Source organism: Xyrauchen texanus, chromosome 33 (genome assembly GCF_025860055.1).
Source record: "Xyrauchen texanus isolate HMW12.3.18 chromosome 33, RBS_HiC_50CHRs, whole genome shotgun sequence".
Classification (NCBI taxonomy): Eukaryota; Metazoa; Chordata; class Actinopteri; order Cypriniformes; family Catostomidae; genus Xyrauchen; species Xyrauchen texanus.
In genome coordinates, this window is record NC_068308.1 from 32,341,320 (window position 1) to 32,413,408 (window position 72,089).

Consider the following 72,089-nt stretch of genomic DNA (forward strand, 5'->3'; position numbering starts at 1 on the left):
TGCTTGTGAATCATCCAAATATCCACTTTGTTCCATCAGTTTCCAGTGGAGCTAAACAGACAACTGTTAGCCAGCCAAATTAGCCTCTGCACCCACTGAAAACCAAGCGCCCAAAAGGCTTATGCACAAGAAATCCAAGAATCCAGAAAATAATACGCTCACAATAAGGAGCATCGTCTGGTGCCCCTGGAGCATCCTGCAACCGCCTGGCATAAAGGAGGCACAGAGATAAGCTAAGACAATGAGACTGAATTAAGTGGGACAGACAGGAGTGCAGCCAGGGTCTGGGAAGTACTGGGATGAGGACTGCTTGTCTGCATCATGGTCTTAAGCCCTGCTGGAGCCACAGTGCACTCTACATTTGATTATTGTGTAATAATTTCATTTATGTTGCATTAACTAAGAGCTAAGTAAATAATGCGGGAGATAATATTACTGACGCACTCTGCATTTTAAGTTCATATTGATGTAGGATTTCAAATAAAGTCAATATTATTTTTTAAAAACATGTTTTTCATTTTATTAAAAATTTGCTTTTATAAAATCCATAATTACAATTAAATAAACATACATTTAACTGCATAACATGACTGATAATATTGCAAAGAAAGATTTGAATTTGCTCCCTCTGGACTTAAAGGGGAAGTGTGTAATTTCTGCACCACTATACTGTAGAATCTCCAAATGGAAATGCAAAAATAAAGACTGATTTCAAACAGAATTCCCAAAAACTCACCGTCTTCAATTGGTTTGAAAAAAAAAAGATAGTCCAGCCCCTTTAAAACACAAACCTGAAGGAAAGTGACTTAATATTCTGTATGTTTACCAAATTGGGGGCCCTATTCCAGTCTTTGATCCATTGACATAATTGTTTTTTATATTTTATCTTGTCTGCCAACTAAAATATCTCCAAAAATCATGAAAGAAACATCTTGAGTGTGTACATTTATATTATATTCATACAAAATTAAAAGTTTTAGAAAAGGCTTTTGTGTTACAAGGTTCAAAATATAAAAGAATTTCACCCACCAGCCACACACCAAAAAAGTGAAGAGAGGTATTAGTGAAGATTATTCAAAATAGATAAACTGTATATGTGTACATATTTAAAATAAAGAAATCTCCAAAAAATACACTTATTTAATATTTTCTTCAAAATAATTGTAAAGGTACACTCACCTGAGCACTTTATTAGGAATACATGTACAACTTCAATTCATTTGATTATATAATCAGCCAATTGTGTGGCAGCAGTGCAATGATGCAGAAATCATGCAGATATGGTTCAGAAGCTTCATTTAATGTTCACATCAACCATCAGAATGGGGAAATAATTATTTAAATTATTTCGACTGTGGCATGATTGTTGGTGCCAGACAGGCTGGTTTGAGTATTTTTGTAACTGCTGATCTCCTGAAATTGTCATGCACAACAGTCTCTAGAGTTTACTCAGAATGGTGCCACAAAAAACAAACCTTGGATAACCACTCTGTACACAAATGTAGTGAGCAGAATAGCATCTCAGAATGCACAGCACGTCGAACCTTGAGGAAGATGGGCTACAACAGCAGAAGACCACATCGGACACTTTACTGGGACCATAGTGTTCCTAATAAAGTGCTCAGTGAGTGTTAAAGCAGCTAGTCTTTCTCTACATTAAATATGGCAGGAGGACTGGTTTGATCTCCAAACCCCAGACACACAGTGGATATTTCACAGTTCACAGTCCCACTGAGCATTGTTGCTTAGTCCCAGCTTTTATGTTACAAGAAAGCACTGTGCTTTGAGTAAGCATTACTTCTCTCCAGGGCCTCAGGCAACACAAGGCTGTTGAAATTACAAATATAGCCATAACAAGACTGGAAAATCTCAGCATAAACTGTTATTATTCCTCAAAATTGTATTAAACAAATACGTTTTAATCCCAATGACGCAACAACTTTTATCTTCATATTTTTGCTTGATGAAGACCTAAGTGGATGAAATGTCACAATATTTTAATAAAATTTGGACTAATAATAATAAGAGTGTGTGGTTTTTCCATGCTGAAAAAGGCCTAAGCTGGTTTGCTGGTCTTAGCCGTTGTCAGACCTGCAAATAATCAGTTTATCCAACAAAGTTAGTTTTTTCTACATTAGTTGCATTGTGTCCTGCATCAGTATACAACTTGGGTTGGATGTGCACACGTTTTCTATAATTTCTCCATAGCCAGATTGGACAACTTTTTGGTATTTTGCAGAGACAGGAAATAGTACCTATTCCTGTTGCTGGTGTGATCATAGTGAGGAGATCCTTTAATCAAGGGTCTTTCTCTATAGTCTAACCCCATTGTTCAACATAAACTGTTGTCAATCATCCCAGCCAAATTTGCTGCCTGTCATCTGGTAGAACTTCATGTTAAACGGCCTGTAGAAGTCTCTAAGTCTCTGCACTACCTCTGGGTGAATGTTTGGGTGAGTCCTCCCTTTGGTTTTGCCCAGGCAATGGGGCTTGCTGCTGCCCTCAGCCTTCTTGAGACAAGGAAAGCCCTTGGTCTGGTTGAAGTAGAAGTGTTTGTCTGTGATGATCCTCTTGAGACCCAGGAAGTCCTGCACACGGCCCAGCTCTCCGGCTGGGTCACTAATCAATCGTTCTCCATTCACAAACAGAATCTGACCCATGGGGAAGAACTGCAGCCAGTTGTGCAGGTGCTTAGCATAGATGCCAATCTGAATGGCACTCCATGAGGTGTCTATCAACCCTGTAGACTTGTTTTTGAACGTAAGGCTCCCAAAAGAGGGAATGTCAGGCTTCTTGGACAATGTTTGTGTGTAGTCGGAAATGGCTCGTGTGACGGGGTCCCGGACCACTACAATCAGCTTGGTGTCACAGGACATGGCATAGATCCGAGCTGGAGCCTCATGGGTCACAAAGTAGCTTGGTGTTTTTTCCATGGTGATTTGGCCCTCCAGAGTCTTAGGCATCAGGTCTCTGTAAAGAAAGACAGACAGAAATACATATAAATAAGTTTGGAGGTACATCAGCCATTCTGATAATACTGAATCAGTCTTGTTTGTCCATGATTTAATACTTGTACTTTTGACCTGTTATGTGCCACAGCATCATACTGAACCAAGCTTTGTGCTCTAGATTCAAAACAGCATCTAACACTCAAAATTGTTCTTAAATGTCAACCTATTTTCATCTCTGAAAGTGAGATTTCTTTTCTGAAATCTTTTACCAAGATTCCATTAAACCATCGACCAATGGCCCCAGCATCACATGACCCCAAATACTTCCTATTTTGACTCTGTCTTTGCTTCTTAGATATTTATGTTTAGGCAGATTTGAAGAGCTCCACCAAAGACAAATTATTAGCATGCCAAAATCAACATCTTTTCTGCCAACCATCTACAACAGACGTCAAAAATGAGTTAACCGCTGTTCAGATCTCGACCCATGATTGGTTCCTCTTGGACTATTGGTCATTTATCAAAAAAAAGAGTATAATTATTAAAGGGTCACAAAACCCCAAACCTAAATTTTTAGATGTTAATAGATATGTACATGTTGCACACCATTGAAAACAATAATAGCACTTACAGTATTATGCTTACTGTTAAGGGTAATGTGGTTATTTATTTATTTGCCATTTCAATCTTCCAGTTTAAAGACTTGAAGCAAAAAAGATAACTGGATTTATGACAGCAGAGATTACCGGTGCTCCGGTGCAAAGACAACGAAGTTGAAACACTGGATATTTTACACAGACAACGTAAGCAATTTTATCACACTAGAGCAAAGTAAACACATATTATATTTAGGTATTGCAGCTGTACTGTACTTTTGAAACAGTGTGTAGTTAATGTTTTGTGTATTGTACCTATTTACTTTAATTGTTTGCATGAATGCACTTATTTTTCTTTAGATAAAGAGGGATGAGTCAAAATGATTTTCTTTAATACTTATCATTATGTGACAAATACTGTCAATAAAGTTTAACTTGTATTAACCAGAAACATTAATTGTAAGAATAAATATCGATCTATGAATGTATATAAGGTCACTAAGCCTTATGGAAATGCCTTGTTTAAGTGGAAATGCCTGCTTTCACATTATTACCAAAATTTGGAACACAATATCAGAATATTTGATTTGCAAGCTGTTCTAGCATCTTTTACTTTTCACACTTTCATACTTTTGTCCCAGATTGATATCCAGCAATGCGCCCCAAAACTCTTTTGCATTTGGATGTTCAGCCATCTCTACTGTGAGAGAGTGAGTTGTTGTGCTTGTCCCCTTCACATTGTTTATTTTATATTATAGCCAAAAACATATTGTCTCCTGAAACCAAAAGTTATTTTAAGCCTTTGGTTGTTTGAATCTTTGTTGGGAATGAAATGGAGTGCAACTCTAAAGTAGTAAAGAAGTAAAAATACCATTATTTATTTTAAATAGGTGAACTGATTTTTAAGGATAAATTTAAACCTTAAATTCAATTATGTCATTCGCAATGTTTTATGGGATTGTAGTTCATGCCCTCATGACAGATACGTCTTGTGTCTTTGTCTTTTTGTCTGATTTTCAAATACACTTTTGCTTCAAATAAAAAAAATATATATGTTTTGATTCACCACGGAACTGGTTGGTTTGGTGTATGGCTTAGAAATCCTTTATGAAGGACTTTCTGAAATCTCTATGGACAAAAATATATGTAAAAATACCACCGGAACCAAGAAGGCTGAAAAAGTGATGGGCACTGTTGTGAATTTAAATACTACTTTATTATAAGAACAAAAACTGACATGTTTTTTACTTTTGCTCATAAAATTAAAAAGCAAGTATTGTCATGCTAGTGTTCATGATAAAGAGAAAATTATCTTCCCAAGTCCCAATGTTCTCTAAAGAAAAACAGTTGAACATTTAGTCTCCACTACAAGCAGCAAAAACTCCAGCTAGCCAGCGGGTGCAGCCATAATATTTGGCTTGCGGTTTTCCCCGAATTCTACCCTTCATCTCTAAGGCTCTTTTGCTTTGCATTCTAACTCTGTCAGATCTTAAAGAGGAAAGAGTCTAATCTATTTGTCCATGACAGTCTCTGTCACACTCACTCCCTCACTCTCTTTTTCCACCGCTTTCCAGTGCCTTTAGGACAGTGACCTGAACCAAAGAGGATAAAAGCAGTGGATTAATGATTTACAGTACTGCACTCCACCATTTAGAGCCTCATAAGGCCTGTTCACTTTAAAATCAGCCCAAGTGCAGAATGCAGCCCTCAATTATTTATCTTCCTCCACCGGGGGGTTTAGACTCTGAAAAAATTGCCTCCCCTAACCCTGGTGGCAGTTTATAGGCTGAAATAGCTTTAGTGGGCTGGGGTCCGCAAATTTAGTGGGCCCTTCAAGTCATTCTCAAAAAGGTTCCTCTTTTTCATGGCAATTGTATTTCTTGTCGAATGCCAACACAAATTCATGGCCTTTAATGAGAATGTGAGTCCAGTGACTTTGGGAGTTCTCAGTAGTTGTAGACAAGCATTTACTTGCTATGCAGCTGGGCTGATAGACAATCTCACTCAAGTGAATACCACAAGCTGCTGATTGACTTGTCGCATATCTTACTGCAGAGCAAAGAACGTGAGCTTCACCTGTACTCGGAGATCACAGTGAGGCTGTAAAAGTAATTATTGATGGGTAGACAACCAGCAGCCAGGTGGGCCCGACCTCATGCTGATGTGGCAGCAACATTTCGTACAGGTCATAGGGACAATGGGGACAACCTTCAAGCACAACAAATGTACGGTCCAAAGACACCATTCATATTTAATAAGATGCATCTTGCTTGTTGCAAATGCAATATTTGTGCTATTTTTATATGTTCTGATTATGTCCAGGTTCTGATTCAGAACAAGAATAATTCAGAATTCCTTAAACACCCTGAATTTGTTTAACTCTTCTGTTTTGGAGAGTATTCTAAACATCCACTTTGTTCAGGTCAAAAAAGACCTGGTAGAGTACAGTAGATATGCAGCACACCTTCCTTCTCATTATAAACATAAACATTGCCATATGCTTGTTTTTAACACTAAACACAAGCTTTTTAGAATAGCATTTAATCTGGAAATACTGCAGCCGTTATATCAGTGGTACTATTCCTCTACAGTAGATCAACCCTTTCATTTGAAGTAAAACAAGTTGATATTTAGAATACATACAAATGTTTCACTTTGAAAATAAAAACAGATTTTTTTTTTTCAGTATACAAACGTCTGCCTGCTGGATGATAAATTAGCGACAAAATTCCATAGACTTCCATTGAAAAGGTCCCTACACATATATAGGGATCATGATATCAGTGAGACTTGGGGATGATCTATTTTAACCAGGGCAAGTAAGCAACTATCTTGCAACCAATATGTAATGCCCTAGCAACCAAATTGCAATGCACTAGTAAACACCCTAGCATTGCTAAAATACATTATAAAAAATAATAATAACTTTTTTAAACTTATTTATTTATCCAATACTGTGGATAATCCAAAGGAATTTTTAACAAATACAAGATTGATTTTTTTTTGTTGTTGTCCTGTTTTAACTCTTAAATGTGTAAAATGGTTCGAGTGGTAATTCAGAAGACTTTATAAATAGTTGTATGAACTACTTTTATGGTACTTAAATTATGGTTCTTTTTTGTTATTTTTGGAACTCGACAACATCTATCCCCATTAACTATGATTATCTTTAATTTCCTTTGGTGTTCCAAAGAAGAAAAGTCTTATGGGTTTGGAACAACATGAAGTTCATCAAATCATGACAATTTTTTATCAAACATTTTCAAAATATTTCTTTTTTTCTCAATCTCAAAATATTTTCTGTGCTCACATAGTGTTTATGACATATTTAACACAGATGCTCATCAAAACCTTCCTTTTATGAGTACAAACAATGTGTAATCTTCTCTCAGGATGTGATTGTTTGAAATAGACCAGCAGTCATGGATACATCTTCTTTCTGTCACATCACAAGGCCATTTCTCAGACATATTACAAGCCTCAGAGAGTTTAAAAGTTAAACAAATTCTTGCGTGTTTGTGAGTCTCAAACATATCAGCAAGACAGAGGAAATGTAGGGAGACTTGGGAAGACAGAGGGAGAAAGAAAAGAGAACATATGACGGACAGCTTTCACAACTTTTGATCTCATAGGAACCGTATAAAAGGGAGTATGCTGGTGAAAGAATATTTTCCTCCATCCCCTGGCAAGGGAAAGTGTGGCTTTGTCTAACAGATATTTATTGGCAGTGCAAATGATGTAACACTTGAAGTAGCTTTGCTTTCAAGCACATTTGATTTATAGCCCTTTCAGAGCAGCGTTTGATGTCTTCTTCATGCTGTACGAATATGACTCCCTGTACACACATTCAGGCATTTAATACAGGCAGAAAGCCTCAGCCATTAAACACATCCGGTTCATTTCAGGGTCCGACATGTACAACAATCCAAATGCAAAGAATAATAGCCAAGTGATTTGTCTTGCATTTAAACAATGAACTTTAAACAAAGCAACTAACATATAAACGGTATCTTGCAATGAAATCCATGCACAAAATTAAGCCAATTAAACTTACTTTTTTTATAACTTAAATATATTAAATTGTTCACTCAAGCACAGCAGAGCCATAAACTATAAATATCAAACAGTCATGACATATGATTCTGAAACATTCATAGGGGAATTGGTTACTTAAGGTTTTGCGGTCGGTTCCAATTGTGTTTGTAACCTTTTCACACATGAGTTTCTCCTGTACTGACGAACACCCCAGCGTGAGTTCTTTAATGCACGCAGTGATTAAAAATATATATATTACCTTATACTTCACAGCAGATGCATTGGAGGACAGATTATACCACAGCAGGTGTACTGAAGTTCAGACTATATATAATCAAACATATAATGTGGTTTTTAGATGTATAATGATTGATTATGATAGATGTGATGCGATGGCGAATGTGCTTGCCAGCTATGCCTGCCGCCATATTGTTTACATTGCAATGCAGCATGGGATTCTGAGTTCACCATAGAAGCAAAGAAGGTTCTAAAAACCTAGCCCTTCCACTTTCCCAGCACCGGAAGTTGTTAGAATGAGTGACGGATGGAATGGGAAAAGGCTTGAGTGGACTGACTAGTTTGTATGTTCTTTGTTTGAAAAATGGCTGCATCGCTGCATCAAAACAATCAACACTGACGGTAATGGCTTTAAACTTTATTTACTGATTCTTTGAATGTTTGTGACATAAAATAAAGATTTTGCGATGTTGAAAAGACTATTTGAGCAGCTGGTTCATTTTGACAACCAATTCAGTCCCTTTTTTGCTGGTAAACAGCATCATGAATGCAAATCGCACTGGTTTGATTGTACGCCTATGAGACCAAACTATTCAATCCACACTGAAATGTGCTGAACACACATAATACAATGCACAGTGAAACATGCACACACACATTTCATCCTGCATTGATGTGATCAGGAACTTATTATTACATTTTGGTCACTATTTCCTGATGTTGGGATGCTTCAACAGAGGCAAAAGCACAGACGATGGTCCTCACGGACATGACATCTCACATCATCTTCTTTTCTAGATGAGATGCAGTTCTCCAGGCAAGTGGCAGCAATGGAATGAAGCAGACCTTAAAACTCGGTGGCAGCGCACATCACTGTATCAAACCGCTCAATGATGTCCATCTAGTGCATGTTAACATAGACCAACAGTTAAACATATCACAGATTTTGTAAGACGCAGAACGGGGTCTCATTTTAAGAATTGCAATTTCAGATTGCGTCTTTTATATGATAACGGTCAAAGCAGTTTGTATATTGCATCTTTATGTAGACAAACTTTTCACAATAGTCCAGATGAGCACAAAAAGGTGTCCTGTGTGAGTCCCCTTTGGAGTCAAGGAATAGTAGACCATTTGTCTTATTTTCTCCCCTTCACTTTTCTGGTTGAGCACCAGTGGGCAGGCCAAGGTGCGATCATGTTAAAGTAGGCATTGATATCTTGCTGTAGAGGCAGCCATGTGCTGATTTATTCATCAGTGTGACGTCACAAAGTAGAGAAAATCTAAATAAGCTGTTTTGAAGCTTGATTTAAATAAATGCTTTTTTTGTATTTAGGTGGAAGTTTGTCTGTCATGACCCCTTTAAAGAATAACATTTTATAACTGTTCATTAAAGTTGAAGCATGTATTTTTTCTTTTTGTTAAAGGGATAGTTTATCCAAAAATGAAAATTCTGTCATCAATTACTCACCCTTATATTGTTCAAAACCAAACTTGTGAGTAAAATGGACTCAACCAATGATATGAGTTTGGGGTGTGACTATCATTTTGTTTGACTAATGAGAGACAGGGGGATTGTTTGGGAAACCTGTTTGAAAACAATCATTATTTTGGCAATTCTGTTTGGTGACGCTAGTGAACATACTTCACTTAAAATTTCAGTTCAAAAGCTTTAAAAAGCAACACAATAAATTTTGAGAAAAACACCAAGCAAACAGCTCAAAACAGTCAAATTCATTCAACCTTTTCTTGAAGCATTCTGTCCCATTTGTGTTTTATGCAAATGAACTACTGCCAAGCAACTCTCTTTAAATCAGACTAGATTTACATCTCCCTGCTGTAGCATACAGGGAGAGATGGAGGACACAAAGAGTCAAACGGGTGGTAATCACAAAAGGCACAAGGCCACATGGGTCACACCGTCAGAGATTCATGTGTCCCTGTAGAGAGGTAAAGCGCACATAAATCTATCTATCTAGAGCAGATAATCGTCATCTAATTGGCTCAATATTTCTGCCCTTTGGCCAGAGAGTCTCTTTCTCTCTCTCTCTCGTTCTTTCTAACCACATTCCTAAAGCGTAATTTTTCCCGCTGATGAATTACAAAGGAGTTCAAAGGAGTGTGTCTTTAATTTACAGCCATTGTCAACATGTTGTGTGTGAGTCTGTGTTTGGAAGTAACTCAGCTTAAATACAAGTGTCTGGCTTAATGACCCCTTCAGCCAGCAGGTACTGTACATAGCTGCGATAGTCCTCCTGACCTGTCCTGAAGCTGATTGAGGTTCTTGCTTCAGACAGTTATGTGAGTACTAATTACTGCTAATGGACAGCAGAGCAAGTGAATGAGACAGTCTGTTTTTCCCACTCTGAGATCACTCAACCATCAACTAGGCTCTGGCTGTTGTGAGAGGTCAAAGCATAAGGATTGTAATTAACTGTATTGTGTGGGTGTGTGTTTGAGAGTGTGTGAGCTTTTGTAATAAGCTGTATACACAGTTTTGGGTCCTGATAATTTTTCAAAGAGGTGGAAATTGTGTTTATCAACTAATAAGTGCTCTTTCACCATGATTTTCAGCAAACATTTTGTCTTTCATTCCAGGAAAAGAGTGACATTTATGTACATTGTGTATTAATAGAGCACTGAGTGTCTGGTTCCAGAAGAAAAAAATCCCATAATTTTTTTCCATGGAGGAATTGATTATTAACCAAAAGTTATAACTTATAACAACAGACACGCAGTGAGCTCTAAGGTCGTAAATCTTGAAGCCACTGGCCGCATTATTTAAAATGTATTCATAAACAAAACTCACATTTAATAGTGGAATTCCTGTTGAAGAACTACTTATATATTTGGATGTATCTAAATATTTTGCAATATAATTTAAATAAATGTATTCTATACTTATAATCAACAACTTTAAATCAATAGTTTTATATTTTTCCATTGTTTAATTACATAATTCGCAATGCTTCATTGAATTGTAGTTCCTTCTGTCATTCCCTTAAGTACATGGTCTTGTACCTTCGTCTTTTTGTCTGATATTCTAATACTAATTTGCTTAAAAAAAAAAAGTTTGTAATGTTGTGATTCACCTCGGAGCTGGTTGGTTTGGTTCATGATTTAGAATGATTTAGGATGCCACAGTTGTGCTCTACTAGCTTGTGCGTCATGCTATGAAAACAGAAACGTTTTAAGAAATGCATATTTTTTGAAAGAGTGTGCCCACTTAGTATAGTAATTAATATATTGTATATTTTTAAATGTTTCTCTGGAATGCTTTATTCTGATTTGTCAATTGCATTATTCTGCAGTCAGATGTTTTTTGCATTGACAGCTTAACTGACTATAACTTGTTATTATTGCTTGTTTCATTCCTCTTATATCACTCGTCTTTCTTCCCACATCATAAATTGATCTAAAATTATAATTTTCTAACTACCACCTTGCAGACAACTTTCCAACTTTGGCTGACATTATGTAAAGGTTAGGATCAAACTTTGCTAAAAAATACCTTATTGTAACATCCTTATGTCAATAAAAGTTCTCACAATATTAAAACAAAATGTTCCTTATGTAACATTGTCCGTACATCCCGTAAAACAGGTTTATATACAGTTTTTCAAATGGAAAAAGTTGCAAATTTAAAGTTTTATGCTAACCTAAATAACGTGCTTCTCAAGTTTAGAAAATTACTTTACTGGAGCAAAATGTTTTCAAAATTACATTACGTGGATCATTACACATATAAAGGCAATTCTGATTTGAAATGTTTACTCTGTGGTTAAAGTGAGTTAAATCGCCTCCCAAACAGATTATGTTTTTAAGGATAATGCTTTACTGAGTTTTAAATAAAAAAATCTACCTCCCTACCCCACAAATTAAACCTAAACCTAACTGAAAAATGTCACGAAAATCAATTGTGCATGTGCATACAAAAATAAATAATATCCTATAGCCCATAACATATGTTTTGCAACTGAAAAAACAATATGATCTGTTTTCTTTTACTACACAAAATTACAAAACATAGCCTTCCAGAAAATAAGGTGATTCATTTTAGTTATGAATAAAGCAGAGTGTTAAATTAGTATTAAAGCTCTAGATTCATTGAGCATAGCTGCAGGTTCTGAGGGGAAATTTCCTGTATTTCGTTTCAGAAAACTGGGCAAAACTACAGGGACATATTTCTAATTCAGACTAAATAAGGGAGATGAAAGTTTAAACAAATGCCTCATTCCATAACATATTCAAGAATGTACAGACACACACACACGCTTTTCACCAGTACCTTATGGTATGAATTCACTCAGTGATCTAAACTCCTGCCGTAATCCAATAATTTAATAAGGCATTTGAGCAAAGTTTCCAGACCTGACACACACACACACACACACACACACACACACACACACACACACACACACACATACACATACACACTGTACTTTATTAAAACCACATTCAATCTGGGGCAGACCCAGGGAAAATGATTGCCAACAGTAAACTTCTGCTGAACGTTTTCACTGTAAGCCTTTGCAAACAATGGGGGAACCCGGAAGATCTCTCAGTACATCAGAAACAAAGAGTAAACAACAAAGCACTTAAATAAAAGTAAACAATATTCACTATTTATTTAACTTGACAAATACGTATTTTCTTTCCACATTAAGTGGGGGAGGGTGTCACAGTCTGTCTCCCTTGTGTTTTCTAGGACTCTTATTATTAATTGTTTCCCCTGGACTGCTTTACCCAGTATGCACTGCACTCATCACTGCCATCTGTTCCTTATTGTTCTCACCTGTTCTCCATTCCCTCATTAGCCCTTATATGTATAAATGACCTCTAGTTTTGTTCATTCCTTTGTCAGTTCTTGCGTATTGTTGTTTTGAGTTCCTGTTTGTTTGTTTGACTGTCATAATTTTTTATTAAAGAGCACTTATTATGGTTTTCAAATATTACCTTTCATGTAGTGTGTTATATAACTGTTTGTGAATGTACAAATAAATGTCTGCAAAGTTTAAAAAATCAAAGTGCACAACAAATGGAGTTATTGACTCCCAAAAGAAAGAACCGATTCTGAACACCAGAAACGAGTCGTTTGTAATTCCAGACTTACTTCCTGTACTAGCCTATGTAATTTGGTAACAAAAAACCCCGTCTCTGGTCTTCATTGGCTGCTCGCTAACAGCTTTGACCCACCCTCAAACACTACACTAAGCGGTAGACCAATCACAACAGACAGGGGACATCTGACCAATCAGAGCAGAGCAGGCTTTCTGAAAGGAGGAGTTTAGAATGAATGCTTTAGAACAGATTATTGAACGAGTCGTTTTTGACACTGGGAAAAAAGGTAATGCTGCAGTTTAAATTAAGAGCAAATTAAAGTGTTTTTTGATCTTGGATGCATATAAATCTATGAGTACTTTAAAACAAAATTAGGCATGTTTAAAACATAATAGGTGCTCTTTAAAGCCTGCAAATAGAACCTATGTCTCCCGTCTCATCTCAGCAACTGCTAATGGGAGATAGGGAGATATTGCAGTCAATAAATTGTGTTTTTCTTCATTTTCTTTTTATATTTTTCTATTCCAACTACATTGGCACCATTTCGTAAAAATTTTATAGAGTTAGCTTTACAGTCTGTTTCTTATAAATTTATCAGAGGGATTTTAAAATCTACAAGGCTCTCTCTCTCTCTCTCTCTCTTTAGTCTTTAAGTAACTCCCAAGTTTATTGTGTAAGAGAGGAAAAATAAGCTGTATCTCTGAGGCACCCTTCTTTTAAATTATTCAACCTCTCTAACTTTGGAGAAAGATGGAGTGGAATAGAGAAAACTCACTCACAGCCATCAGCAGATGAACAGGTTTTACATTCCACCAGTCTACACACACACAGAACATTGTCTGTCCCTCTTACAGCCTTCTGAGATGGAAAATGTTCAATGTAGCATTTGCTTTGAGGGAATACCCTGACTGCTCCTGATCCTCTTGGCAGCTAAACTGGGCTGTGGACTGAAACGTGAATGCTTGAAATGAGCTGAGTGTAGGTGAAGACATTTGTGGATTTATAGTCCTGATCCTTCACCCCGCTGTAGTTGCAGAAACATACCAAACAGCAGGGGTTACTGCAGAGGAAGAGGCAGAGATAGTTTACTATTAGTGTGTGTGCCCTGGAATGTGATGGCTGATGTCGCGGAACTTTCCTGGTGAAATTATCACTAGAGGCCCTACAACTACAACAATGATTTTATATTCTTTCACACAAATCACAAGTAAAACTGCAGATTATCAGTTCATAAACTCTTACTTTTCGCCTTTTTCCTCACACAATGCTATGTCATCAAAACACTTTTACTTTAGTGCATGACTTACATTACATAGCCAACTACTTTTACAAGCTTGTTTGACCACAATTAAATTGCACTCTCAACAGATAGAGCGCTGCACTTGTGTTGCAAAAAAATGGGGTACGAGTTCTGAAGGGTGCACAAGTCGACACGCTAATCAAAAGTTTCATGAGCACACCACACAATGACGTGATTGCATTTTAAGACACTATTGGTAAAATTTAGGTTTATGATTTAAGGGTATAGAGGTAGGTTTTGTCTATTTAAAAATTGAACATTAACCTTAAAAACCTCATCTATTTCACAGAAAACTAAACATCCTTTTAGCGCCACACAGTGGAAATTTCACCTCATATTATAATTTTGCAAAAATGTCTCCAAAGCCACATATTTTTAATGAGATCAGGCTGAAGTAATTAAATACGCAATCTCGCTTGAATTGACTGTCAAACTTTAAGACATTGTTATAACAAAATATAATCAAAAATAGCACATATTGTAAACCATATAAGCTTGGCTTTGATTATTAATTTGTTGACTTAACATTCACCCAGTAGTCCTTCATTTGCTGAAAATCAGGTTATTGAAGTTCTGTGTGGAAGTGAACGACTTTGCGATACAGAGTGTTTGCTCATTTAGACGCTTCAAGTTTAAACCAGGAAGATGTTAGCTATAGTAAGATTACAAATGTGCACATTCATTCAATACACTTCCAATGCAACCGGTTAACTTCTGATTGATTGTAAAGTTTTTGATTTTTGCGGCTGCACTTTATTCTTAGCAGTGTTGCCATGCAAAACAAAACACTTTTCAAAACACTTTTGGTTCATTTCTCCAAAAAACGGGGACAATGAATGAATGATTCCTTCGCAGCTGATTTAATGCCACTATTTTGCATATGTGTATCTGGGTTTATGGGTATGCGTGTGTGTGCATCTGTGATGCTTAGGGCTTTGGTGTGAGTTTGAAAACACACTTCAACATGGCATCTGCATTAATATTTAATGTCTTTCTAGCTATCTTCTTTCTGAGTCACAGTGAGTTTTAAGTCAGTGCCGCATACAGTGACATAATTAGTTTTAAAGACTGCATGTTCTGCTTCTCACGTCACACATCTCTTTTTTTCCTCTCTTACACACTCTCTCAAGGATCTTGAGAGCAATAAGACACTTAGATGCCAAACTCATTTTGGAGAGGTTTCCTGAACATCAGCTTAAGACCAAAGAGGTGCTTCACTGGATTAAAATTTTAAGACATCACTTTACGACTACTTTGATTCGACAAATGTCCATTCGTAGAAACGTGGCAGGAGCATCTTTAGCCGTAAATCTTTAAAAAGTACTGGAAATACACATTCATGTAGTGGTTAAGCAAAAAGGTTTACACTAGGGTGGAGGAAGATATTTATTTAGTCAGCAAGAAAAAAAAAGCCTGACAGAAAAAAAAAATAACAGCTATGTCTTCGATTGCTGAGCTGTGCAGAGATTAGTTAGCTTGAAATGGCCTATTCTTCACTTTTTCCTCTTCCCTATAAGCCCTCCATTAAGAGGCAATTATTCTGTGCCAGAATTTTCTCTTTCCAGGTGTGTGGATGTGGTCCCTCAGGAGGCAGCTGGAAAGGTATTACTGATTTGTGGGTCTGTGTGGTGTTGTGGGTATCAGAGAGACAAAAGCTTGTAATTTAAAGATATTAGGGTTGAGGACCAAGAGATTAGACACTACTCCAGCCCTGTTAAAAACTTCTAGCAAGGACCATATAAGGACAAAAAAATGTAAAATGGAAACTTGGAAAACCTCTGCAAAACAATGATGACTCCTTCACTATTTATAGGCTACTTGATTTTTACAGTACTTTTTAGCAATTTATTAGATCTTTAACTTTCTTAAAAGCATATAATTGAGAAGGATCAACATACTGTATTTGATTTGATTGATTGATTGATATCATCAGTTTTCAACAAAGCACAAGCTTCAGGGTGCCTCATTTATATCCTAAATATTCAGATAAAAACTTAACAGAAAGGTTCCTGTGCCATTTCTTATTCCCATACTGAGAAGAGGACCAGAAGAGGCAGAGCAGTGTTTCTCCCAGTGAGAGAAAATTATCAGAGCCACTATAAATCAAAATCTGTGAGGATGACATGAACAAGCTGCTCTGTGTTCAAACTCTCCTCTTTTGTGCATGGCTCTGGTAACAGGGCTTTAAATTAGACATTCTGCCCTCAATGCTTGTCTTATATGCCCCAGTGGTTCTGAAAATGATGCCCTATGGCTGTAAAATCAGTGCATGAGGCTCATTCATCATCTGGATTTTTTTAATTGTGAAATAAAGAGACTGTTTCACTGTGTGCTTATGGGTTTGCTCCAATTCACTCAGGAGAAACCTAAGTAATAAAAGGTGATGTAATTATGAGTTAATGACTAATAATGTGGGGTATGCTTGTGTAAAAGCAAAAATGCGAGCACACGACACATGGGTGTCACACACACCACCAGCGGAGTGTGTGACCAACTTGGTTCCTGGCACCTGGATCTTCAACACCAGGGGTTTGCTCCAAAACTTATTGAGCTGCCTCACTGTCTCCTGCCTACATAGGCAGCTGTGTTCTATGGCAGCATTCTAACTGAAATAGATCCTCATAAGAGAAAGATTTGGAACACCCTTCATAGGAAGCAACTCCACACGTCATTCAAATAGCGCTCCTCACGTGCAGCGCACGGGAAAGTCGACTCGCAACTGCTGTCAATACAGGTGATGCGAGAGGAACAATAAAATCATTGTTTGAGCATAAATGTGCATAGCACACACACATTTTGGATAAAATAGTCAGTTTTAAATAATATGTGCAAATGTAAGTTGTAGGATGCATCTGAGAGAGGTAATTAACACATTTTAAAGTGGTAAATTTTGCCGGTGTTCAGCCCGATCAACTCACGCAGCTTAAGTAGGGAAGCATTCCTTATTTTTTTCTCATCATATTTTCATCAACAGTATCTTTTCATAAAATAATTTAATTACTGTCACAATGCATATTTTTCATTTCATATTTGTTATCACAAATGCATGCACGCCCCTCCCCATGGAAAGAGGGGAGGGGGGTGTGTACATCATGCCTGGGGCTTCCCAGCCTGAGAGAAGGAGGGAGGAATGTGGCAGGGCCGAGGGCGGGGCCGGGTCGTGATTCTACACACCCGGTCCCTTATCAGGCTAATCAAGCCTCTGAGAGGGATAAAGGCTGACTGCGGAGGATGGTGTGGGAGAGAGAGATCGTTTACGGACATGTTCGTCATGTGTGTTTTTGTCTTTTGTTTAAGTTTAATCTTTAAAATATGATTTATATTAAGCCGGTTCTCACCTTCTCCTTCCCATTGAACTGCTTTACAAACACCTATCTTAAACAAGGCACACGATTTGAGGCTTCATTCATGTTCGTAGAACAGTTGGTGCAGGTTGGGATTAATACTTAGCCAAAGTTTAATACTTAAGTTTAGGGTTTGTTCAAATCCCAAAGTATGAGCAATAATAATAGTGTATCTTGCTTTAGGTAGCACCAAAAATAGCATGCACAGGTGCATAATGAAAAAATCCACGATACGCCATCTAGGCACCATTGACATTCTATTTTCAACGTACTCTGATGAGGGATGCAGTAATCCTAATCTTGCATACTAGGACAAATTCAGTAGTATGTGAATTGGGATATAGCATTTGTGTGCTGACAGACTGTGTGGCCACGTTTGAGCTCCAGGTGAAATGTCTACAGAGTATTTTTAGTTGTAAATGATGGAATACAGTCAACGTGAATATATATTTTGTAAACTCTACCCCCTGACCCAAAGCCCAACCCTAAACCTAACAGTCAGTGGTGTAAAACTGTAATTTTACAGCAAAAATGCAACCTACTAATCGTGCTCACCAGTGTTTTTGTGAGCGCTATTACTTCCTGGTTCCCACAGGACCAGAACCCAAGTCATCAGTAGTGCTAGAGAGAAATGTGTCTTCACACTTGAAGCAAAAACGTCTAATGGGGGATGTTTGTTAGTTACTTGGCTAAATGGGGTTGTTTTTAGGGTACATGAACTTTTGAAAGCAACATGTTGATTTTCTGCGTGATCATGTTGACGCTGAATGCCTACTTTCATTGTTAATTTGTTAAGTAAACAAAAAGCATGCCGAATGCTTTCTTGCACTATTTTACTGAGTAAGAAACTCAGTATAAACTTTCAGGAAAAGCCTCGCCCAGAATATGTGTATGGTCAACCTGGTCATATTAATTAAACAGAAGTCAGAGGTTTAATGATTTATTATATTAGAATAAAGGCATTTTGATGTCTGCACAACTTTTATTGACCTATGTAGGCCAATAACTGAGCTAGAAGGAAGCAGAGGCAGAGGAATATGGTTTGGGCAGAGAAGAAAGTAGGGAAGAGAGGATGATAAAGAAAAAAATGAAGGCTAAGGGATGAACCATCAGGCACATTGTGGAAGAGCAAAGCTGATTATACAGACACTCTTCTCTCTCTAAGTCCTTCTCTACCCTTTCTGGTTGTTTTGAACTTTCTTCTCTTACTGTAATTTATAGTCTTTATATGTTCCATTTTAATTTCTGCTCTCTCATTAGCCCTCCTATCTCTTCACTTTCACTCGCTTTCTTCTGTTTCTGAGCTCTTTTCATATGATTATGCCTGATTCCTCACTCAGTCTCTGTTCCTCATCAATTTTCTCTCTCTCTCTCTCTTTCCATAAGACTCTTATACTTTGAGCTCTGCTACCACAAAAGACTCCAATCCTGCTCTGTCTGTCATGGTGCCAAGCTGCAGTAAGACAGAGCAGCATCAAGCTCAAAATGTGCCCTGTGCTGCTACAGCTTGCCATTACACAGACTTCACTACTTAGATCAAATTTAAATTAGAAATTTGAATATTCATTAAATTTAAGAAAATGTAAGAAAATAATACACATTCCAATGCTAAAACTGTGCATTCAAATTTTTTATGTGTGCCAAGTACTGACGATGACTTCAGACCGATCGCGTTCTTGTGCTAAAAAGGCTAGAGGCAGCCCAACAAATACAGTTTAACAGAATGCTGGTGTCTCGAGATGCATTTTTTGTGAAGTTCTTTTTAAATTGACACGGCATCTCAAAAACACAGCGCTCCTGCACAATACAAACTTAGAAAACAATTCGAAAACTGTGTGGATGGATGTAAATGTGTTGGGTGTGAAACGCCCCTTAGGTGGAAATCTTTGTCCGTTGCATCTTGCTCTCTCATCAGTGTTTCTTATATTAAGCAATGGGTTTTAAAATGCTTTGTCGGGAAAAGAGTTCAATTTGGAAATGTGTGTCTCGAGATCCTCGCGTTCTGTTACATTCTCTTCTGCTCCACCTGACTGAACAGCCCCTGGGCTCAGAGTCTGAGCCGCTTCACCACAGAGTTCAGCCATATGCACAAGGGTGTTTCTGACCATTTTGGCACCCTAGGCTAGATCCCTAATGATGGGAGGCAGAGGGATGGGAAGCTGAAGGGGGCCTCCTCATTAGCGAGCAAACTTTTTGTCTATAATTTAAACCTGGGATTTTGTAAACTTTACACGTTTTACTAGGGATGTTCCGATTCAGATACTGGTATTGGAATCGGGTCCGATACCACACTCATGTACTCATACTTGTGCTCGTAAAAATGCTCCAATACAAAAAACGATACCATCTGATGTACAAATGTTATTATGCAAACAATCAGTGCACAAATTATACTAATGAAATTATTTAACCGCAAAAGCTGGTATTCACAGTACTACTACTACTACTACTACTACTACTACTGCTATTACTAGTAATAATAATAATAATAATAAATCAGTGGTAATTATATTATATATAAGCAACATCTCTCCATATAATATAATATAATATAATATAATATAATATAATATAATATAATATAATATAATATAACATAATATATAACTTTAATGCTGTATTTTGTGAGGTTCTGTAAATAAGCACTTATATAAGCACTTTAGAAAGAATACAATGCTATGTTGAAAATTAAATGTTAGTTTTTCATTTAATAAAGTTTTAAAAAATGTATTTATTTAAACACCATTTTGATGATAAAATAGAAATAATCTGTTGATATGGAGTTAAAAAAAAAACAGGTATCAGTCTCGGTATCGGCGAGTATCAGAAAGAAAGTATCAGAAATTGTACTAGTTCTCAAAAATATTATATCAGGATATTCCAACTTTTTACAGCCTGATCTCATTTAATTAATTAGCAAAATTGAATTGCGTGGTTCATGGCACGTATTGCGACACTTTAGAGGTGAAATGTCCACTGTGTGGTGCTAAAAGCGAGTTAAAGAAATTTTCCTGGTTTAATACAAGTTAAGCTAAATCAACAGCATTTGTGGCATAATGTTCAGTACCACAAAAATGTTTTTTTACTCATTCATTATTTGTACTATTTTGTACATTATTTGTACAAAAATCGAGGTTCCAGTGAAGTCCTTATAATGGAAGTGAATGGGTACAATAAAAGTGAACGTGGCCAATATTTGGAGGCTTTAAACACAGAAATGTGAAGCTTATGTGCTTTTATAATTTTATAAAAGCACTTGCATTAATTCTTCTGTTATAACTGTAAAGTTGTTGAAATTGTCATTTGTACAGTCATTTGAGTGTTTTGGGGTTTCTCATGGTAATGAAGTTGTACAATTGGCTATAACTTTACTCAGAAAAGGATTGTAAGTGATTTTATAACACTAAAATCATGTTTACACTCATATCCTTTATTTTGTGGTTATACTTTTGAAATAAATTTGTATTTTAATGTTAGAAAATTGGCCCCCATTGACTTCCATAGTAAGTGTCTCTCGAAAATGTACTTATTTTAAGGAAAAGGAGGAACAAGCCTAAATAAATGTTTGTGGTATCCAACATTAAGCCACACATTCTTTGGATTGAGCTTAACTTGAATTGAACCCGGAATATTCCTTTAAATGTTCTCCCAGACAAGTGAGATTTTTAAGGTTAATGTTCCATCGAGTTTTAAATCAAAAGAACTTACCTCCCTACCCTAAAGCTAAACCAAACATAAGCTAATGCTAAAAGCTAATGTGAGATGGAAAATAAAATTGCTGAATAGTGATATTTGCATACTGAATTGTGATTGGCCTTTTCATGTTGAAATCAATTCAACCATCAAAGACGGTGTCACGTTGTGTTGATTCTCATACGCAGCCAAAAGAAAATAAAACACACAAATGTGCATCACGGCAACAAAACAGCTCTAAAGCTGAACCAACATCATTTACACAGAACCCACACCTACACCTAAACTCACATAAAACGTTAACACTATTCTTTTGCTGTCTTACAAGCTCTAATTTCCCACTATGTATTACAATGCACAGAATCAAACAACCCGGCCAAACCTGCTCTCATCATGAGGTCAATTATAAATCTGTTGCTCAATATTTGATGGGATTTTGCTCCCTTCCTCTTACATATTGGGCGGAACTATAATGTGCCTCGGAACTATAAAGTGTTAGTGCGGTAATTTATCCAAACGTGGAGAACGGCGAGAGGCAGGAGGTCCGGATAATAGGAAAAGGGGTGGGTTAATGTGCCATTTCCATTTCGGAGGCCTATTTTTTTTTGCATTAGCCATTAAGTTAATAGCCCAAAGGAAAAAAGGAGCAGCACACACCTCGTTCACATCCGGAGAGCGACAGCGGAACTGTGCAGTACAGGTGACCGTGACTGTAAAATGAAAGAGCAAAGCTATCTGCAGTGGCTATATTAGTAAGGCTAATATGGAGAAATATTGAAATAGAGAGAGAAAGAAATGGGTGAGAAGTTGATGAAAGGAGAAGAGATGAGGGGGATGATGAAGAAAACCATAGTGGTTTTTCAAAGTGTCTAAACTGATATGAATGGCAAAAACAGAGCCAATGGTTGGACTGGGCTTGAACCAAGATTCAACAGAACAGAAAAATGTGTGATGAACCCAGATTAAAAGAAATATCGGCACTCAGATGATATAAATATGTAGAACTACCTCCTCCTCTTCCTAGAATGAAGGTAAATCAGTCCATTGCAGATAGGTGGTGTGACTGAGGGTGTTGGTAAAAGCTGTCAACAATGGTTGGCTTTCCATTCGGCACTGTTAAATGAACTGAAGATGATGATGAATGAATTACAGAAGGATGCTGTTGTAAGACTTTAACAAAGGATCTATTGAAAACTCTCCCTTTGTCTTGGAACAAAAAGGAGAGATTGGTTTTTGATAGTGTGACTCTGTTTGCAAAATGAGCCACGTTTGCAAATATGAAAACAATGAAAGAATTCAAGTCTTGAATGTTGGAAAGCTCAAAAGTCAAGAAGCCTATCCTGGCAAATGAAAGTGTGAATTAAACATTAAAAGACTGCTATAAAACATGTCATGTACATGAAGGATGATGATGCTCATTTCATTACAAACAGGTCTGGGGTGTATTTATGCTCGATATTACTGCAATATTTGATGCCAGATGCATGTCTGCATTATCTGTCTGATAACTAATGTGCTTATTCCAAGAAATAACATTGTCAACTAGCTAAACACAAACAAACACACTCACACACAAATACACATACACAAAAGGATTTATGTTACAAAACTTCTCATACAACTATTATGGCAGTGATTATAAATGAACAGGGGTAGGGTGGGGTGTCCCAATATGATGACTCACCTAATCAATCAGCAAGATATTTCTTTTTTCATTTTTTTTTTTTTCATGCTGATGCAATCTCTCCCCAAAACACATTAACAGAACGAAAATGCTGAAGGAAGATAATGTGTGAATATTTCACTGTAGGAACATCACTCAAGAAAACACATTTGGCGAAATATACAGAATAAAATGGGTATTAGTGTCATTCATATTCACAGTGATTTAATGTCAGATATTGCCATCTGATTTGCATATACATTAGCTATCATGAGCAGTATGATGCATGCAAATTGTAGAGGAGGCAGTTGGTCATTTAGTCTGTGGTTTGAAGCAGCAGGAGTGAGTAGATTAAAACAACCGTGTGTGTGTGTGTGTGTGTGTGTGTGTGTGTGTGTGTGTGTGTGTGTGTATGTGTGTGTTTGTGATTGTGTGTGTGTGTGTGTGAGAGAGAGAGAGAGAATCATGATTTTCCTGCAGTTATGTGGAACACAACACTCTGCCAGCTCTAAATCTTTAGTGCAGTAGTTTAAAGTAGCTCTGCATCACTATGTGTGTCAGTATTTAAAAGTGTCTTGAGATGCTTGCGAGCAGGCGTTGTAACTTATCTCCAGAAATGCACTGTTCTATCCAAGTTAATAAGGGCTGCAACAGATGATTATTTTGATAATCGATTAATGTAACGATTATTCGAATGATTATTCGACTATTCGGGCAGTTATTGCAACTATTAATCATTATCTCTTAATTGACTATTCAGCTTGTGCCTTGGCTTAAAATGTTGTATTCAACATGCTTACTAACAATAAAGAGGATAAAATCATATTTTAAAAATAACTCTAAATGACATTCACTGAACTAAAGAAAAAAAAAATACTTTTTAAGTTTAATTCAGTAAAGATTTCAATGCAAACAATTCTATTGTTATCAAGTGTTTTATCTTGTTATCCATTTAAAAATATAAAAAAATCCTTAAAACAAGATACATTTACTTTAGAAGTAACATATAAGATATTAAGAATTGCTTTAGGAGAATGTATCTTACATATAAGTGTATCTTGTATATAAGTATATTATTTAACTTGTTTATACTTCTGTCAATGCAACGAAGTCAAAATATACTTATATTCAAGATCTAATCTCTGAAATCATATCCTATATGTTGTTATGTAATATGTTGCTTCTTAGATAAATGTATGTTGTTTTAAGGAATTTTAGATATTTTTAAATACTTCAATATTTAATATTTTATTCAACATTCTCAGATAAAAAAAAAAATTTATTCTGCAGTTTAGCTCCTAATGTAAATTTACGTTGTTTTAAAGAAGTTCTAGATATTTATATTCTGCTTCATCTGCTCCAGGGGCGCTGTTTCATGGCTGATCCTGCGCTCTGACCCCAGCTTAGTTGGGACATGCGAAAACAACTGCATTTCATTGGCTCTGTACCTGTACTCTGCACAATGACAATAAAGTTGAATCTTAATCTTAATCTTAAAACAAGCCAAAACAAAACATAATTTGTTGCCGTTTATAATGGGGCGAAGACTACCCTCTCTCACCCTTTGTTCTTTAACTCACAAAATACAAACGTGCTCTTCTTAATAAAGCTGCGTATTGCTGATTTTCTTTACGATAAGTTACAAACCGTGACACATATATTATGATTCAATATGTTACGAGCCATCAAGTTTTCATCTAAAATGAAATCTGTACCCAAGACTATCATCCACTGTTGCACTTGTGTATATGGTTGAGTGACAATAAAGTGATTTGATTTAGCCAGCATGCACGCCAGGGACAAGCATCCCCATGCCAAAGTATGCATCTGCCGGGATGAAATTTCAATCTCTCCCCTTTAGATTGGGTCACTTCATACAACTCATAGAAGTGGTGCTGACCACACAGAGGTTTTGGAGTTTGTACTTATTTACATGACCTGCTTTCTTATTATTTTAACTTTAATAAAGGATGCATTAAAGATATAATGCTTTAAAGATGCTTTGACATGCAAGTATTGCTTAAGCGGAACGGCAGCTCCGGCTACACTTTATTTCACAACGAGAGTGCTTCTGTATTTACTTTTGTATTTTTGTATAATTTCCTAATACTTTGTGATCTACGTCAAGTGAAGCTGTTTGTAAAGTCTGGACTGTGAGCTGTGTGTTCTTCCTCTCCTGAATAAGGCGCAAGCTGCGGTTGGTGCTCCTCTTGCATGTCCTAATTTGAGTTAAATGAGATCAAATGACTATTCTACAATGGAAATTTTTGTCAACAATTTTTTTTATTGTCGATGTTAACGAAATTGTCGACTAATCGTTTCAGCCCTTTAAAATGTAATTTGCTTTGTAAAAGGAATAGTTGAACAAAAATAGAATACCCCAAAAATATAATTTTGTCCAAACTTAAGCCCCGTTAACACAGCCAGTGACACACAGAGACAAAGAGACACAATCTCATTCATTTTAGAGTGACTTCTGGAAACACGGGTGACAGTGGTTGCAGGCAACAAGATGTGGGTGTGATAAGCGACATGAGATGAAGTTGAGACAAGTAAAACTTTATGCAAATGACAAGTGACATTCTGAAGTGACTACCAATGGGAGTGAAGTTAGTGGAGCTCACATCATCTGTCTCCTGAGATACTGGAGCCAAATGCAGGCAAAACAGAGGATAAGTTAAGTTACTGAGAGCGATTTTATTGTTTCATAATATTTGTCTGTAACCACATACCTAAATATTTATAATAATAATAAAATAAATGTGTAGAAAGCATGTAAGTAGTTGTCTATATTCTATATGAGTTTGATATTGTTCATCGTGTTACTGATATGATGCATTGAGCACTGCTACCGTTTATATAGAACACTTTTCCCTGCAGAATGTTCATTTTAAAAGGCAAAATAACTGATTTCTTATGATATTTTAGTTTTATCAGCAGTATACACTAACTGATGCAAGACATATAGGTCCTAATAAATTGCCCGACATGGTCTTCTGCTGTTGTAACCCATCCGCCTCAAGCTTCAACACATCCTGAGGTGCTATTCTGATCACCAAAATTGTACAGAGTGGTTATCTGAGTTACCGTAGCATTTCTGTCAGCTTGAAACAGTCTGGCCATTCTTCTTTGACAACAAAAAGGCGTTTACATCTGCAGACCTGCCGCTCACTGGATGTTTTTTTCTTTTTGACACCATTCTGAGTAAACTATAGAAACTGATGTGCTTGAAAATCCCAGGAGATTAGCAGTTATAGAAATACTCAAACCAGCCCAACAATCATGCCACGATCGAAATAACTGAGATTACATTTGATTCCCATTGTGATTTTGGTATCTGAAGCCCCTGACCCGTATCTGGATGATTTTATGCATTGCACCACAGCCACATGATTGGCTGATTATATAATCACATGAATAAGTAGGTGTACAGGTGTTCCTAATAAAGTGCTCACTGAGTGTATCTTATCTGTAGTCAGAATTTCAAAAGCTATGACCAGTATTGCAGTCCACCATGCAGTGCGTCCATTGAACTAATGCGCCACAACGCATTAGTTGGAGGCTGTCTATACTCGATGCATCGAAGTGAACATTCTAAATTACGTGTAGAAAACACGGATCAATCAGCTGTGACCTCGAGTAGACTTCAGCAAGAGATAAACAGGGAAAATAACCTATATTTTAATGGAAATCCATTGGTATAAACATTTACTTATTATATAATTAACATTGTAATGTTATATTTACTAAAGCTTCATAAAACGTGGTTAGAAAAAAAATATTATTTAAATAAGTAGACCAGAGATCAGAAACATCACAAGCTGTCTTTAATGTAGAAGTCAGATTTTTTTTAAATATGTAAATAACAAAATTTGTGGAAAAAATAAATAAAAATTAATCATTAAAATGTATGATATTTGGTAAGTAAATCATTTTGTTTTAAACGGATGGGATAATAAAGTGCCTGGAGTAGCTCTGCAGTGTGTAAGCAATAGAATCAGACATCCGTTTAGGGCTGCGCCGCAATGGACACTTCCAGTGTGAACAGCTTCATTGACTATAATGGGATCTATTTGCTTTTGATGCAACACAACACACTACTCACTTCCGGTGTAGACAGGGTGACATACAGTACAGGGACTAGCGACATCAAGTGGCAATGTCACTGCCGGTGTAAACAGGGCTTTACTCTTTTTTGATTGATTAGGAGACAAGCAACAACCAGTGACATTTGGCATCATTGAAGTCAAACCTGGTGCTTAATGCACTACAGAACAAATGCAATAAATGTCTGTGTTCTTCACACAAAGCTATCGCATGGCATGATAATACCTGAAATTTCGTACAAGAATCATTGACTATATTTATGTAATTTTTTGTTGCTTGATTGCATCCACCCCTATTCACAGTCACTTTATAGAAAACAGCATCTGGTAAAATCTGTTAAACTTCTCCTTTTGTGTTCCATGGACAAAAGAAAGTCATACTTGTTTGGATGACATGATGTTAAGTAAATTATAAGCTATGAGAATTTTTACTTTTTCATTTTGACTTAACTAACCCTTTCATATAAGAAATGCTTACTGTCCCACCCAACGTGAACACTAAACAAAAACTAATTTTGATCTCTAATCAAAATTGCACTGACAGATTTTGAAAACTGGCTTAGATAGCTTTGATTTCAGATCATTTTTTAAAGATTTTCATAAGATGATACATTTCCATCCAAGAATAACTCCACACTTAATCCTGTGCGATATTGTCTTTTTCAGTCCCTGATTAAAATGAAATTCATTACTAAGCAATCAAAATTGCATAAAAAAATTTGGCTAGATTCAAAAGCAATGGTTATTGCAAAATGACTGAATATGGATTTTTCCTCTCTTGAAAACAAATGTTTCTTCTCTAATATCAACAGGGAAACATACAGCTAACATCCACCAGCACACATTCCATTTATCTCTCTAATGAAATAAATCGCGATCTCTTTCACGTCTCGCTCTAGTGTAGTCTAAGCAAATTTTGAGATTTTCTAACAATAAGTGCTGAGCAGCTTTCCCCCCCTTAATCCTCCATAGGTTTACAATCCACAAATATAACAAAAAACAGATTTTGACATTTTCTAAAGAAAATGTGAGTTGTGCTTGCCAATGCAAAAGTCCCTGCCACAATTCTAGGATGCTGTGAATGGTTTCCAGGCCATTGCTATATGATTGCTATGGTATTCAGGGCTGTAGCTAAAACTCCTAATCCTAAGTATGAACAATTGTTATAGTAATGCTTGCCTTAACAAGCACCAATAACTATGTAGAGGAATTCTGCATGCTCTCATCCCTCCCTTCTCAATGGATATTAAGTACTTCAGGGTCTGACCCGACCGGAAGTCATAGCATGAACTTATGGGATTGCTGTGTGTTGCTTATACAAGAGTGAAATTAGGTGTGGTGGGAGGGCCTGGAGTCTCATTTGTGTTAATAACATGTCTCAAAATAGTTTGTGTAATGGAATTATGGTTGTTGTAGTGACTCTGGGGGACATCAATTAAGGTGATAAGCAAATGATAATAAATTACCCACAATGACCCTCCTGTGTGTACAGTAAACAGCAGGAGGAAACAGGAAGTGATCTGAAGCAGAGATTTTAAAAGAGCACATAAATCTTTGTGATACTCTACAGAACTCTTCCAAGTGGTTTTCCCAAAGTTCTCTCGCTCCAAACAAAAGGAAGATTTGAATCATTCTCCTAAATGAGGAGGAGTGTTGTAAACTTCCAGAAGACTTTGGCTAAAAATATCTTGAGTTATGTGACTTTGATAGGCTTACAGTATGTGGAAAAGACAAGGCCATTGCCTCTATTGATCATTCTTATCATCTGCAGTAGAACAGGACGATTAAGAACATTTTTGACTTTTCATTTTTGACTTTTTATTTGTATTCCTCTCTGGCCTTCTTCTACTGTGATACTTGCCTTTGTGTGTGTTTATTCAAATAAATAAATAACTTCATATAAAAATCTTGATATAAATGTCTATTCTGCTTATCCATAACTTTTTTCCACTTGAGGAATTATATTTTTAAATAAAAATATGAATTTCATGCACAGTGGTGGGTAGATTTGCTAATCTAGCAAAAACATCTCTAGTAAGACAAATCTATGTATGACATGACAAGAAATGTCGTTAGAAACAAAGATGCACGTTTGAAGAAACACACTTGATTATATATTGAAGAACAGACGTAAGAAAAGCCGTTGATGTGCGTGTCTGATTCGCCATATGTTCAGATGTTCAGTGCCACTCATGAGCACAGTACGAGCGCTTACAGAACATGTGCACGCAAAGAGTTCTCACTCATTCTTCTCTGTTTCAGACATCTGAAAACAGTTTGAAAGAATCAGACCATCTAAGGAAGTGTTCTGAGTTTAGCTGACTTTATTTCCACAGAGCAGTTCGTGTTTTACATGCATCGTGAACATAACTCTGCAGGTTCATTTTATTTTGACATTGCTTAATTCCAAATGTTTGTGGATGTATACATAGCCATATATATCAAATGACATGCAATGACATAAGGTAATTTGTCATGTGTCGTCATAATTCAGTACACCCTCAGAAATAGTGCTTGAACAAGAAGTTTATCTTCTATGCTTTTGTTCTCTTTAGCCTCCATTTGTATGTTGCAAAATTATCATTATGATAATAATAATAATATAGTATTATACATTATATAAAAAAATGTGTATACTGTATTTACAATATGTATAAACTGAATTCATTTTAAATTCACCAGCCATTGTGCAGAAAAGTAAATTTCATACGCTGAATATCAAATATTTATGAAAATGGCCTAGGGAGAGTAAGAGACAGACCTTTGGAAATAGAACTACTGCAGTGGCAGATATACGGTGAAACGCAGTCAACTGCAAAACAGCAAGATGTTTTTTTTAACAAGTACTGTACTAACTACTTGTATCAACCAGCAACAGCGGAAATGTCAGTGCTTGAGACAGTAGCTCAAGGGCATGTCTCTCAGGAGGATGAAGGAATGAGGGATTTTAAGGACCTCTGAGTCATCAGCAGTTCTCAGGGAGTCCCGTTTCAGGAGGATGTCATTAAAAACACTCTCTTCCTTTCTCATCTTTTCAAGCATTTTTAATATGTTGTCACACTCACTTTGAAAAGAATGAAATTGATATACAATTCTAGTGGAGGGTCAGAGCATTATTAAAAGTTTAAGTTTTTAAACTTTACAATTAAGGCTCAGTCACATTTACGTTGCACTGTGAAATTCTGCAGGCAAATAAGTAATGGGCGAATGTATAAAACACACAAAAACTACTTTTCAAGCCACCTCTTTATTTATACAAAATAGTATATTTTGTAAAAATGTTATTGTTTAATTGTATAATATGTACTATTTACAGGTATTTACATTGATTTGTTGAACACGTGCTAAAACCCGGTACTGTCTCTTTAAGGGAATCCTGCATTTCTTTAAACAGCATTTAAAGTGCATGTTAACGAAATAGTCGAATGGCTTCATCTCATCTGTGCTATGCCTATTATGCGTTTTTTGTTGTTTATGATCAACAACTGACTGTAAAAACAGAAAGGGTTTTAAAAGAGACACTTTTCAGTGACAAATGGGTTTCGTGTATCACGTCATGGACACAATAAACGGAACATTTATTCTCAACACACAGTGAAAGGATCTCACTGCTGAATACTTCACCATTATACTATACAATTCATTCACTGGTGAGTGAAATCTAAACACTTACCAGCTATTTGTCAAATATATACCTTTATAATCGCATAGTGCAAAATTTGGTTGCAAATGCAGGTTATTTCCTGCTCTCATTTTACTGAAGGGTTGTGCTTAGATCGATCTTGGGATTTAAGAGAATCAATATCGTTCAAATGAAGATTGCGATGCATTGGAAAATCAATATTTTTATCCACCCCTACTTCCTATTGGTCATTGCTGTGAATTCATGTGTCAGAATTCAGTTCAGTTCACTGAACTTGAACCCTATGTGAATTTTGTGTAGGGAAATTTCTTAGCAGCCGAAAATCCGTCAGTCCAAATTGCGCAGATTTCTTTTGAGATTTCAACCATGTAATGTTGTCGTGCAAAGGCAAATGTGACAGAGCCTTAAAGGAATATTTCAGGTTCAATACAATCGACAGCATTTGTGGCATAATGTACAGTGAGGCAATTAAAATGAAAGTGAATGGGGCCAATCCGTTAACATTAAAATACTCACGGTTTCAAAATTATAGCCACAAGACATAAACAATAGGCATGTTAAAATGATTTGAGTCTGATAAAATTGCTTATCAACATTTCTGCCTTTAAACCCTCCAAACATTGAACCCATTCACTTCCATCGTAAGTTACTGTTAACTTGATTTTTGTTTTGTTCTTTAAAGAATAGGAGGGATGTAAATTACCCAGAATATTCCTTAAAGGCTGACCTGCTTATTTGCAATTAGTAAAAATAATGAACATTTTTAAACACACCCCTTGTCATTCACTGTTCAGTCAGACAGGTAGCCCCACCCCAAACTCACACCACTGATTAAGCCAATGTTGTTATGTCTGAGACCCAGTTGGCCCGTTCAAACAGACTGTGATTCTGTTTGGCGCCAGTAGTGGTTCAAGAATTATACAAATCCTTCTCTAAAGAACACTCCTCCTCACATTGTTTTTCAACATATACAGCACCTTTTTTCAGTTAGTCTTATCGATGCCCTGCAATAAAAATAAATGCCTAATTTTTCACGAACAAAAAAAACGAAACAAGGAAAGAAGTGCCCTTTCTTCAATCATATAGACACACAAATCTGTCAAAGTTACCCCAGACTTTTTAATGGAGAGTCAGGGCTTGTTACATTAGCAATTAACAAGTGTTCAGGTTGGGACTCATTAAATTACTGGACCACGTCTGTGGAGTCTGTGGTTAAAGTATCCATCACAGGCCGTTCAGAGACTTACACTCTATCTTTATGCAAAAGAGTGGAGCTCCGCCAATAGGCTTCATACATCAGCGCTCCCGTGCCATAGCAGGCCACCCTTTCCTGATGACTGATCTGTCTGAGAACAGCACCAACTAGCTGATGTAGTAGGGTGGCTTATGTCTGCATCTCTGAATGCCATAGCAAAACGTATTCGGAAAAATAATTAATGATTTTTATGATGATGCCATGCATACACATAGACGGTTCATGTTATCTGTCTAGACTGAATTACAGAGAAAAGTATGTCTAACCTCTACTTGGTCCTGAAACAAGTCCAATAAAAAGTGTAGAATGTTTCTCCAAGGAATTATACAACTCTAAATCACAACAAGCATATTGTATGCGGAATATGTAGGGCTTTGCAAAGGAACGAATGTTGGAACATCCTAACTAGCTAATTATGCATCATAAATCCACGGATACTGCGGCGGGGATCACATGATATTCAGACCAACACCTTAAACATCTAAATATATTTTATTGCACCACGTGCAGTCTTTAGCTGTCTGTACAGTGCTTATATGTTTATAGAGTCAATGGCCACATGGTAAATTTCACCTCAAGAATAAGCATTAATGCATAGAGCTAAACATTCATACGTGAGGTAAGACCACAAATGTAATGAATCTATTAGTCTCTGGTCTTTTTCTTTCAGTTTTGTGTGTTTGTGTGGGAGATCAGCCGAGTTGTGCTAGGATTGCCAACCCTCAAGTGTCTGTTACTGGGATTGTGGTATGTGCAAGCGTTCTTGTGTTTCTGGAACACTAGATTAGACTGCAACTGCCATAATACATTTCCCAAATTCATTTCTAAAGTTAAACAATATGGCTTTAACACACACATCAATAGCTACGAATGAAATTGATCTGTGCACATCTTAACCACAGATTGTGGATCATGTTGCCTGTAATTGTAAAAGACAAAAGCATTATGACAAGGGTTGTCTACTGTCTCATGTACAGTTGGTCAGTCTAACATTCATGTGTTATTTGACAGTACTGGCCATTGCATTTACTGTGTTTTCACTTAATGTTGGAACTGAGTCTTCGCTAAGCCCCGCCTTAAAAGCGTTTCTAACCAATCCAATCATACCAACTGTTGCCTTCCACCATTTCTCTGACAAGCATTTGTTTTTTTCCAACAACATACTATGGTAATAATGTGTGTTTGAGTAGTTTTAAGAGGGATGTTATAGAAATGACTCACAAAAAAACATAAATAACTGTGGAGCGGAGGGGGGGGGGCGGGCCCGGTCCCCAATCGGCCTGATGGGGCGCGCGAGGGATAAAGGCGGCCGGTGATGACTGTTCGAGAGAGAGAGAGACGAGCGAGAGAAAAAGCTCACTCACCGGTTCTCTGATGTACCGTCACGTGGTCCTCGAACACTCCTCCACACTCTACGGCGGACGACAGCCGCTCCTCTCCGGGCGGACCGGAGTCAAACCTCCGACCCCAGCGGACAGAACGCCCCTCCGCTTTTCAGCGGCACGTGGGGACACTCGTCTGCCCCTGGCAGCGGCCCTACCGCTCCAGGCGGTCGAGGAGTTGTTTCCCTCCTCCCGTCATAGACGGCGGACTTCCCTCAACCCCTCCACGTCTCTGGGGACGGCAGGGCACTCCTCCGCCCCCGGCAGCGGCTCCCTCACTCCAGGTGGTCGGGATACTCCGTCACCCGGCAGATGGCAGCGGCGCTCCCCTGTGTGGACGGTAGTGTCGAGGACTCTGCGACAGGCATCCCTCCTCCTTCCCGGGTTTCAGCACCAATGTAAGGGGGTTAAGATGGGCAAGGTGGAGGCGAGAAGCGGCTTGTCAATATAAATAATATTTAATTAAACTCAAAACAAAAACACACAAACATAAACACACACATGACGGACATGCCCGTAATTCTCTCTCTCTCGAACCGGCCGCCTTTATCCCTCGCGCCCCATCAGGCCAATTGGGGACCGGGCATGTGACATTCCAGCCCGGCCCCGCCCCCTCTACGCTCCACAATAACGTTGTTGCTGGGTCACTTGTAATAGTGACACAAGGAACCTAGAGAGGGTACACGCAGTATTTTTCTTTCTTTGTTTTAAATCTTAAAATACTTTAAATTAATAACATACCTTTCTGTACAATATCTTGTGATTTCGCCATCTCATCCGAGTTTTAATGGGGCTATGTTGATTTTTACTCTTTAGAAATGTAATGTGAATGCATCTCAAAAAAACAGCAAACCCAATAAAAAACTACTAAATACTGCATGAATGTGTCTTTAAAATGCAAATATATTTGTTATAGGTTTGATTGTAAAAAGTGGCCACATCCATGGCTGTGGTCCAGACCTGCCATTGTATGGTTTTGTCTGTGTTTTTCAGAGCCTGCTGGCCAGGCAGATGTGCACATGTGGAAAGAATGGGTTAAACTGGCCTGACCTACACACAAATACGTTTTCTCTTGGCGCAATTATCTTTCTTTGTCTTGTTTTCTCTCTGATTCATAGTGACATAGGAACACCACAGGACTGGCATGGCTTGTGCAGCTGGCACAGCTCACTGCTTCTTGGAGAGATCACACCAACACTCACCATGGCTTAAGACACCCAACGTGTTAAAGACCTAACAATAACAACCACATCAACACAAGTGCAAACTAATAATTTATATGCACTCTTATGGTATTTCAAATGTGGTCGAGAAACAAAGTATGCCAAAGGCGCTAGAAAAAGATACATATGTGGTTGCTTTTCATTTTAAAGGAGTCATTTGTGCCTTAAGTTGCTACATTGTCTCTTAAGTCTTTGAATGAAATAAGTGGTTGCAATGGATCTGCACTTAATTTTCACAAGAGGCTTTATTATTAATTAATAGTTGACTTATTATTAATAAATAATTGCCAAAAGGGTCATGTAAGCCCTTTTTTAACCATTCAACACAGTTATTTTAGCATAGAATATAGGGACTTCCCATGAGGTAAAAGCTTCCTCTATTTTACAGCTTCTCGAGTTCTGTCTTTATCTCTCTCATGGCTTTCTTTGGTTGGAAAATTGCTCACTCCCTCTCCTGTGATAAAGCTGTTGCCTGTTCACTGGGAAAGTGAAATCCATCATGCAACGGAGAGGGTTTATTCCACCATTCCGCCCCATTGAGGCCCGTAACACGTATGTGCTCTCGCCATGCATCATTTACCCACAACACCTCGCTCTCCCTTTTTTTCTTCCCTTTTGTTTCTCCTACCGCCCAACTGTTCTCTGTAGCATCTTTGGTAGTTTGCGGGTAGTTTTGCTGAATTTAGTTCATAGACAACTGTGACTGCTCCTTTTTATTGTCAGACGCCCTTTGCATTGTTCCTGCTGGCTTTACATGGACATAAACCCACACATATTTCTACTGGAAAGTGCTGGGTTTACTATTTCAACTTCTTTTTGACAGGATAACACTTTGCAACCACTTTCGAGTTTTTGTCGAGAGAGAGCGAGAGCGAGAGAGACTGAGGAATCTGTGTACAGGAAGGTGAAATGACACTAAATTGCTGGGAGAGCTGAAGTCTGTTTTGAGCTGTTTCAGTTGATACATTGAGAACCACCCAGGGTTAGTTTTTGTGTATATATTATAGAAAAACATCACCCATTATAGTTCCAGAATGCCCGAAGCGAATCAACAAAATTAAAATTCACAGACATGCCCCTAAGAGCTTGCTGGGAAAATTGCTGTTTTTTCTGAGACAGTTTCCTCGATTTTGTGGCTATAAAACACCTCCACTTCTAATAGCCATGTTTACTGACAAAACAAGATTGAGCAAACACTGCCTCTGTTTGATGTATACCAATAAAGGCTCGTTGCTTTCTGTAGCTTTTCATTGCTACTTAGTAGGGGTGTAACGATTCGCTCTGACAACGAATCGATTCGATTACGATTCTTTACGAATATGATGCATAGTGCAATCTGAAATTTGGTCACAATTCGATCGGATTTGATTAGACTATTTTGGAAAGATTAGTAATTGTTTAAAAAAATGCAGAAAAACTATGAAAAGTTTTTAATTAATATTCCTAATTAAGGCAGCACAGAATTGCACAAGACCTGAGCACTAAAGTCACAGATGCATTTAGGACCAAGGAAGTTTGGTTTATATGTGTGGCTCCATATATTTATAAAAAATGCATTAATTATATGCATTAGTTAACAATATGTAACATTTAGACAACATGCTAGACATATAGAGTCGTTCACAAGATTCCAATCACATTTTCATGTAGGACGGCACACACTCCAAAAGATACAAAATATTTTTGCGGCTGCCATGTGTCATTGACCATTCAGAGGTGACTAAACAACTGGTTAGTTCCCTTCAGAAAAGTCTGAAATCGCTCCAAAGTCCCTGTAGCATTCCCCATAAAGACAAAAAATGAAATCACCAATCACATTTATTTAAGTTGAACTTAATCATGGTTGAACTGTTTTATGGAGATTCAAAAGCAATATTAACATAATATATCGTAATCAGGGAAGAAGGTAACAACGATTAACTTACTTTGGCTCAATGGATGCAGACAGTTTTGAATAATGACACAGAAAGCCAAACTCGGCAGCATCCACCCACCCATCCATTTTATCTTATGTATGTTCGAGGGGTGAGCTTGGCCACATAAAATTTCTTTATTTTAAAGTGTGGTTTCTTTCCCTTTAATCTCGCACACTCCGTTCCATCACATTGGCTTTAATATAGCAATGATAATCGATTCTTAAATTCCTTATCAATTCATCAAAATGTATTTGATAGATTGAAGCACTGTGACACATGGCGGGAGTATTCAGTGTCAGTTTAAGTTTTGAAAAGTAACCGTGTGCCCTTAAGAAGGAAAAATTATCACAAGCACCATTTAGATCACAAATATTAGTAGATAGCTTTTTTGGTATTAGACCTTCTTGGTTTTGGTTTTCATGCGTGGACGTGTTATAAAATGTCAATTGGAATTATTATTTGGCTGCAGTGTAAAGTATGATGTCCATAGGCATAGGGTGTCTTATTAATTGTGAAAATGTTTTCTTAATGGCATGAATCACACTGAAGGCCAAGACTTAAAATGCACGGTCCGCCACTGACTTTGTTATGTTACCCTGGCATTAATTTAACACTACTCCAATTTTATTTCTAATACAGCTGCTGAGAGCATTTTTTTTCTGACTGCCATAATCCAATGCTCTCTAAATTTTTCATCTTTTTTTATTCTTAAGGAAAGTTGTGAAAAAAGTACATTTTTCATTTTTTCTATTGGTGCAAATGCAAACGCAAATATAATATTTACTGTGTGCTCTCATTCACCACTATAGAAGTGGGGGTTTTTTTCTCCATAAAATGAAAGTAAATGGTGTTGCATCAAAGAAAAAAGTCAAACATTTTGGCTAAGTAAATAATGAATGAATTACAATATTTGTGGGAGAATTACCCCTTTAAGTTTAACTCTGAAAGATGCATTATTCATTGCCTGCTGACTTCTAGAAGTCACAAGGATGAGGCTCCTGGATATGCAACGTCTTTGTGCTTGTCTTAGACACCATCACTGTTAAAAATAAAGTCCCTTATAGTCCCTTACTTTTTTGGGGGGGATCAAAGCTTGCACAAATGCAACAGCTGTCTTTATCAAGAGGTAACACCGATCACCATGTGTCTGCATGTGGGTTGCACTAACAGCAGAGAACTCAGAGGGTCCTACAGACATCTCCTGCCCTTTAGGGTTGACCACAGTGACCTTCGAACTACAAATAATCAATTTCCCTTTCTGTACCACACTCTATCTTCCTCAAAGCCCCATGTGCTCTCTCTGATCTTAGTGACCGAAAGTTGCATATTAGGGCCCTGGTGAGATGTGTTCAGGTTGTGAGTTAGCTAAGAGAGTTGTGGGCATCAGGTGGGTATGTATGTGCGTGAATGTGTTTATGTGTGGATGGAGGTGTCTGGTAACCGTCTACACCTGCTCTCTCTCTTTTTCTCCTATCTCTCTCTTCAGCGCCTACTGTGGGCTGGATTCCCTGAATGCCTTTCAGGCAGCTGTTGACAGCCAGAGCTGTGCCCTGGACCCCTAACGTGTTTGTGTGCTTGCACATTTGAAGGGGGTTAACACAACATGCATTCTGGAGAGAAAATCATGAGAAACTTGTTGTTGTGTGTCCTCCTTTGTTTGCATGTGGGTGGGGGTTAATATGTGGTTAAATTGTGTGCATACGTGTATAAGAACGCATACATACACATTCGCCCACCAAGATGTGAGACCTCTTGTGTTTTCTGAAGTGATCCATGTCCACTTTACAGATCCAGTTACTGACCCCTCTCACCCCTAAATATGAACTACATAAAAGGTCTGAACCTTACTCTGACCCATGTCCAAACACACATATTTATACACCCAGCTTCTACTAACTTGGATTAAAATGTAGTGATAGGCATTTTCCTCCATAAAGTATATAAAGTCCTATTCAGTTACTGTATGTCTTAGTAAATAACAGGCTCTCAAATGGCAGTGTTTCCCAAACGTTTTTTCTACCACGGCACACTTTTTACGACTAACAAATTCTACGGCACACCACTATACCACATAGGCTAACCATCGTCAATATTTTTCCTTTTAAAGAACTTGGCCATGTTTTATGTCTGTCTTAGTAGCGTGTTTACTTGTAATGTTTGAAATTCGGCTTTGCAAAAAAAAAAGGCTAATTAGGATGCGCCCTTTGAAGGCTGCAGAATACCGAGTATCCTCCTTTAAACAAGTCTTGTTTAAACGAGATGACCTTCGTAGGACAAACGGAAAGTAACATGGTTGCTCTGACAGCATGCCACTCTTTAACAAGCACAACCACTTTGAGTGAGAAGGCAACAAAGTCCATTTAGAAGGGACTGTATGAGGTACATTATAGGAGAGTTATTATGATGTAAAGAGAAAAGAAAATAGATTTTACAAGTGTACTTTTAGTCTAATACATTATTTTTATTATATAATACTATAATTATACATATTACAGTATATACTCTACACCCATCTACTGAGGTACTTCAACTTGGGAATTATCATTACTTGTGTTTGAACATTATATTTACAGGCAAATTGCAGTAAAAAATATCAGTTTTTAGACATTTCTGTTGAAGCAAAGAATTGTGGGTAGTGAGTGCCTACGAAAGATACACCTTATGCATCCTCAAAATTCCCATGAAAGAAGGTTGCATTCGAAGGCTGCATTCAAAGTGTCCTACTCACTTTTCTGAAACGAGACTGCCTCGATGATGTATGTGGCCGACAAATGCGACCTCCGGAGGATGTAGCCTTCCAAATAAGACACAGCCAGTGGTAGGCTACTATGTGTTAGGTTATAGGTGGCAAGAGCGCTAAGTGTGTAACAAAAAAACAACAAATTTGTTTCTTTAATAATTTGTAGATTTGTTCTTGCAGTACCACAACAAATTACAGGGATGCAAACTCATAAGGGGTGAAAAAGGTAAGACAATCATTGATCCAATTTTTCAGGGGATATTTTTTTAAAGAATAAGCTAAAAGCACCAATTCCAGTTATTTTAGTGATTCAAGTGTATTCAAGTTGAAAATTGTGCAGAATTAGCAGCAAAACAAAGACTATTTTGGTGAGGCTTGCTTCTTTTTCACAAATTTGTTCAATTTTACTAACTGATTAGTTCAGTGACCCCTTCAGAGATCTACAGTCTTCTTTCAGTCTGAGCACTATTTCTCAACCAAAAAGACAGCAATAATAGTGCGTTTCAATAACATCCTTACCTTCTCCTTTATTAAAACTTGCATGGCCACATATCTACTGACTTCAGTAGAAGAATTATAAACACAAAGCAGATCTACGAGATAATTTCCTACAGTAGCCTATTTAAAGTGCAGAGCATGGCTTTTTATCAGAAAAGACCACAATAATAGACAAATAATCTAATAATCGAACCTAATTTTGAGTTTCAATAATGTTCTTTCCTCATAATAAAGTGCATTTCACATGAGTTGAGTCAAGGCTTCAATGCTCCGTTTAACACCCGCGTCAAGCAGGTAACTAATAATATTAGTAAAGCTTTCTAGCACCAAAAACAGTTGTAATTTAGAGTATTTTTTCACTTATCTCTGACCCTAAACTACACAAGCTGCTTTTGCTACTGCACTGATTTTACTGACATTTGTTATGGTTGACTAAATTCTACATGGCACAGTTCACACTCATTGTTCATCAGACAAGGCCAAAACAATGAATACTGAATTTGCATTGATAAGTAAAAGGGGACAGACATTTCTTCATATATTTGTTGTTTTGACCCATGAAGTTGTTGTCCTAATCAGCCATGACCAGATGAACTACAGTAAATTTTTTCAGTCAGTTGGTTTCTACGCTGTGTAGCTCCACCCACAGCTAAACATAATTTGTCCAAAATCCAGTGTCCACATAACTGTAAACTAAACATCAAATATATTGGCTGTACACACAGCATTTCAGAAATAATTCAGAAATCATCACTAACCAGACACCATGCTGCGATACGCGGCAAGTAATTTGTCCACACTGAAAACTAATTTCAGTGTGGACAGACAAATTACTTGCCGCATATCACAGCATGGTGTCTGGCTAGTGATGATTTCTGAATTACCTGTTTTGCTGATTATTTTTAATAAATGGTCTGGGTGGACAGGGATAGGAAGCTTTTGTGCTCTGAACATCAAAACTCTTTTTACTTCAAATAAGAAAAATGTATCCTGTTTTCCATGATTTGTGCCAAAGATGAAGTGGAAGGAGGAGAGGTGAAAGCCAAATCAGATCTAGAATCAAAATCATAATAAGAAAGCCACAGGTCTTCACGAAAATTGTGAAACTGTTAACAGAAGTCATGGGGTGCAACATTACCAATGCAGTTCTGTAGCACTGTCAGTATCTTAGAAGTTATTTAAAAGTGTTTGCAAAATCGTAATTATGATGTCATGCAGTTTAAGTACCTACTGAACTGAATTGTACGGCATAATAATGGCAGAGAGAGATGAGGGTGCTTCTCCGAGTATTGTGGCAACTTGAGCGAACATGTCACGGCAGTTCCCCTAGCCAAACCAGATCAAAGACCTCCACACACACACACACACACACACACACAAAAACACACATACACTCACAGTGGTCTCTTTGTTCAGTGTGATCTCATGTCCCAGCTGGCTTCTGTCATCCTAGCACTACAACATTACAGTACAACCTGCCCCCAGGCTGGCTCAGGTAGAAAAGTCTATTATGATCTAATAAAGCTTATGCAGGTATGTGTTTGTGTGTTTGAGCAGGTGAATGAGACATCCCCAGAAGTGTGTAACTGTGTGTAGTGTCTGAGATGCAAATTAATCTGTACTTTTAAAAATAAATGCTCTTCAAAAATAAATGGCTCTTTGCAACACCTTAGGTTCACTTATGAAGAGCGAAGTTTTACTTTATAAGGTTCTTGTGTTGGCTATATGGTTCTATTTGAAAAAGTTTTGCATTACATTTTACATTCGGCATCAGCCTATTCGTTTCTGGAAACTTTAAAATCAACATGAAATGTGTTTGCAGCGTATTTTACTTCCAAAATGTGACACGCACTCACTGAGCAATTCATTAGGAACACCTGTACACCTACTTATTCATGCGATTATCTAATCAGCCAATCGTGTACCAGTAGTGCAATGCATACAATCATGCAGATACATGTCAGGAGCTTCAGTTAATGTTCACATCAACCATCAGAATGGAGGAATAATGTGATCTCAGTGATTTCGACCGTGAAATGATTGTTGGTGCCAGATGAGCTAGTTTGAGTATTTCTGTAACTACTGATTTCCTGGGATTTTCACACTCAACAGTCTCTAGAGTTTACTCAGAATGGAGCCAAAAACAAAAAGCATCCAGTGAGCAGCCATTCTGCGGACTTAAACACCTAATTGATGAGAGATGTCAATGGAGAATGGCCAGACTGGTTTGAGCTGACAGGAACTCAGATAACCACAATTGTAGTGAGCAGAATAGCATCTCAGAATGCACAACACATCGAACCTTGAGACAGATGGCCTGCAATAGCAGAAGACCATTTCTGGAACTTTATTAGGACCATAGTGTTCCTAATAAAGTCCACATTGAGTGTATTTCCAAGTTAAACAGGATTTGCAATGAGAGAAAAAATAAGGCAGGATTTTTTTCTATCCATCAGTAATTGATTGGATCGTAAAAAGTGGGGCAAGTTAATACATTTTTATTAAAGATTACAAAGACAAACTTCATTTTCTTCACTCTCTTAAAAAAAAAAAGTGTTAAGGTACAAGGACCATCACTGAGGTGGTACCCTCAAGCGGACCTTTTCTGTACTTCTAATTAAAATGCATAACTTGTTTTAGATACATAATTGTATCCTAAGGGCCTTTTGTGTACCTTTTAAAGGTATGTCTCCTAAAATGTAATATGTACCCAGAACATGGGTACGTCCCTGGAACTAGAGTTTTCAAAATAAATAGATAATTTTATTTTTATTTAATGTTGACTATTATATATATTTCACACAAAAAAATAGTATTCTAGCAAAGATCTTTGTTGTATTCAAAAAGGTTATCTTCTGCATCAGGATGTGAAAACGTTTTAGGTTCTAATTAGAAACTTTTTGAATGAGAAGCACTTATTGAGAGAACTCCTTTGACAAATACACGACCAAAGCAAGGCAAGGTAAGGCAAGTTTATTTATATAGCACATTTCTATAGCACATTTCACTATTAATAGTGCCTTAAAATCAATCCTAAATGTGAGCGTAATGTAGCCAATGTAACGTAATTAGAACTAGAGTAATATGCTCAGTATTTTTTGTTCTGGTAAGAATCCTGGCGCAGCATTCTTGGATGGATACAAAATTCTAATTCTTGCTATGTTTTTGATATGACGGTAAGCTGATTTGGCTATTGCTTTGATGAGACTACTGAAACTAAGGTCTGCCTCCAAAATGAAACCAAAATTCCTAACTTGATTTTTTGTCTTTAGACCTTTGGAGTCAAGGTATGTGTTCACTTTGGGAATTTTGATTTGTTGCCAAACACAATGACCTCTGTCTTGTCTGTGTTTAACTGAAGGATGTTTTGGCTGATCCAACTGTTGATTTCATCAGCACACTGGCACAGGGAGTCTATGGGGCTGTAATCATCTGGTGATAGGGCTAGGCAAATCTGGGTGTCATCTGCATTTCTGTGGTACGAAATGTGGTTCTTTTTCACAACTTTGCCTAGTGGGAGCATATACAGGTTAAACAGAGGTGGTGCAAAAAACTATCTTGCAGGACTCTCTTAGAGTCCACACTATGTCCACTAAGATTCATAGTTTCCTATGTTCACAAACCAGCTGAAGGCCGACTCAGAGGGCCATACCCATTTTTCCAGTCTGTCAAGGAGTATCCAATAAAAGATCCAATAAAACCAGCACTGATATTTTGCCTGAATCAGAATTTAGTTAAATATCATTTATTGTCTTTATAGGCACAGTCTCTGTGCTGTGACTTGTAAAAGTAGCCATTTGAGTTTAAGAATTTGTTCAGCTGATTTAAAACAACCTTTTCAATTATCTTATTGAAAGATCTGAAATTGAATATGCCATTATCCAGATTGCTCTTATTTTAGATGGGGCTTGACAACTGCAGTATTCAGAGACTTCAGAAAAGTACCTGAAAGGAGAAGAGGCATTCACTACCTAGAGTTCAGTTTCTAGACAGTTAAACACATTTTTTAAAAGAATATGTGGGGAGTATGTCAAGACAGCAGATCGTTTTAAGCTGCTGTACTGTTTCTTCCAGGGTTTTGCCATAAAATACCTCAAAATCATACATACTGTCTAATTTCTGAAGTTGTTGTTGTGGGTGCTGTCTACCCTAAGTGCAACATGAGGATGAGCTGATTGCCATTCTAAAGTAATTTTTTTCTTGAAAAAAGATGCAAACTCGTTGTATTTGCTGTCAGAGAGCATTGCATAGGAACCTGTGTTGGTGTCTAAGTTAGTTTCTCTACAGTAGCAAATACAGTCCGGGTGTTGTTTATGTTGTTGTTTATAATGTTGGAGAAGAAAGTCTGTTTAGCTGTGCCCAGTTCCAAATTAAAAGCATGAAGGCTGTCACTATAAATATTGTAATGGACTTCAAGTAGGGGTTTTCTGCCACATTAGTTCCTACAATACTTTTCTGCATTTCCTTTTCATGCTTTGAACTGCTGTTATGTTTCTCTGTGGTGCTTTATGCCTACCATAAATCTTCAATGTCATCAATAGCATTTTTATCAAGTTATCAAGGAGAGCCTCAACAGATTCTGCAGACATACTTGGTGTCATAGATAAAACCTTCATAAATTGCACACTAGTGTTCTCATTTATGTACCTCTTCTTGACGGAGACAAATCTAACTTCAGCAGGTGGAGAAATCAGTAGCTCAAAAAAAATTAAAAATTTTTTTTTTATTAAAATACAGAATAAAATACAGAAATGGTCAGATAGCGCTACATCCTTCATAACAGTGGATGAAATGTTCAGAATTCAGATCCTTACTAATGAGCAGACCTAGAGTGTGTGTCCAGTTACATGCTGTGTCAAGACAAAAGTTTTTTAAACATTTATGAGTTCTTTTGCAGTGTTGTTTTCAGGATTAATTATAAGATATTAAAATCCCCTACAATAATTAAACAATCAAATTCAGATGAAATTGCTGAAAAAAGTTCAGTAAAACCATCAATAAATGTGGAAGAGCATTTTGTAGGCCTGTAAATACTTATAAATAGAATGTGTGGAGCACTATTTAGTACAATACTTAAATACTCAAAGGACAAGTAATCACCAAGTGGCACTTGCTTGCAATGAAAGACATCTATAAACAAAGCAGCTATTCATCCACCTCTTCTACTAGCTCTGCAGATACTCATAAACATAAAGATTTGAGGTAGGGGTTTATTGAGGACTGTTGCACTGTATCTGCTATCTAACCAAGTTTAATTTAGAAATTTAAATTCCAGGTTATTTGTGGTTATGAGATGACTTATTTTTAAAGGAATAGTTCACCCAAAAATGAAAATTTGCTGATAATTTATTCACCCTAAGGCCAACCAAGATGTATCTGAGTTTCTTTCTACATCAAAACAGGATTTCATTTCAGGCCTCCTCCTTTAAACAATGGTTTGGAGTACCTTAAAAAGGTACTCCAAATATAGTTCTTCTGAACCAAAACGATTGATTATTTTTTTAAACAAAACAATACTTAAATAGTTTTTAACTACAATTGTTCGCTTCCATACATCTCTGTGATGCGCGATGAGGAGCAGAGCGCTGAGAGAGGTACAGAGCACAAGGGAAGCGCGACAATGGTCTCGTTTAGTAGGCTGCGTCCTCTGGAGGTCGCAGTTGTCGGCCGCATACGTCATCGAGGCTGTCTCATTTCAGAAAAGTGAGTAGGACACTTAAAATATAGTCTTCGAATGCAACCTTCTTTCATGGGAATTCAGAGGATGCATGAGGTGTATCCTTTGTGGGCACTCACAACCCACAATTCTTTGCTTCAATGGAAATGTGTAAACAAAATTATGCCAATTTGCCCGTAAATATGTTCAAACGTTCAAGTTGAAGTACCTCAGTACATGGGTGCAGTGTGTATAATATGTCTAATTATATTAATATATTATTAAAATTAAAATGTTACGTTCCATTTCTGTTTGTCCTACGAAGGCCGTCTCAATTAAACGAGACTTGTTTAAAGCAGGACACTCGGTATACTGCAGCCTTCAAATGATGCGTCCTACCTAGCATGCAGCCTTCCAAACGAGACACAGATAATGACAAAGTTTTCACACATATCTGAGTTTGCTGGAAAAACAGCATGGGCACAGCCGATGAAATCAGATATCGACCCTTTGTTCTTTCGATGGTCTGAAATAATCAGGGGTAAAATGTTCACTGCACACTCTCCAAAATTTGAGAGAATGTAGGGGTGTACTGATATCCAGGTTCAGCGTGATAAGCCAGAGCTTCAATCGCTCATGATCATGTATAAGCAATCGATGAAAAGTTCATATTTTTCCCAGTGTGCATTATCTTTGGGGTTCCTGAAGGTATCCAGGATACAGGATCCAGGATACACATGCCAAATGACCAGTTTGAACAATACACTTATACATACAGGTGAAACTCGAAAAATTAGAATATCGTGCAAAAGTTCATTAATTTCAGTAATTCAACTTAAAAGGTGAAACTAATATATTATATAGACTCATTACAAGCAAAGTAAGATATTTCAAGCCTTTATTTGATATAATTTTGATGATTATGGCTTACAGCTTATGAAAACCCCAAATTCAGAATCTCAGAAAATTAGAATATTGTGAAAAAGTTCAGTATTGTAGGCTCAAAGTGTCACACTCTAATCAGCTAAACACCTGCAAAGGGTTCCTGAGCCTTTAAATGGTCTCTCAGTCTGGTTCAGTTGAATTCACAATCATGGGGAAGACTGCTGACCTGACAGTTGTGCAGAAAACATCATTGACACCCTCCACAAGGAGGGAAAGCCTCAAAAGTAATTGCAAAAGAAGTTGGATGTTCTCAAAGTGCTGTATCAAAGCACATTAATAGAAAGTTAAATGGAAGGGAAAAGTGTGGAAGAAAAAGGTGCACAAGCAGCAGGGATGACCGTAGCCTGGAGAGGATTGTCAGGAAAAGGCCATTCAAATGTGTGGGGGAGCTTCACAAGGAGTGGACTGAGGCTGGAGTTACTGCATCAAGAGCCACCACACACAGACGGGTCCTGGACATGGGCTTCAAATGTCAAACGTCTTACCTGGGCTAAAGAAAAAAAGAACTGGTCTGTTGCTCAGTGGTCCAAAGTCCTCTTTTCTGATGAGAGCAAATTTTGCATCTCATTTGGAAACCAAGGTCCCAGAGTCTGGAGGAAGAATGGAGAGGCACACAATCCAAGATGCTTGAAGTCCAGTGTGAAGTTTCCACAGTCTGTGTTGGTTTGGGGAGCCATGTCATCGGCTGGTGTTGGTCCACTGTGCTTTATTAAGTCCAGAGTCAACGCAGCCGTCTACCGGGACATTTTAGAGCACTTCATGCTTCCTTCAGCAGACAAGCTTTATGGAGATGCTGACTTCATTTTCCAGCAGGACTTGGCACCTGCCCACACTGCCAAAAGTACCAAAACCTGGTTCAATGACCATGGTATTACTGTGCTTGATTGGCCAGCAAACTCGCCTGACCTGAACCCCATAGAGAATCTATGGGGCATTGCCAAGAGAAAGATGAGAGACATGAGACCAAACAATGCAGAAGAGCTGAAGGCCGCTATTGAAGCATCTTGGTCTTCCATAACACCTCAGCAGTGCCACAGGCTGATAGCATCATGCCACGCCGCATTGAGGCAGTAATTAATGCAAAAGGGGCCCAAACCAAGTACTGAGTACATATGCATGATTATACTTTTCAGAGGGCCGACATTTCTGTATTTAAAATCTTTTTTTTTATTGATTTCATGCAATATTCTAATTTTCTGAGATTCTGAATTTGGGGTTTTCATAAGCTGTAAGCCATAATCATCAAAATTATATCAAATAAAGGCTTGAAATATCTTACTTTGCTTGTAATGAGTCTATATAATATATTAGTTTCACCTTTTAAGTTGAATTACTGAAATTAATGAACTTTTGCACGATATTCTAATTTTTCGAGTTTCACCTGTATACAAATCTACAGCAAAGTCAATTTAACTTTGTACAGCGCCCCTTCTCTTGTAAACAATGAAGCGCTTCCTGCCTCCTCCTCCATGCGTGACCTTACCAACGAGCGTACGTCATCTTTCTCATGAGCGCACGTCACAAAGATGTACAGAGGCAAACATTTGTAGTTAAAAGTATATAAGTATTGTTTTGTCTCTAAAAATAATCAATCGTTTGGGTTCAAAAGAAATGTATTGATCAATTTGAGCAATGTGGATTATTTTGATGCACAATAAATAAATATGGACCATCAAAAATGGAATACATTCACATGCATTTTTTAAAGGAACGCCTGAAATGAAATCCTAAAAATTTAAATTCTGTTTTGATGAAGAAAGATACTAAGATACATCTTGGATGGCCTGAGGGTGAGTAAATTATGAACTATTCCTTTAAGTGAGCAGATGTATAAAAGTGCTAATTTAACAGAATTTTTTTTTTTTTTTGGCTCCACAGTAATCTCAGATTGACGTCTAATAGGCATCAGATTAGACAGTATTGCCGTACATCTTGAAAAGGCCTTAGTCTTTCTATCACTTGACGCAAAAGACATAGAGAAAGCTACAGGTAGATTTGGTTCCTACGTATTCTGTGTACATTGATTAATCTTGCCGCTACCGTAACAGGGACCCAAAACATATCACTGAGAGCTGATATCAGTTGTTTGCTGTTCACCCAGTGCTGATGAAGGACGGTAAGGGCCCTGGCACTATGGCAGCAGCCAGAGTGCTCTCTCAGAGAGATGGGGAGGGTGAGCTGGGCCTACAGGCTTTGGTGGTAGAGGGGCCTTCCACTTTTTGACTGATATCTGGGTCTCGTAGCAATGCAGTGGGAGAGCTTTGTCCCAACAAACACTTGTTCCTCCATTTCCTTTGAGAAGCTCAGAAGAGGTTACGTTGGTGTCACCAGACCGAACGTGAAATGGTGTGTGTGTTATTTGCACATCTGTATGTTACTGACAGTTAGTTTTTACAGTACTCATGTAAGTCTGCCTATATTCCCATTAACACAGGGGTTTTATATTCCTAGCCTGTGGAGCAGGAACTTTGCCGCTGCATAGCAGACCACTATATATCACTCTAGAACAGCAACATTTCCCTTAAGCGTGGTTCTCACTGCTCTCGGCCAATTTACCAGCCAACCTGTCCACAAGTGCTCTACAAACTTCTCCACAACACCTGTGAGGATACATGTGTCTAACAACTCCAAACAGAGGCATGTTTGAGAAGCTGCTACCCACTTAATCACAAACCAACAGTGCCAAGTCATAGTTCACTTGCTTAGAATACTATTAATGTTCAGAGGAACTTGGAGTTGACATAGCTTGTGATCAGCTGACCTATTCATTTTCAAAAATGTATTTTCCCCCTAAAACTTCAGCCTAAAATAGACTTAGGCAGAAAAATTAAAAAGTCCTAGATAAATTCATACAGACATGTGGGCTAAGGACATTTTTCCAAATTGTCTGGCTCCTATTTTTAAGAGTTTTTTTTTTAATGTAGTTTGGAATGGCTGTGCTTTGATATGCGTTCCTTGAATACACTTGAGAGAAGTCCTCACCACAGGAGCTACTGAGGGGGAAGAGTGCAAAGAAACAAAGAGAGCAAAGTGCAAAAAAAAAGGCCAAATACACTCTTACAACTCATTAGAAGTAATTACTAAATTTCCTGCACTGTAAAATAAAACATGTAAGATTAAATAAAATAAAAAATCCTAGTTTTTGGACACAGGTTTTATAAGTAAAATCTACTAAGCTTTAGATGTAATAAGCAATGAATAAATGAGTAAATTTAACTTTAAAAAAATCTTTATTCATTGAGTAAATTTTACTTAAAAAATATCTTAGTCCCTTGAGTAAATTTAACTTTGAAATATAATGAGGTGCTCAATGGCATTTAAACGTATATGTAATTATCATTCAAACTATACACTTTTAATACATATTTCAAATGGCCCAATGAGGCTGAGTGCATTTTATCTTAAGACAACGATGGGAATGTTTGACAGCAGGTGTGTGTGCTGTACACACAGACCTCAACACCTGAGGCACAACACACAATGATGGTAACAATCAATGGATACATTTAGCTTCAAACTCCAGACATCATAAAACAACAAGTTGCTAAATTTGACAACAACATCAACAATAATGAAAGTATTATAAGACAGGACAACAGTGAAATCATGCTCCTTCATTACTTATTCATGCATACTGGGAACATTAGCACAAATCTTTGTAAATATATCAAACAATATTAGTATTATTAAGTGATATTTACTTATAAGTTTGAAGATTTTACTTTTTCCATGATTGAACTGATAACTGATGTAGAATTTGCTTAATATTTGTTAGTTCAAGCTTGAACTAATTTAATCAAGTAAAAAGTACTAATTTTTTTCTGCTGTATTTACTTGACAGCAAAATATTTTTTTTTTCCAGTGAAGCATAAAAAACAATACTTAAAGAAAGCATACAATTTGGAACAATTATTTTAATTGTTCCAAATAATTTATCAACATAACAGTTTCAGTGTTTATGACCATAATGCCAAACATAGAAACATTTCAAAGAAGATGTATCAACAAATGTATCTTCTTTCGTAGAAATGGAGAGTTGTTAACACTGTAAATTATACAGTATTGGCCATGTTAAACTCCTTGCAGGTTACTTTAATTACTATAGTAAAAACGATAACAATGTGAAATTGTTCTACAAATTATTAGGCTGCGCATTAAAAATTAAATTAGTCTTCTTACTCTTGTACTTACTACGCAGTGAACATGAAAGCTAATGTAAAAATTGACAAGTGAGATTTATCTGTCTGTTTTTGTGCTTGTCTTTAAAAATAACATGTTATTATCACATTACACGTTTTGAATGTTTAGTGTCATTTTGGCCACTGTTGAGAATTATTCGATATCTACAGGATGGGGTTTGAGACCTTAGAATGGTAAAGGTCCAGTTTTAAAACCAGATGAATGTGATACTTCATTCCACCCATATGTCAAGCCATTTTTCCACAGAAACACAGTCCTGCCATCAACAGGTTACTTTTTTAAGGGAAATCTTTTTTAAGAGCCTTGAATGTTACAGACTTTTAAGCAAAGACCTCCCATTAAATTGAGTCTTTGGGATAATCCTTTTCGGCATTCAGAGAACAGATTTCCATAACAAAAGCCTATTTTAGAGGTGTTGTTGTCTTAGCACAAGAAAGAGAAACATTTTGTGTAACTTGATAGTGAGCCAATGAATTGTGTCAATAAAAAAATATACAGTACAATCTAGTAATCAATATTTTACCTAACACGGAATTTATGGCTGTGTGTCTGATTTATCAAGTGAGATATTGACTGCACAGCAAATGAGTAATATTATAACAAATCAACCACTGATCGGTACTTGTGCTTCTTTCCTTTGGTATCACTTCAGGCTCAGTGAAACCTAAAATTTTCTTTGCCAAACAGAGATACATGCACATTTTTGCACCACTAATATTACCAACTGGACACGAGCAGCTTAATTGATAAAACACACACATACATCTGACATTCCCACGACGTAAAAGAGAGTTATGCGATTCTTTCACAGTCTATGTATCAGCCATTACTACACACAAAGGACCTTCATCCCTGCAGATGGAAGTCTCAGTGTTTAAACATTCACAGCCTAGCCTGAAAAGAGTCACATAATTCCAGCAAATTGGACACAGTGATTAGTGCAACCAGAGAAAAAAAACAGAGCCATTCATAACTTTGGCGGTGGGAAACAACACAATTATTCTCAGAGGGTTTGACAAAGGGTGAGAATTTATGCCGTGAAAGTATATTTATGTTTGTTTTCTTAATTTTTTTAAGACACTTGAACAGATCCATCAAAATGTCACGCCTTTTATGTAAATTCAGGAAATGTCTTTATGCTTGCTAGATTTTAAAAAAAGTGGTTGGGGGGTGAGAAAAAAATGTCGGCAGCTTCCTTTTATTTCTTTCTTTTTTCCTGTCTTGTGGCATGCTGAAACCCACAACCCCAAAGTTATATTTTAGCTCAAGCAGAGCACACTTGAATGGGTTCCTAGTGATTTCAAACAATTTACCAAGAAAGTGACAGACAAGCACCTTACAACACCTTTTTAAAGACATGTACTATTCATACCCAGATGAGCAATCTGGTGCAAATTCAGTTCTTTCTAGAAACACTTTTGTTGCAGATGTTTATTTTTATTTTTTCAAGTTTATTTACATTTTAACTTGAGGGCCCTTATGCTTTTAAAACAGGGGGTTTCTGAGTACCAGGCCAGTTTTCAGATCCTTGTACCACATTCCACAAATCTTGGCAACTCCTTTGAATGGATGGGATCCTCATGGATGTGACCAAACACAAAAGATGTTAAAAAAAAAAAAAAAAAATTATGGTGAAACTAGAAAGTGAATGTTGGTGAGAGTAAGTGTTTTTGATGGATTTTATTTAATTGTATCTATGCTTTTCACTTCATGTTCTAAAATGCATAATCCAATGGAAGAGAGGAAAGAGGCATGAAAAAGAGTATTAGAGCAAGTTTGTCTTGGCACTTTTAAATGATCAGGTATGTTAACTAAATCTGATGGTGAAATATACCTGCAGAGACAGACAGGTAACCTTTCATTATGGCTGTAATCCCTCTTAATAACAGAGCTGTGATGTCTGATATGCCCCATTACACTGAACACCAAGGAAGAGACAAGCTGCTGTTAAACTCCTAAATGCAGCCTGGAGACATGTGAATGTAACACACACACACACACAGATGCATGAAACATAGAAACATCTAAAAGTGCAGTAAGAAATAAGAGCAAGAACAGTTGCATTATTTCCTATTCTCTGTGCAGTCTGCATGCCTAAGAGTGCCACACAAAATAGACATTCATTGAGCGTTTTCACACTTTTAAAAAATAAAACTCCTTAATTAAAAGGTTATATAGTTAAAATAGTCAATAAATCGATACATTTATAAAACGATTATTGTTAACGGTCAATCATTTTTATTAAAGTTGTAAAAAGCTTGAAAGACATGAGTATATTTAGGCTACTGCAAATTTAAGCAACTGTTAATGCAGATACAATTCGTCCAATCGCCAAGTCAATCGCTAAACATTGCTTAATTATCCGATAAATGTGTGCGACTATTTGTTACTTCATTTAATTATTTATATTTATATAAATACATTGACCTCTGCGAGAGACGTTTTAAAATAAATAGTATTTGTACAAGCAGCTCTATAATAATATATTCTATTAAATGTACAAAATATTTATAAAGTCAAGTGTCAGTTTGTGTATTGGTTTTTACCAGTGAGAGGCACATGAGGCGCGTAACCGCGAACACAAGATCTAAACCACAATTTAAAAAATAATAATGATGAAACGTAATTATTAAAAGTAATTATTAAATCGATTATTCTATAAATGACTAAATCCATTCTAAATAAATTTTCAAATATTGATAATATTATCATAATCATAAATATGCTAATTGTGTTTTTCATCGCTGAAAAATAGTCGAAGACACATTCTGTTTATTTATCTAATTCAATGTATCTCGCATGTCAAGCAGTTGTGTAGAATGTTGTGTGGAGGCCACGTCAATCTTACCTGTACCAGTCAAGTCCGTTGTCATAGTTACGATCGAAAAAGTGCGGCTCCGCTCCGACCGCGCGGATATCGGGATGCACGCGCAGAAACTCCAGCAGCGCGCGCGTCCCGCCTTTCTTCACGCCGATGATGATCGCCTGAGGCAGCTTCTTACTGCCCTCACCCAACGAACTTAATTTCCCTGTATTAAAATACGAGCCTCCAGCCTCTAAATCTACATCCACAGAGTTTAACACCTTGATGATTGACTGAGAAAGTCGTTTATCTGCCTTAAGTTCAGGTAAATCCTCTTCACCGACACTCGCGAGCTGATGGATCAAGCTGTGGTGCCTCGTCACCAAAGGTTTCGTGGAGGTCCATTTTTGAAGAAGTCTCTTTCTCCTCATCGACCCAGAGTATTTTAGGTCAGAGGCGTAAAATCCCTCAACAAGAACTGTGTCTCTTTTCTCAGTGGGTGTGCAGGTCCCATATCGCTCTGTGAGGCAGTGGAGAAAGAAAAGAGAGGCGAATATAGACAGCAGCATGACCGCGAATGTCTTGAAGATGCTCTTGGACGGAGGGTCCGAAAAGACTCGACTAAATGCCATGTCGGTCCACAGGTGGCAAGAGCTGGAGAGAAAGCCATGCTAGACTGACATTACTCGGTGTTGCCATAAAGAAACATAAAAGAGCATGAGAAGGTGGATTAGTGTTCGTTCGCGCGCTGCTCTTCAAAGTGAACTCTCGCGCGCATCCGTGAAGCTCGTAGTCCTTATATAGCTACACTGTCGTTAAATTGCTATTTTGAATAAACTATGTGTAGACTGCAAATCATTTTAAATTAGATGAATTCGTGCATTTGGTACTTTTTAATCCAAATGTATTGATATGAGAGAGAGCGGAACCCCTTCAACATGTCAAAACTAAAAACAAAGCAAAATTTCATTCAGGCCACTTTTTTTTCTCTAAAATTAGTTATGTTCTGGTAAACGTTGAATGAATACACTGTCTGTATCTGACTTCAGAATGACATCATGAAAACTGATGGGCATGTTGTGGTCCAATCAGATTCCCAAACCTTTTACGAGCTTGCGTAATTTGCATGGTAGTGGCCAATGAGATGCAGGGTGGGCAGTAAGGCTTCACCCTCCTGTTATGCCAGTTGAAGAACGATCACGCTCGTGTTCTAAGCAAATGTCACTTTCAACGCCAGTGGCTGCAGCCAAACAAATAGAGGTTTGCACTTTACACTGGGTTGTTGTAGAGAAATCAAAGATTGATGGTTTGTTGAATTTTTTTATTTATTTTTTTATCAATGTATTCACTGCTCTAATATCTAAAATTAGACCCTTATCTGAACTTCAAATCTTAATATATTCTATAATATTATTCATGAAAGATTTTAAACATTGTATTGCCGTAAATCGTGTACAAAATATTATTAGAAATCAGGCCAAATGGTCTGTCATTTTGTTTGGAAAAATTACTGAGATCTAGAACTAATGCAAAACAGATTAAAATTTAATAAACCATTGGATAGAGGAAAATTTTAGTATGAAATTGATACGTTGTTTGATCTCATAAGAACAAACATTGCTTTAGTGCAAGTGTGTGTTTACGTGGTAATGGTTAGATGATTTCAGACATGCATTACTGCATGACTAAAACTATAAACATTATCTCCAAATCTGCAGGGTGTTTGCGCTTGATTTGTGTGGATGGATAAGAGAGAGACAAAGAGAGATTATTTTTGTGTGCGATACACGTGGGTGTTTGTTTCATCTTCACTCAACAGTTTTCACTGCTTTTTCTCTGATATGTATTAACCGATACAACATTCTGTCAGCTCACTGACAAATTTTGCTGACATTTGGCTCTTCATTTGCTTATTCTGCTAATCTGTCATTCTTCTAACTCAGATTGCACTCAAATCTCAGCACACTTAGGCCACCAAGGACGACCATTTTTTCCCTGTTGTTACCATATTCTCTTTCTTTTTTAATAAGGAGGACACAGCATGCTGAAATGAAAGTAAAAGCAGTGCATTATTTCTTTACAAGTGAACAAGAACAGAACCAAATGTTTCTCATCTGCTCCTGTAGTTTGCGCCATTACCATGAGAAAGCCAAAGGAGTGTTTCAATGCAGCACAGCCCACTGCTTCAGAATGGAGATGAGACCTCAGTCAAAACACCGGCTAGCTTGTGCCAGATGTCTCCATGATGAGGACACAATGCAGGGGCTGACTCGCATTTAACAAATCACACCCTGGCCCTTTCGGCCTTCCCAGGAGAAAGAGGAGGCAACAACCATGGCAGGGCCGTCCCCCTGTGATGCCCCCTGGGTCAAATGTTTTACACGCCATTATCGGTTTCATGATAAAGGAATGCATGGAGATGGAGGGTCCACAAAGAGAACAGAGTGGGTAAGTGTTGTTGCTGAGTGGACAGGCCAATTCACTGAGATTTGAAACACAAGCCAAACAAGGGGATTGTTGTGGCACAGGCATTCATCAAGAGGTCAACCTTTTCACTGAGCAATATCTTGCCAGTTTTTGTATATTTTTGGGTGCTGTTTTTCTTTTTCTTTTTGGTGCTGTTTTGTTACTGCAGCTTTTATGCAAGTATGATCTTTTTTCATTCTCTTGATTAACACTAAGAGAAAAGTTCTGCACATAATTACATAATTACTGTATACACCAACCTCAGCCTTTGTTAAATACAAATTTAAGGGTATATGTACGAAAAATAGATAACTCACTTTCATCTCTACTCTAGATACTTGTGCCCAGAATTGCAAAGTAGACTAAAGGGATAACAGCAAATAACTGCAAACATCTGCTGTCATTTGTTGACAGAGTTGTTTAGATATACCAATTTGTAACTTGTTTTAGTCCATTCTGAAATTGCACGAATAAAAAAAATAAATCCAATACAGATGTTTGTGAGGTAAATAGCTGACAGAACTCTTTTCCTTATTTTTGATAATAGGATTGCAATGCTTTTATGGCCAACAAGCGTAACCTCAAGTAAATAGAAGACTTCTTATGCATCAGAGATGGAAATTTTTGGCACCATTGCTTGCTAGTGGAGAGCTGCCCGTTTTCTCTGTACAGCTTTATTTGTGGATTTGGGACATCTCAGCATGAGAGAGACATCTTTACAGCCAGTGCTGTCGGATATATACATCCCAGGTAATGTTGCTCAGTCACTGGACCACAGAAGAAACAGAGGGGCATGTGAGGTAACTATCCTGCAAAAATGTATACATCAGTCAAGTGTAGTATTATTCCAAGTGTACAATTAACAAAGTGGTTTGATGGATGGATGGATGGATGGATGGACAGATGGACAGACAGACAAGAAATTGGGCAGAAAATAAATTTATTTCAAAGGACTTACAAATAAATCTAGCTCTTTTAAATAAAGAGTCAAATTTGAGGCGAAGCTTAGTGTAATGCTTAGATTATGATTAGCTGCACAAGACCAACACCTGAGGCCTGTTTACACCAAATTATATTAATATTATTATATTAATATTATTATACTGATTAATGATACTGAAAAACTCTAATAACCACTGAAATAAAAACGGACATGAGACTAAAGCCGTCACGTGGTGTCCCTGGGTACGTGCCTAAGCCCACACCAAAATGTCCACCAACTACCCTTCTCCACACAATATGTTATTGAAGGGGCGATAGCGGTCATGGAACACTCTCTCCACCAGACGACTGCCTGCTCCTGCACATCTCCTGTCAGAAAATTGCTTAGTGCGCACTCACACCCATCTCAAAAATGTAATTAATATTACTCATGCCATATTTTAAGATTCTTCCGAAGCCATTTGATATTGTTGTGTGAGGAACAGATCGAAATTAAAGTATCAATTCATCTTTTACTCATTTGAAACTGGTGCGCGAGACATCTTTGTTTACATAAGCTCAGCTGTGAGAGCGCAGCTCAATATGAAATGCTATTTTTAAAACATTCAAATGGACTCATGGGAACATGATACATAAACTTTATCCAGTCCACATAAGAGAGATTAAAGCCAATAGAAATTATAATGAAACTTGCAAAATTTCCTCTGTCTGTTACTATTATTACTATATTACTATTCCTCTGCCATACAAAGTGTAAGTGCATACAAATGAAACATACATAATTAGGAAAACAAAAAGACAAAATAAACAATGTATACTTGACAAATAATGTAGAAAGGATAAAGTTTAATAATAACAATGAATTTACACTTGAAGGAAATAAAAATAAAAAAAAAACAAACACAACAGAAACAATAAGAAAGAAAAAAATAGTTATTTCACATTGATAACACTAATGGGCCAGGCCTTAGAGAGAACTCTTGCAACCTCTCTGTGTGACTTTCTTCTGTTCTCACCTCTACCAGAGGCCCTTAAAAAAAACTGCTGTAGGACCAGATGCATGTCTGATATTTAAAGTGTATAGAGATTGAAACAAGCTCTTCCAGACAATTAAAGGCCAATCAGAGTGTAACTATTTATTAAAAAGAATTATGTGAAGGTGTGACTGCCTTTGCCTTTTCAAGTCATGTCAAGTGGCTTTTATTGTCATTTCAACCAAATACAGTTGATGAAGCTGATGGCTTTGGGGAGGAAACTGTTACACAGTCTAGCCATGAGGGCCTGAATGCTTCGGTACCTTTTGCCAGATGGCAGGAGGGTGAAGAGTTTGTGTGAGGGGTGCGTGGGGTCATCCACAATGCTAGTGGCTTTGTGGATGCAGTGTGTGGTGTAAATGTCTATGATGGAGGGAAAAGAGACACTGATTATCTTCTCAGCTGTCCTCACTATCCTCTGCTGGGTCTTGTGATCCGAAATGGTGCACTTTCCAAACCAGACAATGAAGCAGCTACTCTATATGCTCTCTACAGTCCCTCTGTAGAATGTGGTGAGGATGGGACAGGTTTTTGGCTATGCACCAGTCTATTAGCCACTGCACCTCCTCTCTGAATGCTGACTCATCTTTCTTGCTGATGAGACCCACCACAGTCGTGTCATCAGCAAAATTGATGTGATTCAAGCTGTGCATTTCTCGTGAATTAGTCCTGAGTCAGCAGAGTGAACAGCTGTAGACTGAGCACACAGCCCTGCGCAGCATGTCGCAACTGTCATAGAAGTGGATGTGGGTTCTCTGGGCATGTGCACGCTTTGGCTCTCTGATGGCCCAGGACAGTTTGGCCCTCGCTGTTAGGGCTCTTAGGGCCGCCTTGTCACCTGCTCTGAAGGCAGAGTCTCGGGTCCTCAGCAGTGCATGCACCTCCGCAGTCATGGTTGGAGCATGTGGTGATGGTCTTGGAGAGAGTAACGTCATCGATGCACTTGCTGATGTAGCTGGTCACTTATGCCGTGTATTCCTCCAAGTTGGTGGAGTCACCATCGGTGGCAGCCTCCCTGAACATGTGCCAGTCAATGTGCTCAAAACAGTCCTGAAGAGCAGAAATGGCCCCTGCTGGCCAGGTTTTCACCTGTTTCAGAAACGTTTGGAGCGTTTGACAAGCAGTATGTATGCTGGTATTAGCATAACAGAGATGTAGTCTGAGTAGCCAAGGTGTGCCGGGGATGTTTGTGTTAACAAGATCCAGTGTGTTCCCTGCTCTCATTGCAAAGTCCACATGCATATAGAATTTAGGGAGCACTGACTTCCGCCGGCAATAAACGGTCCATCAGGATGTGCAATCTGCAGTTCGCTAATAGCCCCATAGAGTTCACAGAGTACCTCCTTAGCATTAGCACTGGGGGAATGTACACTCCGATTATAAGGACAGTTGTGAATTGTGGTAAATAAAATGGTCTGCATCTAACAGTTACAAACTCCACCAGCAATGAACAGTAACTAGAAATTAGTTAGTTCTCGCACCATTCCATGTTGATGTAAACACACAAGCCATCACGAGTCCAATTTATTGTCCAGAGAGCAGACAGGATAAATTGAGACCAGGATAAATTGGAGAGCCGGCCGGCTAAGGTTTGTTTCTAGCCTAGCATGGACCCCCGCCTCTTGAAAACAAATCACTTGTAACACTTTGCATTTTAGAGTGACTAAGCAGCAAAGCACTATTTTATCCATTTGAGCTCTTGGATTAACTGCATTCTTTAAAATGATTCTGAGCTGTGCCAGATGTCATTCATCTGCTATAGTGAATTTAAATGAAAATACCACAAATGGAGGAACAATCCATTCTAATGGATCCCATATCCACTGATTGACAAGTTCTCTGATTTCTCTCAAAGGTTTGTGTAGATTGGAAGCTAAACCAGGAGAGATCTTTTCACACTTGCCATGTTCATGACACCTGAAAGTACAGAAGGGTAATGCCAACACTCCGCCAAGTGTAAATGCAAATGGGTAAGTGTGTATGAGTGGGTATACGTGCAACATTGTGGAATGAACAGCCATGCATGGAAGAAAACACACTCCATTTTTGCTATGGACATGAATGATATCTCAAATCATGACATGATGTGTGTTATCACTTTTCTAAGCAATCTGATTTTCACCTTGTTGATTTGGATTAAACAGGAAAAAAATAGCTTTTTGACCAGAACCTACTGTACACTAGCAACCACCCAAAACACCACTGTGATGGCCTAGCAATTGCATACAGTAGCAACATGCTAAAAACCAATCAGAACACTTCAGCAACTATATACTGTAGCAACAACCTGGCAACCACCACTCACATTTTGTTCAGAAAACACATTTTTGTTTTTTCACTTCAACTTCAATCACTGTTTTATTAGGCTATAATCTTGATTAAGGCCTCATTCCTTTTTAATGACAGTGGGGGTACATTATTTATTTTAATCCATGCTTTGGGAATTTTGTCCAGGGAAAATTCTCCAGGGGATATAGTAGCATGGATTTAATCCAGTGTACAGCAACCAGTTAATAAAATGCAGGTTTTGATAAGTGGAAGCACAATAATCTTTTTATACTCATTTCCAATAGATTGTCGATTATCATTTGCTATCAGATACTGTGCAATTTTTCTTTCTTAAGCATAAGCTTCTTCCCCAACTGATATCTACATCACAGGAAGATCTGACCCGGTCACATGGAAAATATGTAATGAACACTATTTTTTATTGTCAGTGTCTAGCCTAATATTATTAACCAGGACATATGCAGAGCTCTCATTTACACAGTTAGTATTTTTTAGACCCCAACAGTATAATTTTTCTGCCATCCATGATTTTTTTATATTTGCCAGAGCATGAAAGATACATTGTTAGCCACACTATCACAGAGTGATGCCAAATTGGACTGATTTTGCATCTGAGGGAAGGTGGCATGTTGAGTGAGGTGGCAATGCACATATCTGCAGAAGGCTTGTTGCTGTTCTCTTGGCTTGTGTATGCCTTTCAACACAAAGCTGAATTGCTCTTTAGGGCAACCATACAGAATTGCAATTCTGTATTAAAAGTGTGAGCAGCGTGTTTTTATTTCGTCGGCCATATTAATAGATTACACCGTTCCCAGTGCAAGTGTGAGTCGCAAGATGACACATCCCAGAAGCATCCCAGATGCTGCAATGAGTGGATAGTTTCGACGTTGAGACTTTTTTTGCCACACGGCTCATGCAGAGCTCAGCGGCACTAGATGCAGTACAACACTAAAATTATCAGGAGATTATAGAAAAGACACAAAAGCAAATAAAAAATATTCAAACCAAACCTATAGTACACTACAATTTATATGTCTGCATGCAAGTAAACTGAATAAAATAACTTACTAAAGGCAAGAATTAATATACTGCTGGAAATTTTGCCATTTTGTGTATATAGATTTACAGTAGACACAACATTAACCAATCACAACCAAGTTTGCTCATAAATATGAAGTGTACATGCCTGCTGTTGTCCTTGAAACGTTAATAACTTTAGCTTGTTATGATCTTATTAAAGAAAAAAAGGCATAGAACCCTATAGATAACTATTTTCTGCTCAGAGGTGCAAAAGAAACACCACTCTCACAGAGGATGTGTGAACCCAGCATTACTGTCTTTTACTGCATTACAATATTTTATTTCCACAGCAGTCTAATCCAACTCACAATAGTTTTTTAAATTTAGCTCAATTTAATCGCCCAGTGCAAAAAAGACTGAAGTTAACATGCATTACTTTTATTTATAACCATAAAGTAACTTAGAAAAAGGTTCCAGCACCAGGTTGTGTGGCTACATTTAAGAATAGTCTTGGATTTGACATCAGAGCCCTTCAGCATGGTTAAAGATTGCCTCTAGTCTCTAAAGTGGCATGTTTTCAGAGAAGGTGTTGATGGAGATGGGGTTGTTTTTCTGTTTTGTTTGCTTTAGTACAGTGCTTTAATTGATACTCTGCTAAATTGTGCTGACCTGTTGGTCTCATGGAGCTTTTAAGCAAGAAATTACAGTCTGGCGAAGACTCATAGGCGACAGACTCAATTTAGTGACTCTAGGTGGGGTCCAAGGTGCTGGGAGGTGGTTAATAAAGCTTTAGAAGGTATGAGTTACACAAGAAGGGAGATATGGTTTGACTGTTTGTATGAGTGTTGTCTGATAAGGTATTTGTTTTTAAAAATAGTAATGGGAGACAAATATTTTGTTACTCGTTCACTACAGTTCGCTAATTATTTGGTGTCTTTAACCCTGTCTGAAAGATGGCCTGAATTTAAAGAAATAGGGCTCTATTTCAAATTCTGTACATCACTGTTGTAGCTGTATGAAACAAAAAATTTGGAGATTTGTGTATTTTGGTTATGTTTTATTTTTCAATTATTATAATTATTATGTTTATATTTACAATTATATTTATTAATATACATTGGTATTTTTACATTGGTATTCGACTGATAGAAGTTAAGTGCATTCCGATACAAACACTGTTAATACTAGCCATGATTTGTGTATCAGTAGATGAAAAATATGAATAATACTTACCTTCTCTATAATTGAATGGTGCGTAAATCCAATTACTGATGATAACCACATTTTCCATGGGTATAAAATGAGCATGTCACTGTCATAAAAATGCCTGACATTCAAACAGGATGCAGTTAATGCACAAAAGAATGGAAGTCCATATTTCTATTATGAATGTGCTGTTTTTGTTTATATCGCTGGTGCTTGACAGGAAACGGACTATATCATAGGACACAGATGGTGCCGGAGAAGAACCTCTAAATTAAATTGCACTTCTTGGCCCAGCCTATTAGCACTTTGCACACATAATTTCGCCCAACCCTTTTATGCCTAGATTTAGCGAATGCTTTCTCGAAAATACTAAAACTTCCTGACCATGCCCATTGACTTTGCATGTATCACTTATGGCATTGCGCTACACTTAGCACTAGCACTCTTAAAATAGGGCTCATAGTCTTTCTTCCATGGAAGACAAAATAAGATCATGGGCAGAATATCCAAATGTCCCTTCTATACAATGAAAGTGGATGGCGATTCATGCTGCCAAGCTCCAAAAGGATAAACAAAACACCAGAAAAGTACTGTTGTTATAAAAGTAAGCACCTTTAGATGTGTCAAGTTTGAAGTTTTGGAAGTTTTCAGTCCTTGACGTGTTCTTTTCCCATATGTATTTCTGTGACTGTGTGTGTGTCTGTGGGTGGGTTTGGGTGGTATACAAGTTATTAAAAGCTTATTATGCTGTAAATGTGGTTTATGAGGACATTTCTAGTGTCTAGGGTGAGGGGTAGAATCTATAGTTCGTACAGTATAAAAATGATTATGTCTATGGAGAGTCCTCATAACGATAGCCACACCAACGTGTGTGTGTGTGTGTGTGTGTGTGTGTGTGTGTGTGTGTACATTTCCTATTAGTAATGGAGCATGATTTTAATGAAAGCAATTCTTTGCAGTTTGCACATTAAGAAATGTTTCTTTAGAAACGTGTTACTTTTGTCTTTCATATAATTTAAAAGCACTTCACGTTAATAACAGTTATGTATACCAATTTTTAAGGGGCTTAAGGATGGTGTTTTAACAGTTTTAACTTGTACAGATTGATACTGTATGCATGGATCCATATCAATTTGAACATGGTAGGACTGTTAAAAGTATTAAGGCCTGTTTACTGCTCTGCAATGCAAGAGCCCCCCACCTCTCTAAAACCCCTCCCACCAAGTGTGCACAGTACAAACACAAAAACAGACACACAAACATTGCATAAAGCCATAGGTCTTCCATATACTCACATAAAATCTCTTTCACACCCTCACTGACTCAGTCACTCACACAAACATACAGTACACACCTCTGTTCCATTGCTTACCTCCCTAAACCTCCAAATGGCAAGAGTGCAACATTCCTCCCTGTTCTTCGACTGAAAAAGGAAAAGCCTCCCTACCGTCTATAGAACAGTACAGATAGTAACCACACTACTCATGTTACCACCCCTGGGACAAGCAAGAGATAAAATAGGACCCTGACCAGCCAACTCATCTGCCTACATCTCCTCTAATGAACACAGAAAAAGGGAGAGCCGTAACACAGTCTGGACCCTTTCTCTTTGAATGCACTAATTATCCTGGATGATTTACACTTTTTGTTTTGTTTAGGAATTTCAAGGGAGGATAGTTTGAGCACTGGTGTGACTCTCCTATTAAATACTGAGTTGTCTTTGGAGATTAGCAATGTGAGCTCTTTTACACAGAACCCCTCTACCCCAAATTGACTTTGCTGCCTTTTCTGACACTAGAGGTGACACAATTTCACCTTTCCACAAAAATAGAGAGAGGGGGAGAAGAAAATATAATTTTATGAGAAAATCCTATAGCTATCACTGAGCTCTGGTTTGAGCCTGATTTTGTGCTTTCCTCCCTCCCCCTGTTGTCACTGTGTCAGTGCCACCTCATTTCAGTGATGCGATAGGGGAGACGGGACAGCCACCACAATTTGACACAAGTAATTTAGACCCAGTCTTTTATGACACCCCCAAATGTATTACTTCACACTGGCGTAATAATAATGGAGAAGCATCAATCAAATGGAGCCTGTGCACACATTGTGCAATAAAGCTTATCTCTGACTGCCACAGTCTGTCTGACTCAGCCGGGATCGGTGACAATGAGTCTGTGTGCAGTTTTCTGGCATCAGCTCAGTTAACACAGCATAAATATGCAGTTTAAGGGTCAATGACATTTTAATAAGCTTTCGGCTGACAGATCGAGATGTGGCGTTTGAGAAAGTTAGGGTATATGACAGATGGCATACAGAATGGGTTTGGAGAGAAATGTTAGTGTAAATTAGTATTTCTTTTTCAAGTTGACAGAACATGCACACAGATTTGCCCTGTAAAGAACATATTATAATTGATTATATATTTAAATACATTTGAATCCTATACACGATCAGAAACAACGTTAAAGCCACCTACTGTGTGCCTAATATTGTGTAGGTCCACCTCAGTCTGCCAAAACAGCCACAACCCGCATCTGAGAATAGCGTTCTGAGATGATATTGTTGTGTGTGAAAATCCCAGGAGATCAGCAGTTACAGAAATACTTAAACCAGCCTGTCATGCACCAACAATCATCCATGCGATTATCTAATCAGCCAATCGTGTGGCAGCAGTGCAGTGCATAAAATCAGGCAAATATGGGAGCTTCAGTTAATGTTTACATCAACCATCAGAATGGGGATACATTTTGATTTCAGTGATTTGGACCATGGTATGATTGTTGGTGCCAGTTGAGCTGGTTTGAGTATTTCTGTAACTGCTAATTTCCTGGAATTTTCAGGCAAAACAGTCTCTAGAATTTACTCAGAATGGTGCCAAAAACAAAAACATCCAGTAAGCGGATGGAAATGCCTTGTTGATGAGAGAGGTCAACAGAGAATGGCCAGACTGGTTCAAACTGACAATGTCTACGGTAGCTCAGATAACCACTCTCTACAATTGTGGTGAGAAGAATATCATCTCAGAATGCTATTCTGAGATTCGGGTTGGCGCTGTTTTGGCGGCACAAGGGGGACCTACATAATTTTAGGCAGGTGGTTTAATGATGTATATCATGCACATCATAAATATTACTAAAATATCTAATATTTTATTAATAATATTTACATTGTGGCTGTTCTTATTGTACTGACTCTAATTTATTCTGATTTAAATAAAACAAAATATTACAGTACTGAGACCTATAAGAGAATAATTTCTAATTAGAGTAATGCTCGTAATGAGAATTTAGGGTGAAATGTGCATATTTGTCATGACAAAAATTTCAAGATACAATAATAAATAATTAAATAAATAAATGTATTAAGATACTTAAAGGTTATAAAAAAGAATTTATTTTCTTTATGCACAATATCATTTAGTACTTTTTGTTTTAATTTTGGGGTAAAATGTGTGTTTTTTCATGAGATTCAACCACATACTGTATGTTGGCTGATTACATTTTTGCCATGTGTGAGTTTGACCCTCTTCTTTACATACATTTAAATTAGACACCTTAGAATTGCACATTAAGTTCAAGGCATCTGTGTTTTCCATCTTTTTTGTTGTTGAATGTTTGTTCTTTTCCTTTCCACTGACTTTTCTATCCAGCCCCTCTTAATATTTTCTTTGTGCACAGTGCAGTGATGTCATAGGTGGTAAACACCTGTGAGTTTTTTTTAGCTCATGTCGTAGTGTGTTTATATGAGACTTATATAGGTGTGTTGGATGAGAGTCCTCAGCATAGCAGGAGATGACCTATTTGTTTGAACTGGTTAATGTCCATTCTTGCTGAAGTCTTGTAGTGGTTGGTATGGCTGCCTGCCGATAAGTAACTGCTCTGGCATGCATTTCGTTGACAAATGTTATCAATTTAAAGCAAAATGAGCAGATGATTTTAATCTGTGGGGCTTTCGTAATCTGCTTAATTACAATTATTTTGTTAAAGTTTTCCCCCTAGAGCCACTAAACAATGCAACATTTCTTGGTTTTGACAGCTTGTCACACAGTTGCATTACATTGCAAGGAATTGTCTTTGAGAGTGAGGGTTGAGTCCTCATGTCAATCAAGTTTAATTGTTGCCATGACCCCTTGCCATATGGAGGCTGTCAGGCTGGTCCGCAAAGGCTCCAGCTGGGCTAGAACAACATTAACTTCATACAAGCAAACTCATCTACTGTATGTCAGGTTTCAAAGGCAAATTCTCTCCCTAAGCTCGACAATAGCTTGGCAATTAATTCAAACTGGAATATATCTAAACTGACATCAAGCAGTGCTTTTAGTAAGCTTCTTTACAGCAGAGATTAATTCAAACTACGTAGTATCACTAGCTAAAAGACTTAACTGGTAGTCATCCATTGTCTCTTTAAACAACAAATATCTGAAGCTGTAAATTTCAGCCAGACAAACTGTAAAGAGTTATAATCAAAGTTAAGTAGACAGATAGAACACTAAGACATAGTGGCTCCAGTTATTATAGCTTGGGATAATGGATTTGATCCCCTTGAATTTAGACCAGGGCACATCCTTTCTCTGTCATGAATGTTGTCTATTGGTTTGAGAGGTTGATTGTCAGGCATCATCCATACCAGTGTTTGTGAGTAACTAAATAGAACTAGGGGTGCTACTAATTTACAAATTTACAAAATGAACTGGTTGAAGTAAACGATTCTCATATTCACTTATGTAGCTTTGATATATTTAATTTATTTTAGTGAACCAGTTCATTCATATGGTTTATGTAAATGTTCAAATAAATTATTCATAGATCCTCTTGACCTCCTTAGCAGAATTTGTTTTTACGCTAAATATTTAGTAACTGTAATTATTGGTGTTTATCACCATATTTTCAACTCAGTTATATAAAGTAGGGCATGTACTAATTGTATTAGTTGTAATTGTTTTTGTGCTAGAATTGTGTTCTGATTGCAAAATCTGATATGTGTGTGTGTTTTAACCCATAAAAATACAATATCAACTTACATGCAATGTAGTCAATACCAAAAGCATTCCATCCATACCAGACTTTTCGAGCAATGTTTTGTGCAAATGCAGGGTTTAAATGAGTGTATACGTGGTTAGGCTAGCAAAACCTCTCAGTATAAAACCTATGGCATATTCAACACTGTCGGTACATGCTTCTTTGTGATTCTTAGGATGCAGGCAGTATTTTTTTTTATTTTATTTCACTATGTACCAAAACTTTCCGATAACCAGTCCAATAGACAGCCTTGTTCAACAATGTCTCATATCCCAGCTGTCAAGGGCTTTAAGCTTTATTTAATGCCCTGTCTGGAGGTATAAGGACAGCCGTAATGCCTAGTTTGGAGACTGTGGAACAGAAGAGCTGTTATATTGGGGATCTGGCAAGGTGAGGGTGGCTTAGAGTAAGTGATGATTAGAAATGGCCGAAATGACTGCAGGATTGGCTTAAAGCCTGCAGATATGTGTTCGGTTTTTATGACAATTTAGTTTTTATGTTGGAATGGCTTATTCATACTTTATTTGAGTTGCACTTTTCTTAACACTCTACTTGCTGCCAATCATTCTGACCTGTGTAAACACAATGGGGAAAAGTAGTAGGCTGTAATAGTGTTTTTTAGTTTGTTAAATAAAACACATTTGTACCACAGTCAAACCTTTCAGAACCCTGTAGTGGTCTGTTTCTTTTGCCTGACCTGCAATCCAGCACTTGGCTTTGTTCTTATAGCTGTTTAAATAAGCATTTGGTGAAAAATTAAGAACTATGGCATTTAAAATAATGAAAAGCAAAAGCCAAGCTTGATCGTAAATTGAATAGAGCATAAAACAGGGTAGGAAAGGAAATTTAGGGAACCATACCTAACAATGGCAACTAAAGCACAAACAGTTACAGGGACACTTTGTTCTGTAGGTTTGGGAAAGTTATGACCATTATGCATATTGAAGACATATGTGGTTACTGTAAAGTCTTCTTGCTGTTATTAAGCAAGGCTGCAGAGAGGAGGGCCTTGATGCATGGGCTTAGAAAACCCATATGTGCCATTTCTACCAGGCACTGCTTTGTACACACAGAACATAAAGATGAATACAAACCATGGTTTCATGTGTGCTGATGGATAAGGCACAAATACTACACACTCTTGACTAATTCATGTTGAAGTTTACTGTATACTATATATCCACAATATAGAAGATTATCTTGACAAGCTTTCTAATGGACACTAACATACACAATATACCCACACCTGTGTTTACATTTGCAAATTTGTGTCTTTTGAGTTGTGCCTGAATGAGGTTATAGATTGATGTGTTTGTATATGAACTAAGCTTGTTTGTTTTCTGTATAGGTGTGTTTCTTAATTTATGTTTGATTGCCAAAATCAGTAGCGGCTCGTGACCACAATATAGGTGGGGCAGATCTTGCTCTGAGTGCTATAGGTTACAAATAACCACAAGAGGGTTTTTTTCTTCTTCGTTGAACTCATTTTTCAAACACAAATGCACTGACACAATATGTCCTTGCATTATTCCACTTCAAGGCTCAAGTAGTAAATAGATTTGCAGTAGAAATGTCTCAAATCACATACACCTACGCTACTGTATACATCTCCCTGTCCCCTTGCAAAATAAATAAGAATGAAAAAGTAAATATGGGAAACATAAAATGTTTTTTTTAATTTCAGTCCAACCAATAGCCAAGGCTTTTTGAGAATTTTTCGTTATACAATTCATACAATGTCTTATCACCTACCTATGTCTTTTCATTGCCAAACTTTTTTATGTCTGGCTTGTCATGACTTAAGTTGTTTGATAGCCAATTTGTCTTGAATTTGCAGTTGAAATGACATGCTGTTACACACGTTTATGTATACTGCTCGCTATGTTCACAATCTGTACTAATACTAGAGTTACCTTTGGTTTGTAACTACGTTATGGGCAGATTCATTTCTGCCCCAATGCATCTCAGTGAGGGCTCATTCCAGTAGCATATTTGACCACAGATTTCCATTGAATAAATGAGGGCGCTGTGGAATTCGGGAGGGCAGCAGAATCTCCCCCACATGCTATCTACATCTACATCTATATACAGTATATCAAACATAGTGTAACGTGTATCAGCTGCAGTCAAACTTAAAAATAGAATAAAAACATATACTAGGTGTGCTTTTAAATACATATGTCAGCATTTTGAACATATCATGCGTTAACAAATTACATTATTTGCAGTTTATAGTTTGGATATATGTTTTCAAGGGAATTAATATTTACATATAATACTGTTGAGTAAAATGGGACACGTTTCAACTCCAAAAAGTACACTCAGCCTTATCTCCAGGGTCTTTACAGCATCTCAAAAAATATTGTACTTAGCCAACACCATGCAACATCATGTAAGAAACTCAAGATGTCAGCTCTCCCTAAACCAGTGGTTCTCAACCTTTTTTGAACAAACGCCCCCCTGACCCTCTTGACCCTCTAGAGGATCATGATCCTCTTAATGCCCCCTAAAAAAAACAAAAAAAAACAAAAACACTTCAGAAATACTATTACAGCCAAACAATTGCAACACCGATACCTGAAGCCTGAGTTTTTGGTAAAAAAAAAAAAACTGAAACAGAAGTTTCTTATTGTATTTAAACTACATGTAAAAGCCTCAAGTTGAGTAATATTGTGTTTGGAAAAAAATGCAAAAACACATGGATTGTTTGAAAGGTATTGCAAATGTATTTAGAAATTCAAACAAATTCAGGCTCACACACAATTTTTTTTAAGATGAACCAATCACGTGAACAATAACGTAACTAACCTAAATGGCCAATGAAAAAGCAGCGGTTGTTCGCGCACTCAATTAGGCAATATATACTAGGCTTCAAATTTGAATAGCCTACAAACGGTCATTTGATTTCAAATGATGAACAAAGACGACAACAGCTCGGCCACCTGAACTGAACCGAAGAAAAAACGACGTCAAAAACAGCCACTCACATTTTTGTGAGCCCTGAGCTTGGTGACTGGCAGCCAACTTTTTAACATCAGGACACAATGATGTCAGCTTGAGCCGGAGTGCGCCTGAGGTAACCAAATTGAGACAGCTGCGGTACTTTGTCTGCATGTGCAAAGCTTGACTGAACCCCTGCTCAACAAGGTATGACGTCGGAAAAGCAAGGAGCAGAAGACGAATCCTCTTCCACAAAAGAGGGAAACGCTGACCATGCGTGGCCCACATGACACGCCAGCCACAGGTCCGAAAGGTTGACTTGGCCTCCTCATCATTTTGGAGGTCGATGAGAGTTTCTTGAATTTCGTCCTCACTCCTGGACACATCCACTTGAAATGGCTCCATCACCCACTCAGGGACATCTAATTGGTCGAGGTCCCTGAAACGGATCTCCATGTCCGCCTTCACAGCTCTCAAGTGATCGGTGTAACGCAGCAGGTGGTTGTCGGTCAGCTCATCAACCACCTGAATGTAAGTACAGAAAGGCAGTTAACGTTACTGAGATTATTTTTAGGCTGCCTTTGTAAATTAAAATATACCTAATAATAATACTACTACTAATAATAATAGGCTACCTTGGCCAGCTGAGGGAAATTATTAAATTGAGCCTGCTCAAATGTTGTTTGTACAGCTCCAGCTTGGCGAGGAAACTGCAGATGGTGGCCTTTGAATGGACCAGTGTCACGGCATCTCCCTGGAGCTTGAGTGACACTTCATTCATCTTCCCGAAGAAATCTGCCAGGTAAAAGATGTCACCGCGACAGGACCACAGCGTGTCCCTTAGAGCTGCGTCGGCACCGGCAAGAAACTCCAGGACACTTGTGAACAACACAGCCTAGCCAGACAGTTGCCCTTGGATAGCCAGCGTACCTCGGTGTGGAGCAGCAAGCGCTGAAACGCTTCATCGTTCTCCTCGCACAGCTGCCTGAAGAACCGGTCGTTCAGAGCATGGGCCTTAATTTTGTTTATGGCCCTGACAGCGATGTTCAGAGACTGGTGGAGAGAAGGACTTATATTTTTGGCCACTAAATTGTGACGGTGCAACATGCAGTGCACTGTTAACACCTGCGGCACACGCTCCTTTAACAAAGTTGCGAAGCCACGGTACCTGCCAACCATAGCGGGAGCTCCATCTGTGGCACAGGCGAGGATGTTGGCGATCGGAATAGAGTTCTCCAGCAGGTAGTCACTCAGAGCCCTGAAGATCGTCTCCCCTCGTGTGTCAGTGAAGAGATATTTGGCAAACAAAACGTCCTCGGCCACATCTCTCTCAGAAATATAACGCACATACACCATCAGCAGAACATTATTATCTATTGTCGTGGTTTCATCTAGCTGGATACTGAATGGATTTTCACGCAGTGTGGCACACAACTGCTGCTCTGTATCGAGCACCATCTCCTTTATTCTCCGAGCCACACTGTCATTGCTGAGCGGGATGGCCTGCATCACTGGCGATGGGTCTCTCTCCATGATGGTGGAGATGGCCTCTTTAATCGCTGGAATAACCAGCTTCTCCCCCACTGTAAAAGGCAACCCCGACTTCGCTATCAAGAGAGAGATGTTATAGGAGGCCAGTAACCCACTCTCTGTCTGGTTTACCTTCCTAGCGAACATCTTGGAGATGGACTGTTTTGAAAGTTGCTCCTTGAGGTTCTGGAAATATGCAGCATCCTTGGATGCCTTATCGGGGTGAATTTTAGTTAGGTGCTCCTTTAGACGGGACGGTTTCATTGCCTCGTTAGAGAAAACCTGCTGGCAAAGCAGGCACATCGGGAGCTGGATGTTTGTTGGTGAGGGAATAAAGCCATACCTAATGTACTCAACACTATACTGTCTGCACTTCTTCTTGTTTTCCGCCATGATG

The 72,089-nt window shown here is 37.7% G+C and overlaps 1 protein-coding gene across 1 annotated transcript; it reads right to left on the reverse strand.

Moving 5' to 3' along the window:
* Window positions 1–1,418: 1,418 nt before the first annotated feature.
* LOC127627260 (heparan sulfate glucosamine 3-O-sulfotransferase 3A1-like) lies at window positions 1,419–54,018 on the reverse strand. The gene is made up of 2 exons (XM_052103600.1): window positions 53,293–54,018; window positions 1,419–2,970 (listed from the first exon to the last, which is right to left on the reverse strand). Exons 1-2 carry the CDS (start codon window positions 53,877–53,879, stop codon window positions 2,349–2,351), a joined length of 1,209 nt encoding a protein of 402 aa, XP_051959560.1. The 5' UTR covers window positions 53,880–54,018; the 3' UTR covers window positions 1,419–2,348.
* Between the last annotated feature and the right edge of the window lie 18,071 nt (window positions 54,019–72,089).

What these genes read in the sequence shown, in the direction of transcription:
- LOC127627260 (XM_052103600.1), bottom strand. Translation starts at nt 53,879, where the DNA reads ATGGCATTTAGTCGAGTCTTTTCGGACCCTCCGTCCAAGAGCATCTTC. An exon ending in AACGGACTTGACTGGTACAG is followed by an intron (nt 2,971 to 53,292) that starts GTAAGATTGACG and finishes CTTTCTTTACAG; the next exon opens with AGACCTGATGCCTAAGACTC.